A 72,089-nucleotide genomic window follows, 5' to 3' on the forward strand; every position below is an offset into this window, starting at 1 on the left:
ACTTCCCTTAGACAAAATTCACATTTGGAGAATTTTGCATACAACTTCTCCTTCCGCAACGTCTTCAACACTTCAAGCAAATGGTGCTCATGTTCATTCATACTCTTAGAATAAATAAGTATGTCGTCAATGAACACAATTACCGACTTGTCCAACATAGGTTGGCACACTCGGTTCATAAGATCCATGAATGCCGCCGGTGCATTCGTCAGACCAAAAGGCATAATTACAAACTCAAAATGCCCGTAACGCATTCGGAAAGCCATTTTCTCTATGTCTTCCTCACGGACCCGCACTTGATGATAGCCGGACCGTAGGTCAATCTTAGAAAAATACGTTGCACCTTGGAGTTGGTCAAACAAATCGTCAATCCGAGGCAATGGATAACGATTCTTGATCGTCACTTTGTTTAACTCCCGATAATCTATGCACATCTGCATACTACCGTCTTTCTTCTTCACAAATAAAACCGGAGCACCCCATGGCGAGGAACTCGGTCGAATAAAACCCTTTTCAAGCAACTCTTGGGTTTGATTTAAAAATTCTTGCATTTCCGTCGGTGCTAAACGATAAGGAGTTTTAGCAATGGGGGTAGCCCCCGGAACCAACTCGATGCGAAATTCTTCTTATCTTTCCGCCGGAACACCCGGTAACTCATTCGAAAAAACGTCTTCAAATTTGTTAACCACCAGAATTTCACGAATGGGTGGTGGCTCATCACGAGTATCAACTACATGGGCAAGAAAAGCCATGCCACCACTAACAAGAAATCGACGTGACCGTGCATAAGTGCATATCGGCACAAGTCTTCTTCGCTTATCACCATGAATAATTAACTCTCCCCCACTAGGGGTCTTCACACGAATGAATTTATCATGGCATGCAATATCGGCTCTATAACGGTCGAGCCAGTCCATACCAACAACAATATCGAAATCACCCAAAGTCATCGGAATGAGATCGATCTTAAACGTTTCGGTACCAAACACAACATTGCAATCATTACAAACATCAACCCCTAGCACCGTCTTACCATCCGCTATTTTGACTTCTACCAGATAACTTAACTAAGCTAGCGGTTTATTTAAGTTAGGCACAAATCTTGGAGACACAAACGACAAATTAGCACCACTATCAAAAAGTATCCGTGCTGGATTAGAGTTAACCATGAAAGTACCTGAGACAACTTCATTGGAATGCTTGGCCTCATCATTGGTCATCAAATAATTTCGCCCCTTTGCCGTGCCCGCCGCCTTCTCTAACCTCTTAACATGATCACCCCATAAATCGGGACACTCCGGCTTCTTATGCCCTTCTTTACCGCATTTAAAACAAGTGAGCTTGGTTGTGGATGATGGTTTCGGGCACTCACGAGCCATGTGCCCCCTTTGCCCACAATTGTAGCAAGCATAAGTAAAATCACAGGAAGCACCCTTCCTCACACTACTAACACTCTCGGAGCCTTTCTTGTGCTTCTTGTTAGAAAAGTTCGAATGACTAGTGGCTTCAAACTTCTTTTTGCCTAAGGTAAAGCCACTCTTTCTCAAGATGAGCAACTCGAAACCTTTGGCCATATCAAACAACTCATCAAAACTCTTCACCACGTTCACACTAATCTTTTCTTGATAATTGTCATTCAAGATTCGGTAAAAGTCTTCCTTTAACATTTTATCATTCCCGACATACTCCGGGCAAAATTGGGTTTTTGACAAGTAAACGGATTTAAGAGTGTTCAAATCCATCGACCCTTGCCTCAAGGAACGCAACTCGTCCTTAAGCCTAGTAAGATCGGCCGAAGTTCGGTACTCTTGGAAAAACTCCGTCTTGAACTCGTCCCAAGTAAAATCCATGCATTGTTCTTCACCATAAACTTGGATTTTCGCATCCCACCATAACTTAGCGTCACCTCTTAACATGCTACTACCATACCTCGCCTTTTTATCAAGAGGGCATTCACAAGTTCGAAAAGCCCCCTCCATATCGGAGATCCACCGGGAACTCTTTAACGGGTCTATTTCGCCCTCAAAAGTAGGAGGTTAAGCATCTTTAAAATTCTTATAGAAAAAGTCTCGTCTCCCGACATTGTCCCCTTGAAGGACAACTTTAATTTTCTCCTTTACTACATTGACTAATTGCTCGTCAATCGTATCTAGAAATATTTTCTTAACATCTTCAAGGAAAGACGCATGATGACTTTTCAAAATGGCCTCAACTTTGGCAGTGAATTCGGGGTCCACACTTGTGCCCCCATTATCGGTGTCGTGTCCATTTCTCATCTTCATTCTATAAAATGGAAAAGATTAAACAACGAAACAAAAGACATGACACATATATATACACATATACATCATACCGCCCCATCTTGCTCAACAATCGTCGTACATCGCTCGTTTGACACGATTTGCACCCGTAACAATGGTAGCTAGTCATTGCTACGCGAACACGTCGCATTAACTCGTTAGTACAACGTCTATCTCGCTTGATGATTTCAATTACAACACAATACAATTAGTGCAAGGTTAGATCACATAAACCTAAGCACTATCAATTCCCGATCCGACCCGAAGTCCTACAAGTCCTGCATAAAAGCGCATACACAATAAAGTCTAAGTCTAGGCACCTATCTCAAGTCACCTAAATCCCTTAGACTATGCTCTGATACCACTTGAAACAACCCAACCCGTATTCCATACAATAATTTTTTTTTAAAATAATACACATTTACGTGCCAATTAAATATGTAAACCATTCCACAAGTTCCATTTAAAATGTACAACCATTTAAATGTTTACAAAGGCACGAAGGCCATTAATTAAGTTTAATACAAGTTCGACCCACTACCAATGATAGTTTATAATCCAAACGACACTTCGAGCATGGTTTGGGGCTAAACTACCCAAAACGTTAGGCCAACTCCAAAGCTCCAACAAAACATCATCAAGGGACACCTAATGCCCAACAACCCCTTTTCCTTTATCCGCACCTGCATCTAAAAAGATAAACAATGAGAGGGGTAAGCTAATGCTTAGTGAGTGCAACAATTATACGATTACATATACAACCTACTTACTTGCAATCACTTACGCATTTACCGCATACATGCTAGCAATATAAATAATCATACTATCACAAGTATAATACTAAACCTTCCACCATACGAGCTAGCATAGCAATAGCATATAGTTTAAACAATATAATATGCTACAATCCATACACAACCATGGTTAACCAATCGAACGAGGGAACAGTATTTAAAGGATCGTCGGAGTTCATAACAACCATTAGTGCACTTAACACTTCGTACACTAACCCCACGGGTGGCATCTTAACACATCGATACTTTACCCCGGGTGGTGCCTTAACACTTCGACACTTCACCCCGAGTGGTGTCTTAGCACATCGACACTTCACTCGTTACATATCTTTAAGTGGCATCTTAACACATCGATGCTTCACTCCCGAGTGGTGTCTTAACACATCGACACTTCACTCGCCACGTGAGAAGTGGTGTCTTAACACATCGACACTTCACAACTCATACTACACAAATAAATATATCATATATGCACGCATATAATTATTCCACTCACCTTAACGCCTTTGGTGATCTAGTGAATCAAGCTCGCAACCTTCAATGAAATGCACCTATCACATTATGCATTTAATTAACACACAACCTAGTGGAATCAACAACTATCATTCAATTCTCGAGCATTAAATGACCCACTTTGCATTAAATGGCTCAACTACACCAAAACCGCCCATAAATGGCCAAGACTCAACTTTAATCACTAAAGCTAGTGAATTAAAGTCTACTAACTTTAACTAACACAAACTTGGGGTATTTCATGCCCATTTCACCCAATTAGGTCAACTAGTACTCATTTGACCCACTTTAATACTTAGACTCACAATCAAGTCAAACTTACCCATTAACAATTCTTCCATCAATTTAAAAGTGTATTAGTGACTAACAACACCATTTAACACTTACAACCTCAAATCATAAGACCAAACCCTAGGTTATGGCTATTAGGGTTTACTTTTAACAATCTAACCCAAAACCCACCCATTTAGCCCTCAAATGGGTCATACAAGTTCCAAATGAACAAAACCCTGGCATAAACCAATTAAAACTCAAAACATAGAGTTAGAACTTACCAACACTATCCACTTGTAGCTAAGAACAAGGAGAACAACTTTAATTCTTGCTCCAAGGTTTGATTCACAAATCTCCACTCTCAAATCTCACTTGGAATCAAATGGGTTTTTAAGTTTTGAGAGAAATTAGAGAAAGAAAATGGAAAAGAAATGAGGAAAATGGACAAGTGGTGGAGATTAAATGCTCCCATAAGATCTATACGCCAAATTACCAATTTGCCCCTTAAAATCACTTAAAATGAGCTAAATCCGGAATCAGTCCAGCAGAACTGCCGCGGCGCGGCCCAAATCGTCGTGGCGCGACATACCAAAAAATTTCGATCCAGTTTTATTGGCCTCCTGATTCGGGTTTGCTTGTAGTGCCGCGGCGCGGCAAAGAGCATTGCGGTGCGGCGATTACCGCCACCTGACCACCTCACAATAATTTAAGCCCATTATGATTTTCACGATTTGTACATTCCGTGCTCGCTTCCTATTCACGTTTGGACTTCACCAAATAGTCTCACAAGACTTACTACACTCCTAACCGCGCGTATACTTATACATGCATACATTCTTAAGCATATATATATATATATATATATATATATATATATATATATATATATATATATATATATATATATATATATATATATATATATATATATATATATATATATAAATATAATTACACAACAACTAACATTTATGTTTATTTAATCACGTAAACAAAAAAGTATAAACGTCCTAAAGATTGGATAAGTACCTTAATTCAAGTTCGTGAAAAACGGGATGTTACACCTCATGACCCGAACTTACCCAAAAACACCCAAAATCACCAAATATGGGTTTTGTGTTCATCACTAACCCAAACCCTAACCTTTAAACAAATTAAAATAAGGAAATCAAGATTAGAGCATACCACCACAATCACAATGAAGCTAGTGATTAGATGAACAACTTTAACACACGCGCTTTGGCCCGAAATCAACTTCTTCTTCTTCGATTTGAGCTTTCTCACACAAGAATCACTTTCTCTCTCTAGAATTGAAGTGGAAGGAGGAGGTAGTTGAAAGTGGAGTGAATGAGGCTCCTAGAACTGATCTTGTGGCCTTAGATTCGTCCAAAAAGTGAAAAGACCAAACTACCCCCATTTAATATCTAAAAGAACACAGCTGGCCCGCCAGTTCATCTGTACAGCGTCCAGAATTTTGGACGGCGTCCAGCCCTTTACAATTGGACGGCGTCCCATATTTTTGGACGGCGTCCCAAACACCTGAGAAAATAGGATCTTACAATAGGCATACTAGATCATTCATGTCTCAATTCCTAGGTTCCGTGTCCTAAAAGCGCATTAAATGCCTCTCGGGAACTTCGGCCATACCGAGTTCATAGAATCTTCAGATACAGTATAACCATGGGTCTTAATCCTATGAAGTAGCTAATTTCATATAGGTGGACAAGTCCTGATCACAACCTAAGTTGGTCAATCCTTAAGATGCTAGCATACAAATCTATCAGACTTCCTAGTTCAGTATTATGACAGTAATCGTACTAAATTAATATAATTACGCTAACCCAAATTTCTATCATGGCAACATATAGATTAATTAAGCTATCATGGTAATATCGGAACGCATTATTAAACATAAAAAGTAAGAACACATGTTTAATACAAAAGACAAGCGTTTCGGATAAAAACCTGAAAAGGTTGAAGAAATCTGTCCGAGATCGCAGGGACTCGCCGGGATATCCTCCGAAAAATAAAAGCTAAGCTAACTACTACTAAAAACTAACTAAAAGCTTGAAAATATAAAGTGAATTACAAATTGAGTGTGTGTTGAAATGGATGAAGAGAGCCCTTTAAATAGACTTGAATTTTGCCTGCAAACGGCTGGCAGGCCGTTTGGCAAGCCGTTTGGCAGGCCGTTTGCAGGGGTCGTTTGCCAGATCAAGCCGTTTGCAGGGGCCGTTTATCTTGGGCATATGGCAGGCCGTTTGTGAGCCAGGAAAGTCGTTTGGCAGGCCGTTTGGATGCCTGGTCAGCTTAAATTCATTGGATCGTAACTTGATTTCTTGTCTTTCACCGTTTTCGCTCTAGAATCTTCGTTTTAGCTCCGTTTTACTTGATTCTTTTTGCATCGCCTTCGTAATTACTTAATCTACAAAATCAACCGAAAAAGCGATAATTTTGCCGACAAAGTTTGAATCTTTATTGTTTTAGGGCTTAATATTGGGGGTAAAAATGTGACTTTTTGGCCGATATCAAGTACCAGTTTATCGAGTTTCGGGTTAAGTATTAGATGTTTGGGTGAGAAAAGAAGCATTTTCGTAAGCAGAACCAGAAATAGCACAATGGAGCGCCGCGCGAAAACATGGCGCGCCGCTTCATTCCAAGTGTTTTTTAAGGTCGAGAGTTTATAAAAGCTGGGAGTTGAAAGTGCAGTTCAGTGGAGCGCGGCGCAACAAGACCAAAACAAGTGGAGCGCCACACAACATTTAGCGCGCCACACGAAATTTCGGCTTGATCAGATTTGCATCGTATTTATGCCCAAAATAAACCCTATTTCAACACAACTTCACTTTGGGCGATTTTGGGCAGTTCGTTTTGGGGAGCTCTTGGAGAATTCCATCATCTTCCTAACAACCTAATCATTCCGGAATCAACCTTCGATCCATTCATCATTCAAGATTGTTTATTTATCTAGGTTGATTTCTTTGACAATACAATGAACTCTTTCCTTTATTATTTATTGATTTTGTTTCCAACCATGATTGTTGACTAAGAACTTTAATGCTTGTGTAGATTGTATGCCTTAAGTGTTTATGATTACTTTTATGTTTTATTAATTTATGCATGATAATTGTAAGTTTGGATTAAAGAACCATTCTTGTGAAAGTAGATTAATGTTATCAGAATGATTACTGTATTTGTTTGAACAAAGGGAATTATGTTTCAATTTAGTGCATTAGTTTTCAATTGCTTTGTCTTAATCAGTTTGGTACTTACTGGACCAAGGGGTAAAGTAGGTAACATTGATTGAAAAAAAAACATGGGTGAATTGTGTGGAACGAACACGTAACCAATTGAATCTAAATCTTTCAATTAGTTAATTACTTAGTCATAAGCGAAAGAGGTCTTGATTAGACATTCGGTTAATGCACTGTGGAGAATCTTGATTAGACATTCGGTTTGCTGAGTTTTTTCATTTTTTAAGAAAGGTTCCTCATAAAACACGGTCATACGCAACTCGCAAGAGCGACTCGTGTTGTCTTGGTCATCATTCTAAGTATAAATTCGCGACTTGAATTTTTTCGGCCATCGCCGAAAAAATAACGAGTCGCAGGGTCGCACGGTAACCTTGCGACTTGAGAGGGCATTTTGACAATGATTTTTCTTAGGGCGAATCGTGCTAGTTTGTTGGTAAAATGAACATTTTGGTCAATAGCCCTTATGAAAAATGTACGAACCATGCCAAAGATTATGAATCAGTAGTACAAACAAAGAATATTGAGTAAGAAATAATTTGGATTGGGTTTAGTTAATTTAAGAAAATTTCTAATGACAACGGTAAGTGTTGCCTTTAAAAAACTAAGACATGCAAAATTTATTTGTAGATAGAGGATAATTTACCAACCCCTTAAAAGTAATTACCACCAACCATGAAATTGTACTACTTTTTTATGAATACATTACCATTTTCAATGAAATTCTTAAGGGTTATTATTAAAATATTTTTTAATTTAATTAAGGATTTTTGTATTTGTAGCTTTAAGAGTGAGTTAATTTATGGTAGTTATTTGTAGAGAATAACTACTTATCATCAAGTTACAAATAATCATTGTTTTTGAGGATAGTCTGAAGGCTATTTTTAGATATTTTCTTTTTTAATCACCTCCATTTGTGAAATTTGTTTTGTTTGGGAGATGGGTAACTGTTTTTGACCATTTTTTTCACTTAAACGAATAAATTATGGTAAGTGTCACAATAAACAGTTAATAACCTTCCCTCCAAGATTATCAACATTACGAAGATCTCTTATTTTTGATAATTATCTGCCCAAAAAAGGAAAGCCCAATTTTCTTTCCATGAATTAACTTTTTAAAGCATGAGGGTAGCTGTTACATTTTAAGTAAAATGGTTCTTCTATATATTTTAATTGACATTATCATTAAATTATGGGAAATGATTAGTAAATCGATAAAAATTATTCATAAAAAATTATTCATTTACCGTAAAATATGTTTTAGATGATTATACAACACACGTCACTAATGCTTGCGGGACTAGTGCAGGTACTTTTGCGACTAAATATCTTGGAATTCCCATTGGGTCGAATATGAATTTTATTTCAAATTGGGAGTCACTTTTAGATAAGTACCGGTCTAAATTATCTTCTTGGAAAGCGTGCCTTATTTCATCCGGCGGACGACTAACGTTGGTTAAATCGGTTATGAGAAGCCTCGGTATATACTTGCTTTCATTATTCAAATGTCCTAAAAAAGTATTAAATTTACTTGAGTCCATTAGAGCTAGATTTTTTTGGGGCGGTAGCGAGTCGGATAAAAAGATGTCGTGGGTGAAATGGGACAAAGTTTTGGCTTCGTTTGATAATGGCGGATTGAATATTGGGAGTTTAAAAGCGTTTAATATTGCACTCGTCCTCAAATGGAAGTGGAGATATCTCACTAAACCCGACGACCTATGGGTGAAAATAATAAAATCTATCCATGGCCATAATTTCGATAAGGTCCAAAATTATTCGGGTGCTTGGTCCAACATTGTATCGTCTAGCATTAAACATACTACCATTGGTAATGTTCCATCTAATCTGTTTAGTTTACAAGTCGGCAGTGGAGCGAATATTAGCTTTTGGCATGATCTCTGGTGCGGGAACGATACCCTAGCTAATCGGTACAATCGACTGTATCACTTGGATGTTAATAAGAACGATTCGATTGCAAACAAATATAGAAATGGCGATTGGAACTGGTCATGGTCCAGGGAGCATCTCGGGTCCAGACAATCACAGCTTCTCGACTCGCTGGTCCAAGATATCAGATTTGTGACTATTTCAGACCGAACCGATTGTTGGTCATGTTCGGTTTCGGCAGACGGCATGTACACCGTTAAAAATGTACGAGATCACATAGACCACAAAATCCTTCCTGTTTCGAATTGTAAGACATGTTGGTATAAGTTTCTTCCTAGAAAAGTCAATGTGTTTCTTTGGAGGTTTAGGCTCGATTCGTTATCAGTTCGTTGGAATCTTTCAGCTAAAGGAATCGATATCAACTCTGTTGTTTGCCCAGTTTGCACTAATGGAGTTGAGACTAGTGATCATCTATTTTTCCGTTGTTCGTTGGCCTCGGATCTTTGGCGTCTTGTACGGGTGTGGTTGAATTGTAATTTGCTCCTTTGTCATCATGGGAAACGTTCATTGTTTGGTTAGAGGGGGTTAATTTATCAAGTGTTCAAAAGAAAAAAGTGATAGCTTCCGTTGTTACTCTTTTATGGGTGTTATGGCGATTTCGAAACGGCGTAGTTTTTAAAGATGCTTTTTGTAATAGAGATAGTCTTTTTCATGTAACTAGATTATTTTCTTTTTGTTGGTTAAATCATAGAGGCAAGTTAGTTTCTAATTGGAACACTTGGCTCTCTATGCCTTTGTAATTTCTCCCTTAGCGCCTTGCTAGGGAGCGTGTTTCTTCTATATATTTTATTCTTTGGCCGTAAAAAAAAGCATATTTAATATTGTGTGAATAATTAAAAAAAAAAATTAATGACAACCCTAAAAACTGTCATTAAGAAGTTAAGACATGCAAGTTGCACTTGTACATTAATAAAAGTCAACCACTCTCTAAGAAATAGTCACCTCATGCAGTGGCGGAACTTGAACCGAGTACAGATGGAGCGACTTTAAAAATTTAATAAATTTTTCATTGTCAGCAGGGGTAAATACTAAAAAACCTTATTTTTTAGTAAAATTTTCAATTTTTAGTGTAAAAATTTTTTCCCGTTAAATCCAGGTGAGGCGGATACCCACTCCGGAGTACAGTATCTTCCGCCAATGACCTCATTTACCATCTTTTTTTTTTGCATTAATTTTATTCTTAATGACATTAGAAAATTTCATAAAAAGAATATTGTGTGAATAATTTTGATACCGTACGAATTATCACTCTTATAAACTTAAACTATACATATAGATTGATATTTTTAATGGTTAAATTTTTTATTTTTATTTTTTTTGGCATAAAAATGGATGTGATAGTATTAAAGAGAGATCTTCATCAAAGCAATGAAGACTATAAAAGGGATACAATGACGGAGGTGAACTCGGTCATGAGAAAGTAATACAAATGAGTCACAATTCTCCTATAAACATAATAAAATTGGGTTATACTCCCATACATAGGGTGTGTTTGGCGCGTAGCTTATTGGAGCTTATGAAAGCTTATGAGAGCTTAAGCTTATGATTTTAATAAGCTCCAAGTCATAAGCTTCGTTTGGCAGACAAAAAAAATAGAGCTTATGAAAATCATAAGCTCTGAAAAAATAAGCTACTTGAAGTAGCTTATGAAAAAAGTAGAGCTTATGAATTGAAAAATAAGCTCCAGCTAGTTTACCAAACATTTATAAAAAATAATAAGCTCCAGCTACCAGCTTCGAAAATAAGCTCCAGCTCCAACTCCTTCTCATAAGCTCCAGCTCCAGCTCCAGCTCCAGCTATAAGCTCCAGCTACTTTCGTCCAAACACACCCATAAAGAATGAATGCCGTGGCAAAAATTGAGGTTTGTGACCCAAAGAAAAACCTTTAGCTTGATGTTACGAACGACAACCGTATGACATGTGAATTTGCCGTTAAATATGCAATCGTTCCTTGCCATCCATACGGCCCAAACAGTAGCGGGTCCAATCAATTTTCAAAACTTTGAAGCTTTAATACCCATTCCGAAATAACAATCAAAAGAGAAATCTTCAATCGAACCCGGAAGAACCTGACGAATGTTCCACCATCTAAATAATTCCGCCCAAATATTATATGACCACTTGCAATGTAATAAAATATGATTGATAGTTTCTACCTCTTCCATACACCATATGCAAAGTGTGGCTATCTATCTAAAAAAAGAAAAAAAATGACCACCAAATCCTCTCAACCTTTCAACCCCACCTTCCCAAACTCCATCCCAATTTATCCTAACCAAAACTACTTTCAATCATCCAACTCTAAATATACCAAGAATCAGTCACGATTCTCACAAAAGTCCACCATTTTTTTTGGGAATCTATCACGTTTTACCAACCCTTCAACTATCCGAAATTTTTTGCAAGAATTTGGCACCGTTTTGAGTCTTTCTTGGAGAAAGGATCGAACTTTTGCCTTTGTGAAACTCCAAAATATTAAGCAGGCTTCCAATGTTATTGAGTCAATTAATGGCAAGATCATCAATGGAATGAGACTTACAGTGGGCTACGCGAAGAAGGATTTGAATACAGTTTCTTCTAACAAACCTTCTCATCCGATTAATAATAAAGCAAACTCATGTGTCCCTGCCATCAACCTGTCAAGCAATCCAGAAGTATGCAAACGATTCCAGCTTACGGCTCTTATTGTTGATAAAAATCCGATCACAGCCATTAAGTTGTTTAAGTGGCTTAAAGGGCGTTTCATCGCGATAGATTCGGTTTCGGCGTGGGGTCTCTTTGGGTACATTGTCCAATGTTCGGATGAAGAGAGTTATAAGAGAATGACGATGGGACCTTCTTTGAATGAAGATGAATTTCTTGAGGTTATTCCGATGAGTAACCGCAAGCTTAAGTTTTCAAGATTTGTTAAAGTAGCGATGTCTGGTATACCATTTGAGTGTGTCTCTCCTAACTGTTCCATTGAAGTCGCCAATAATTTTGGAAGAGTTCTTCATATTAATAGAAATTCTTATAATCTCAAATGTGCCGATGTCGTATTCGCTCTTGTCGAAGTCTTTAATCCAGGACCTATCGATAAGATGGTCACTGCAAATATTGACAATTGTTCATCTTGTAGCTTATGGGTGGAGGAGGTTAACTATAGTGAAGAGATCGAAATTATCCCAGATGAAGCTATTGTAGAATATAATTCTATATTAAAGCTTTCCATTGAAGCTTCAATTGATTTGAAAAATGATGCCCAAGATGAAGCTCCGGTGCCGGAAGTCCTTCAACAGAAAGCAGAAAAAGCACCGGTTGAGCCAAGGGAAGAAGGAGAGATAAAAGAATCCGTTAACAATTTGAATTTTAAAACACCTTCAAAAGTCAACTTTCATGTGGATGTGCATAACTCTATTGAAAAGGTAGCTAAAGCTGTTTTGTCTCAAAAGGATAAGAGGTGTGGGTCTTGTTTTGTGGCAGAAGATATCAAAAGGACGATCTTCAAATCTAGTGATAAGGATGGTATACCTGACACTTTGGCTAACAAAAACAATCATCCATCGTCTGTGGACCCGTGCAATTCTCAAAAAACTCCTTTTACTTTTATACAAAATGACTATCCAGTCCTTGAACAAATCTCTCCAATTTCTCCACATCCTTCCAATATCCAAGACACTTCTGAGCCAAAAATAAAATCCTTTATTGATAATGATATCTCTTTTTCTGCAAAAGTTAGTGAAAAAACTATCACTAATGGGATCTTGAACGATTCGTGCACTGGTAATTCTAGTAAAGTTGGTTGCAGTTCATCTTCAAGAAAGAAAGAAATTCATCTCCAACCTAGGGTTGCAACCAATAACAGAGGTAAGGAGAAAGGTTGCAAATGGATTGACGAAATTGCCAATTTAGCCGACAAGTTTGATACTACAAGTGAAATTAATTACGTTTTCAGTCAGGGTACTTCAAATTTACAACAAGTGAGTGGCGGTTTCGGTAACAAGAAGCTATCCTACACAGAGGAGTTGTACAATTTTGGTATTTTAATGGGAGACATGGCGGAAGATACACCTGAAAAACCATCAAGGCAATGAGGCTCGCCTCATGGAACATCCGCGGCCTAGGCAACAAGTCTAGAGGTCGTTTGGCGGGTGCAATTGTGAATCGTTTTCAATTACATTTCTTTGCAATTCAAGAGACAATGGTGAATGATGTAGGTCTTCCTGTGTTAAATGAAATATGGAAACATTATGCATTTGATACAATCCAAGTTCAAGCAAGTGGTAGATCCGGCGGTCTTTTATCAAGTTGGAGGACGGATGTTTTTTCCTTAGTTATGGCATGGAAAAGAAAAAATTGGATTGCCACCATATTGAGGTATTCTCCTTCCAATAACGTGATACTTATTGTTAATGTTTACGCTCCTCTACAAGAAAGTAAGAAAAAGATCTTGTGGGCTCAACTTTGTTCTATTGCCCGTATATGGCCGGGTCCGTTATGTTTTATGGGTGACTTTAACTCGGTATGTTGCCCGGGAGAACGTTTAAGAGAAAATATTGACCTTGTGAGCATTGCTAACTTTAAGGATTTTATTAATAATGCTTCTTTGTTTGACTTACCGTTGTCAAATGATTAATTCACATGGGAAGGGCCTAGCGGGAAATTTTCTCGAATTGATAGGATGTTGGTTAATCATGCTTGGTTCAATCTTTGGGCTGATGCCATCCTTCAAATTGTCCAAACGGATTCATATGATCACAAACCGATGGTATGGGGTAAAAAATTGTGTTCTTGGGGTTCTAAACCGTTCCGGTTCAACAATTTGTGGTTTGAGAAGAAAGGTTTCTTAGAATTTTGTGAGACCAAATGGGATGGCTTTCATGTTGTCGGGTGGGCTGCTTTCATTATGAATAAAAAAATGCGGTTGCTTAAAAGTGAATTGAAAATTTGGAAGGCATCTCAAAGTGATCAAGATTCTCTAGATCTTAAGCTTTGTGAAGATGAAATTAGATGGCTAAAAAACTGTTTTAAATTGAATGACTTAACTGAGATCGAGGTGGCCTCTTTAGCTTCGTTAAAATTTATTAAAAAGAGGCTGTCTGTTCGGATTGAGTCTAAGCGTAGATTGCAGTCTCGGTTTCTTTGGCTAAAGCTTGGTGACAAAAATTCAAAGTTTTTTCATATCGTTTCGCGTATAAGACAACAATCTTCGTACATTGCGGGTTTGAAAATCAATGATTCTTGGGAAGAGGATCCTTCCATTGTCAAACAATATGCTGTGCAATTTTTTGAATCTCTTTTCACAGCTCCTGATAGGCCTGCTCATGCCATTGATATGAATTGGGCCAATCTGTGTTTGGGCCGTGTTCCAGCAGTCTGTTTGCCAGGCCTTGAAGCCCAGTTTACTCCGGATGAAATTGTGAATGTCATTAAGGGATTTGATGGTAATAAAGCGCCGGGCCCGGATGGTTTTTCTTTGCAATTTTTCAAAAAGTCATGGTTTTTTCTTGAAGAATCTATAATGGATATGTTCGAACAATTCCATTCCAATCCGACTTTTCCAAAAGGTTTTAATTCTTCCTTTATTGTGTTAATTCCAAAAAACAACTCCGCTAAAAGTATTGAGCATTTACGCCCCATAAGTCTCTTAAACGCCCCGTATAAAATCATTGCAAAAACTTTAGCTAATCGATTAAAACGGGTTATTCCTTTTATCATTAGTGAAAATCAAAACGGGTTTGTTCCCTCGAGGTTATTAATGGACGGGGTTATGGTTGTTAGTGAAGTTGTTCATTTGGCGAAAAAAAAGAAAAAACCGATTCTTCTTTTGAAAATAGACTTTTCTAAAGCCTATGATTGTGTGTCACACGAGTTTCTTCTCATGGTTCTTCATCAAATGGGATTCGGGTCCAAATTTATTGCATGGGTTAAGACTTGTATTTCAAATATTAATTTTTCGGTCCTCTTGAATGGTTCTCCCTCCCGTGAAGGCGTTATGAAGCGTGGTTTGCGACAAGGAGATCCACTTTCTCCTTTCTTGTTTATTATTGTTGCGGAAGTTTTAAGTAAATTGCTTTCTCGAGATCTAGCTAACGGAGAACTAGAAGGGGTTCGTGTTGGTTCAAACTTATTAATTAATCACTCTCAATTTGCCGATGATACCATCATCTTTGCTCAACCAAACATGAAAGAGCTTAATCGCATCAAACATATTATGCAAGAGTTTTTTCTTCACTCCGGGTTACAAATTAACGCTTGCAAGACTACCTTATACGGTATTCATGTGTCTAGGGAGGATATGAGAGCCTTTTCGGCTATCTTTGATTGCAAAATTGGTGTCTTTCCTCTAGAATACCTTGGTATTCCTATTGGGTTGAGTAGAGGAAAAATTTCAATGTGGGATCCGATTATTTCTAAGTTCAAACGTAAGTTAGCCGGGTGGAAAGGTCGATGTCTATCTTTCGGGGGGAGACTTGTCATGATAAACGCGGTCATATCCAATCTCCCTCTTCATTTTATGTCCATCTACAAAGCCCCTTTAGCCATTATAAAACAACTTGAAAGATATCGTAGAAATTTTCTTTGGAGTGGTGATTGCCTAAAAAAGAAAACTTGTTTGGTCAAATGGGATGCGGTTTGCTTACCTAAAGAGCTAGGTGGTTTGGGTATAACTCCCCTCCGGGTGAAAAATCTTGCAATGCTTGCAAAGTGGTGGGCTCGGTTAAATTCCAACAAGCAATTTTTATGGAAATCCATTGTGGTTTCCTCGTTTGGTCCTTCGTTTCGAGGTAAAATTAGGAATAACGTTTCTTCTTTACAAAACTCGCAACTATCTCCTATTTGGAGAGATTTGATAAATCTTCAAAAGATCGAAGCCGCACAAGGTATTGTTGGTCCTAATATTTGGAAGTGGAAATTAGGGGACGGGGCTAGTATTTTATTTTGGTATGATGCTTGGGCCGATGGTCGTATTTTAAAAGACGAATTTCCTTCCTTATTTTTCATTTGTCGCCATAAGTTCCAATGTGTTAATAAATTTCGCTTCCCTGTTAGCATTGGTGCACGTCAGTTGGGATGGTATCTTCATTTGGCACTCCCTCTGTCCAACTTTAATTTATGTAAGACGCAAGAACTTAATGTTTTGTTGTCAAAATTTCGCTTGGTGGATTCTGTGGGGGACCATCTTTCATGGGCTGCAAGCCCAATTGACTCTTACTCCGTTGCTGATGCAGTGAAGATTTTGTTGCAATCGTCTAAGATTGAAGCGCCCGTGTGGCCTAAGGTTATTTGGGGTAATATTGTTCCTTCAAAGATTATGGTTTTTCATTGGTTAGCTATTAAAAATAGCATACCCGTTAAAGACGTGTTAGCAAAAAGAAAAATTTTGCCTTCTAACGTGTCTACTTTATGCGTTTGGTGTATGGTAGAAGTTGAGACCATTGAACATTTGTTACTTCATTGCAAATGGTCTTCATGTATTGGGGCGGATTTATTTCGATGGTGGAACATTCGTTGGATCATGCCAAGGTCAATTATCGAGTTTTCATTTGATTGGTATTATGGCATGGGTATTAAGGCCTCGAAGTTTTGGAAAATGATTGGGCCCGCGACTATATGGGCCATTTGGACGGCTAGAAATGACGTTATTTTCAATGGCAAACTTGCTTGTCGGTCTAATGTCGTTCGGAACATCAAGCTTAAGGTTTTCTTATGGGCGTCAAATCTTAAGTTGGTGCACGGGTTGCAAGCGTATGTTTGGGAGCAAAATCCATTTTTGCTTTGTATTTAGCTTTTTTGTTTCTTGATGTATCCTTCTTTTGTATTGTGTTCTTGTACAGGTAACCTTCATTGCTTTGATGAAGTTATCGTGTGTTTTAATAATATTTGCTCTTCTTTGCCAAAAAAAAAAAAAAATGCAAAGTGTAGATTGATTAGAAGGTAAGATACGGCGTTGAGCTAAAACATCTTTAACGAGAATACTATCACGAATTGAAAGCGAATGAAATAGCATATGGTTAAAATTACACATAATATTGAAGACAAGTTGACTTTTTTTTTTTTAATGTGGGGTAGTTGGTCTTGTGATTAATCATCTTTATATATGTACTTAATTTGTCCACATGGTATTCAACTTCAATTCATTTCCCACCATCCTCTAACATCCTCTCAAGTCTCAACCAAACATGAAAACCAATTTGGTTTGTTTTTTCTTACTATTTCTGGGCTTCATGTTATCTGCAACTGCATCAAGTAAGCTATTTTCCCTTTTATTCTTTTATTTTTCATGTATGTATAGATCTGATTACAAGTTACTCGTATTACATAAGCATGACATCAAGCTTTTGAATTAGAATAAGAAACTGAATTAAGTTACTACTATGACTTCACCTTAATCTTTTGTTTGCCTTCCTCCCAAATTGAAATTGTTAATATCTTTTTGTTGGTTTTGGTTTATGAACAGGAAATCTTGAATGGATTAAAAAAGAAGTTGCACTTCAAGAAATACATTTTCAGGTTCTTTTTCTCTCTTAACTACCTGAAGTATATTAAATATTTATAGTTGGAACTTGGAAGTAATTAGTCCCACAAAACAAAGAAAATCTAATAATAATATAAAAGGCTTAATTCATAAATATAAATATAAATATATAAAAATAATAAAAAATATAAATATAAAAGGCTTAATCCATTTGCAGCTAAGTAATGCTCCATAACAATAACAAATGTTTACAAATTTCAAATAGTCAGTTGAATTGTCGATCTTTTTTTAGAAATAATACCAACACGTTGAATTTTAGGAAAAAATTTAGTAGAAGGGTTGTGACTAAACATGATAATCGAGAGGTTGTTATTTGCTAACGAAAATAAACGAGAAGGGGATGCAGTGCAATTTTGCAAATAAGTGAGGTTCGTTTGACGTCATAATTTAATCATCAACAGTACCCGCCAATTCATCTATACTGGCAGTGGCCCTTTAGTGAGAGTAAGGTGTGTAAATGAGTCGAACATCACAAAGTATTCGAGCTTGATTTGTCAAAACCTCGATTTAAGCTGAGCTTAAATGAGTTTGAAGTCAAGCTTGAACATACTATGGAGCTCGGTTAATAAATGAGTCTGAACTCTTTACATTAAGCTTAAAAAGGCTCACTAGCGTAAATGAGTTTTTCATTTATACATATAAATCATCATAAATTACTATTATTATTATTATTATTATTATTATTATTATTATTATATTATTATTATTATTATTATTATTATTATTATTATTATTATTATTATTATAAACTTAAAAGTATTAAAACTTACAAAAAATTAGTGGGAAGCCTAGAGACAATCTGAGCCCCTCACCTCTAGCAATAGCAAAACCTATCCTAGTAAAAATATGAGCAGCAGCACCGGCACCAATATCTTGCGCCATCGAACTCTTCTGAACCCGCTTTAGCAAAGAAACAGCATCCTTTTCTAATTCCCCAAGGGAAGAAAATGAGAAAGGAATGAAACCATAACTAATCGCCTGACAGCTAGATTCGTACTTGACCCGCTTCCGACGAGCCGCATCAACCACAGCACGTCCAGGGACAAAGTCAGAAAGCCCAGACTGTGTCAAAGGAGAAGACCCTGTCAAGTCAACACAAACATCGCGACCACAATCCCAGGAATAAAGTAACACGTCTGCAGGTCTGAGGGCCCTGTCGTTCCCTCCAGACAACCCAATGTCAACCTCCTTTCTCGCTGAAATCCCATATCGATAACAAACATCAACAAGGGAATCCCGAACAACATTATGTCGATGCTTAATACCCACCATACCAGCACAAGACACCGCGTGATCCCCGAAAATATCCCCAGTAAAAACCCTTGAACAGGCAGAGCATGCCGTCGAGATAGAGAACAATGGAACACCCAACCGGTAGCACAACACACATCGGTAAGTCTTTGCGTTCATCGTCTGACCCAACCCCAAAATAGGGACTGCCCTTAGCCAAGCAGAGGTGTGATCACCCTGCTGCGATTTTCATAAGGCCGATTGTCGGGGAGATAATGAAAAAGTGGATTCTGCAGAAGCGGTAACCTTTGTGAAATAAACATCTGCCAATTTCTTCATGAGTATGGGGGCAGCGACCTCACTCTGATTACCTAAAATATCAAACCCAACCGTTTTATTAAACAGACCCAATGCATCTTCAAAAGCACGACCAAGACCAACAATACCCGCATGACGTAGGAGCTTGGTCTGCAACCCAGCAGACTGTAATCGAGAAGCCAGAAAAGCATAATGACGAACATCTCCCGCAGAATAAACACCAAGCCCTCCAAATGCAAATGGCAAGGTGGCAAGCCGCCACTGCCAATCACCAAACCCAGGCCCTGAAGCAGTAACAATACGCTCCAAGGAAGATCGAAGGGCTCCATCGAAAGCGCGTTGAGCCGCGTTGAAATTATTATTATTATCATCATCATCATCATCATCATCATCATCATCATCATCATCATCATCATCATCATCATCATCATCTAAACAATATTATATATAAGCAAGTAGAAGTTGAGGTGAACTCGAGTTTGTATAATTTCAAACGAGCCGGGTATAAGCTTAGTATATTAAGCTCGAAACTAATCGAGCTCGACTCGGCTTATTTACGCCTCTAGTAGGGAGTACGTGGGTATAAGAATGATTTTCATTTCATTATTATGTATTCATTAATAATTAATAATTTATCTATATTATACAGTTTGAATGTAGCGTAACAAAATAAGAGAAGCCCATGAATAGGAAGGTTGTCGGTTCGAGTCTTATACGAGACAATTATATACATCTTTCAGTTTGTATATATATACATTGAAAGTTAGGATAAAAATGATTTACTGCAATGTCAACAGTTGGTAACTTTATGGATATTATATACATATGTAATACGGAGCATGTAATACGTGAAACAAACACGACCTTAATTTCAAACCTACTGATAAGTATTTTCTTACTACATCAATGCACTTTGTACATTTATGTTATTTGAGTCTACATGTGATCTGTTACTTGATGCAAGTCCCTATTAGGATGATGCCTTAATGCCTTATGTTCTTACCATATAATACTTTGTAATATATGTTTAATTTCAAGACTTTTTGGACAATTGTAGGACAAAATACATACGGGCAATTATGAAGAGAGCATGGAGTTCGATGAACCAACGAGAAGATTGGCTTATGAAAACATGGATTATGGAGGGACCGGTGCAAATGATCACCATGATCCCAAGAGCCCCGGAAGACCTTAATTCTATACACCCTAAACTATTGTAAATCATTCAACAAATAAGAGTATGGATTAGTGTGATCTATAGTTGTTATACTTTTGTAGCCGTATATTTGTGAAAAACTGAAACAACGTGTGTGCTTATAGTTTTGACTTATATCTCAAAATTTGATCATAAACTTAAAAACGGAAGGATACAAACTAAGGTAATTTACATACATAAACTATATGGTTTCTGTTTTGGCGCACACACTAAACCGACACAATAAAACTAAGAACACGAGTTTATAATCCAAGAGACTGAAGGGCTACAACCACTTCACCCATAGAAGGTCGTTTCTCTGGCGTAACTGATGTGCATTGTAAAGCAATTTCAAGCATTCTCAAAGCATTTTGTTTGCAAGAACTTGAAATGTTCGGGTCAAGAACTTGAATTGACCCGTTATTAATGTTGACTTTTCTTCTCACCCATTTTACCACATCAACTGTCTCTTCACCTGACTCCATTGGATTAGCTTCCCGACCCGTTATCAGTTCCATCAAGATCACACCAAACCCATAAGTGTCCATTTGTTCTGTAGCCTTTTTGTTATACCCAAATTCTACAGTCAAATAGTTTTGCAAAAAATTAGCATCTAAACTAGGATAACACAAAAACTATCATTATGTATTGGATGTATACCTGGTGCTATGTAACATGAAGATCCGGATTGTGAAGCCAATGACGATTGGAACACATTTTCACCTAAAATACGCTCCAATGCAAAATCGGTAAGCTTAGGCTCAAATTGTGAGTCTAAAAGCACGTTTCTTGATTTAACGTTTCTATGAAGCAAATGTGGAATATAGTCTTTGTGAAGATAAGTCAATCCTTGTGCAACCCCAACAGCAATTTTCAAACGAACAGGCCATGCCAACTTAAAATCACCATTATTGATCAAATCACCAAGACTCCCTTTTTCCATACTTTCATATATCAAAAAGATTGAATCTTTTGAATGGCAAAACCCCAAGATTCTAATAATGTTCTTGTGCCTGATTTTTGCTAATGTTTTCACTTCACTTTTCAAAGTTTTGAAAGATTGGTTTCTGAAAGTTGGCATCTTTTTAACGGCTATGAGCTCATTACTAGGCAACTTCACAATGTGAACTTTACCAAAAGCTCCTGAACTACTTATGGAAGCCTTTTCATCCATGGCCATGATCAAATCTTGCTTGGTAACTCGAATTGGATAAAAGAAAACGGATCTCCATTTACCCGTTTCAGAATTTTGATCAGAAGATCTACGAATAACGAAAAACACAAATGCCACACTAAGAATTCCAACTATCACAGCTAGAGAAATTAATGCACTAGTTACTTTTGATATGCCAATTTTGTGGTTGGAAACATCTTTTGGACACGAACTAGACAATCGAGAAACACATAGTTCAGGGTTTCCTTGTACGTCTAAAGCAGGAAGGCCCGATATTAAAGAAGATGGAACTCGACCGGATAATCTATTGAAAGAAACATTAAAAAGCGCGAGTTTCAAATTTTGCAGCTCAAGTGGGATTTCACCAGTAAGATTGTTGTGAGAAAGATCAAGGTAAGTTAACACAGGCAAATTTCCTAATGATTTTGGAATTTGACCAACCAAATTGTTATCTGATAAAGATAAAGAAACCAACTTTTTACACTGTTTTAGCTCTGGGATTTCACCTGTAAGGTAATTGTGAGAAAAATTGATGATACTCATCACGGGCGAATCACAAAAGTTCGGTGGAAGTTCGCCGTATAAGCCATTAAGAGAAGCTGAAAATCTATACAAGCTTTTAATCAAGCCAAGACCATGAGGGATTTTGCTAATGAAGCTATTGTTATCTATTTTAACTTGTTCTAGTTGAGAAGCTATTGATATAGAATCGGGAATTTCACCAGAAAATCGATTGTTTTCGGCTCTAATAACTTTAATTTTAGGCAATGACCATAACTTATTTGGGAAAACCCCATGAAACCCATTGTTCTGAAGCTCTAAGCTTTCAAGATTCAAGCAACTAGCTAAAGATGAATTTGATAATGTTCCATTGAAAAAGTTTGTATGAAGGCTAAGACTTTTTAGTCCATTGGATTCACAAATCCCATTTGGGAAATATCCAAAAAGATTATTCTGTGAAACATCAAAAGAAACCAACTTTTTTCCCATTCTTGAAGGTAAGACACCTGTAAGATTGTTCTGAGACAGGTCAACAATAGTCAAACCTTCCAAATTAACAATGGAATTTGGTATTTCACCATAAAAACCAGATCTTTGCAACAGAAGTTGTTCAAGCTTCAAAAGCTTTCCAATATCAATAGGAACCTCACTTTCCAGAAAAGGGTTTAGTGACAAATCAAGAATTATCAACTCTGTAAAATTACCAAAAACATTTGGTACACTCCCTGATAACAAATTATTACCAAGATTAATAACTTGAAGATTCACTAATGACCCAACCCCATCTGGGATCTTTCCTTCAACATGGTTTTTGCTCAAATCAAGAAACTTTATTGATTTAAACTGAGAAATCTGATCAGGGATTGTACCCCAGATGAGATTATTACTTAAATTTAAAGTATTCAAAGACTCACATTGAGATAAATGCAAAGGAATAGGTTGGTTAAAGATATTATCAGCTAAATTAAGAGTAACAAGATTAGTGAGTTGACAAATGGATGGTGAGATTTGACCTGAAAGATTAAGATTTTGAAGAACAACAGATGATACAGAGTTGGTTGTTGTGCAAGTGACACCAGTCCAGTTACAATGGTGTGTGGTGGTTGTGTTAGACCATGATGAAAGGTGGTTCATTGGATCATCAATAGTGGACTTAAAGTTTAACAAAATATCAGATTCTGATATTGTTGTTGATGAAGATGTTCTTGCATAAATGGTGAAAATTAGGATGAATGTAAGCTTGAGTTTAAGTGAGAGTGTGCAGTGAGAAGCCATTGGAGAATGAAGACAGGTAGTAAATTTTTTGACTTTATTAAATGTTGGATATGGAATAAAAATGAATCCGTGAAGTGAGAGTGACATTTTACTTGTAATATAGTAAGCTACTGTAGTAATTAAAAATAATTATAGTTTAATTAATAATAATAATAATAATTTGATAAGAAGGACAGTATTTGTCTTTTTGTATGTAGTATGTATGTACCCGTGAAAAGCTATAGAGGGAGAGTATCCTTGTGTCTTTTTATTATTCTCTTGATTTTTTCCATTCTTTATGATTAAAAAAAGATGTTTTTGTTTGTTATATGTAGCTTTTACTCAAAACATTATGGATATTATCAAGCAACGTGCAGTGAACAAAGATTGTAAACACAATGTATAGTCATTGTTAAACACTGTTTTTTTTTGTTTCATTATCAATTATTCAAAGTTATAAATGATATGTCATCCGATTAGCAGTTATAAATGATACGAATACCGGATAATGATGTTAAGGTAATTATATGTCTCCGGATAAGAATATCCTTGACCGGAGGGGCATCGGCAATAGCTCAAGAGGCAATTTGACGTGTTCAATGGTTAGTTGTTTGCAAGTTCAATTTTTTTTTTTTTTAAACAAGAAAACCCTCCTATGAACAAGCATATTGGCTCCCCCATAGAGGGTAAAACCTGAGGTAATCAAATTCCTCGAGCGCGAGACCTAGTACTAGGTGATATGTCATTGATGGCAGTGGTTCAATCATCATTTTGTCCTAAAAGGAAGTACTGATATTATTAAGGATAAAGATTGAGTACAATATTTTCCTATTATATCTATATTTAGTTCCATGTAATTAGGAAAGTTGTTGTATTGTATTCCTATATAATGTATCATTCTATCAATAATACAATTATGATTTAATTTCAAATCTCTACATGGTATCAGGAGGAAATCGGTCCTAAACCCTAAAACAGCCGATTCCTTTGCTTCTCTTCCAATCGGCAACCTATTCTTCATCTTCTCCAACCGGTGTACAACTCTCACCAATGTCTACTCACACAATCCCTAATGATGCGGATCCTAAAACCCCCATCATCATTGTTACCCTCACTAACGTTATCAAACTATCATCCGTTAACTATAACTCGTGGAAGTTTCAAGTCCATACTATCCTAGATGGCTACGAATTATTCAAATACTTGGATGGTTCGTGTCCACAACCTGCTGCTATCATCACAGCCGAAGGTAACTCCGCTCCTAATCTGGCTCATCAGAGTTGGGTTCGACAGGATCGACTCTTATTTGGAGCACTCATCGGCACACTTGAACAACATATAGTTCCACTCGTTGCAACAACCACCACAACCAAAGAGATGTGGGACACTCTTACGAGCACTTTTGCAAGTACCTCACGTGGCCACATCAAACAACTCAAGATGAAACTCAAAAACCTCACCAAAGGTCCGCATCAAAGGACCCGTTCATATACATTATAAACGATTCACAATAGTTGATTTCATTGCGAGGTATTTAACCTCTATATGATACATTTTACAAACATTGCATTCGTTTTTAAAAGACAAACTTTCTTTACGTCGAAAGTTGGCGGCATGCATACCATTTCATAATATATCCAACTATAATTGACTTAATAATAATCTTGATGAACTCAGCGACTCGAATGCAACGTCTTTTGAAATATGTCATGAATGACTCCAAGTAATATCTCTAAAATGAGCAAATGCACAGCGGAAGATTTCTTTCATACCTGAGAATAAACATGCTTAAAAGTGTCAACCAAAAGGTTGGTGAGTTCATTAGTTTATTATCAATAATCAATTCATAATTTTAATAGACCACAAGATTTTCGTTTAAACAATACACATAACCTGTGTATAAAAATTATTCATATGAATTGAACACCTGATAACCCATATTAACAAAATGCATCAAAATATCCTCAAGGATAAACATAACCACTCGTCTGTAGAGACAGAACCACTCGTCTGTAGAGAATAGATCGACAGAACCACTCGTCTGTAGAGAACAGAACCACTCGTCTGTTAGAGAATTTACCTATCTTTAGGATCCGCGTCAATTAGTGGCAATTATAATAATCACTAATTCTTATGTTACCAAGCTAATAGAGGTCATATCCGGTATAATAATCCAACCATAGAATGTACTTTCAAGTACTTGTGTCTATTTTGTAAAACATTTATAAAAGCAGTGCATATATTCTCAGTCCCAAAAAATATATATTGCAAAAGCATTTAAAAAGGGAGCAAATGAAACTCACAATACTGTATTTTATAGTAAAAATACATATGACGACATTGAACAAGTGCAGGGTTGACCTTGGATTCACGAACATATATCAATTGTATATCTATTAAAACATATAATGGAAATCACATAATTTCATTTTTGTAGTTATATAGAATTTATACAAAATTCCATTTAAAAACGTATACTTATACTATATCTTAGATTATATGCTATATATGTTTATTTTATATATATTTTTAAAATGATTTATATCTATACGTTTAATTATATATATATATATATATATATATATATATATATATATATATATATATATATATATATATATATATATATATATATATATATATATATATATATATATATATATATATATATATATATATATATATATATATAATTAATATCAATAGTTCATTATATGTAAGTATTTATATAAATAATGTTAATATGTTTCATATATAGTTTTACGAAATATTAATATAATTATAGTATATGTAATAAGTATATTTTTGTACAAATCTTCATTTGTTATAATATAATAATAATAAAAATGATAATGATAATTTTAATGATAGTAAAATAATAATAATTTTTAATAAAAATGATAATAATGATAATATTTATAATAATGCTTATGTTACTAATAATAATAATTCTAATAAATTATACTAATACTAATAATAATAATATCTACAACAATGATAATAGTGATAATAATAATGATACTAATTATAATAATCATTTTAATAATAATAATGGTAATATAATAATACTTATAATAATAATAATGATAATAATGATACTAACAACTGTAAATATAATGATAATACTAAAATTTAATGATAATAATACTAAATTGTAGTATATTGGTAATAATAATAATTAACTTAACAATAATACTAATAATATTTCAATTTGTAACTATAATCATAATCATAATAATTATGATAATTAATACTTGTATTTGTAACAATGATAACAATATTAATAATTATAATACTGATAATAATAACACCATTACTAATAATCAGAATAATAATAATAATTAATATTAACAACAAATAATAATAGTAATAATAATTAGAAGAAAAAAAATAGAAATGTATACCCCTTAAAAAGTCGTTCTAAAAAGAATTGCCCAGACCGGACTCGAACCCGCGACCTATCATTCACCCGTCACATAAGCTAACCATTCTGCCAAACCCGTTTTTCTGATTTATAACCAATTCCAGTTTTATTTAAACTATCTAACTGTTCTCTCTTCTGCTTCATGAAAACATAATCGGCCACGGATCAACCCAGTTAACCTAACGAATTGTTTTAAAATTTTGTGACAAAACATAAACGCGTATACTTGTTATTTCAAATTATCAATCACTAGGAAAAAAAAATATAATTAACAAGCCTCAAGAACAGCTGCTGCTGTCGTGGCTTCCTTTAAAAAAAATCTTGATTTTGTAATTGAGAACGTTTTAGCTCTAGATTCCTACACGAAATATGTTTTAAAACTTTCCTATAATCTTTCTCAATCCTCAATTTCACTTAATTCGTAACACGAAATTCGAATTTAAATGAAGAACATTGTTCGACTTTTTAAAATTACAACTTTGACTCTAAAATTTGGATTCAATATAAGGAATTGGAGGTTCAAACTTTGTAGAAAGTTTATATATATGACTCCTAACAAAACTACATTTTTAGATTTTGAAAAACGATTCGACATCGAGCTTTTGATAAAAGAAGATGCGTACAGGGAAAAAAACCAGTTGTTTCTTCATTTTCTGATAATTCACACAATAAAAATAATTATAGTTGATAATTGATAATGAGGATGGAAGAATCGAATGATTTAACATGGGATGATTGGTCTGGTTGTTGTAGAATTTCTGGTTCGATAAAGAGTCACAGATAAACAGAAAGACAGAAGAAAAAATGAAATAGCAGATAGTGATATCAATAACGCGTATATATCTATTTATATATCTTATATTTATTATTCTTAATTAATAAATAAATATTAATAATAATAATGTTAATTTTAATAATAATAATAATAATAATAATAATAATAATAATAATAATAATAATAATAATAATAATAATAATAATAATAATAATATTGATAAGATACTAAAAATAATAATCTAAAAAAAATAATAATGATAAAACTAATAACATGATGATATTAATAATAACAATAATGATAATTTTAATAAGTCTAATAATAATAACTAATAATATTTGAATTACAATTAAATTATAATTTTTATCATTCTTATAATAATATTTATATTTAAAATCTTCGTTTTAATAATCATAACTTTAAAATTACAATTGTAACCGTAATAATAATAATAATATCAATATTACTAATATTGATATTAATACAAATAATAATAATGAAAGAAATGAAAATTTTACTATAACAACTATACTCTTATCTTGTAATTATATTTAATATTAATATTACCGTTTATTAATTATGTAATATTTAATAATTACATCATTCACTTTATGATAGCATTCATTGAATATTTGATACTTATACATTTATATATATTACAATATAACAATATTTATTTACAAACAATTGTTCGTGAATCGTCGGGTAAGGTCCAATGGATAGTTAAGTGCAGTAAATTATATAAAACGTCGATTTACTTAACTTGTCGATATTCATCTTCTAAGTTTTCTACATTTCATAATTTCACCTTTACATTAAATAATATGAAAGTTAAATAGTTACCTTTTTAAAAGTCACGAGTTAAGTATTGTAAAGCATGTATTGAAAATCAAACAGGAATCTCCACTAACTTTTGTTTAACTCTCGTTGATTGACACTTTGTTCTCACAAGAAGATCACTTTACCATTTCTTCCGAATATTGTTAAAAGGGAAAAATTTCTCAAATCAACGTGGTCCTCACAATCGAGACTTATACTATTATATTCGTTAATTAAATTGTTTGATATTACCTTTTAATTCTGTCGATAAATATATTAAACATATATTGAATCATATACATTCATGTAAAGTATTATACATCAAATACTTTGTTAACGTTTTTAATTAATATAGCTATATATTATATATACATATCTATATATACATAAATGTTCGTGAATCATTGTGAATAGTAGAAGGGTTAATTGAACACATAACATAGTTCAAAAATTTTGAGACTCAACATAACAGACTTTGCTTATCGTATCGAAGTCATATAAAGATTAAGTTTAAATTTGGTCGGAAATTTCCGGGTCGTCACAGTACCTACCCGTTAAAGAAATTTCGTCCCGAAATTTGATCGAGGTCGTCATGGCTAACAATAAAAATATTTTCATGACGATTATGAGTTGATAACTAGAGTTTTATTACCATAGAGTAATAAGAATAAAATAATTCGAGTATACGAAGAGTACGAATGAAACTATCACAAAAGAGTGAAATGAATAATTGCATGTTCGTCTTAACCGGTGACGTACACGGTTGATTTTCGGAATTCAAGGGATTTAGGGAAAATCTTCAAAATCTAAAAGATTTGATTCTTCGGCGAATAAGGAAATTAAGATTTCTATAATTAAATACGGTGATCTGCTTCGATTACTCTGTCTGATATTTCCATTATAAATTAAACTTTTTCCGTTTCATTATTTTCCACCACTCCCATTTTCTATACTTTAATTCATATTTCCAATTCATCAGTCAATATGCTTCATCCAGTTTTAATTCTGGATATGTTCCTGACTTTCATATCAATCATTCTCCTTTTTCATCTACCACCGGAGAAATCTGTCTACTTCTACTATGCTCTTGGTTTTATAGTGTTTTTAGTTCTCCCGAGTCTTTATATTGCTATACGCATTGATATACACGGTTTGTAATTTCGGTGTTGTTGTTGGGCTTTGTGATGACCCGTCCAAATCCATTTTGACGAATACATCATTCATTGATTTCATAGTGAGGTTTTGACCTCTATATGATACATTTTGTAAACATTGCATTCTTTTGAAAAGGCACACCTTAAATAAATATATAAATCCAAGGTTTTTGACATCTGATGATTTCTACGTATAGACAATCACCGTATATAATAGTTTTTAACAATACATCCGTTGACAATACAGTCAAATAAGATACATGGTGATGATTTTGTGAATGCAAAGTTTTCTCGAATAAAGCATGTATGACTCCATGCACATAGATTGTATAACGTATAAGCAAACAGCGGAAGACTTCTAGGAACCTGAGAATAAACATGCTTAAAAGTGTCAACACAAAGGTTGGTGAGTTCATAGTTTAGTGTTGCGCATAATCTGTATATAAAGGTAGATCACAAGATTTCAGTTGTTTCATCCAGAAACGTTTATCAAAATATTCTACGAAATTGAGCACCCTGGTAACTAAACTTTAACGTTATAATAAGTACCCCTGTTTTAACATACATGCAACCAACATGTACAATACACGCAAACCAACGTGTACTAAACTCAAATAGCATACGTCTGTTTTATAGTTCAGGCTAGGGTTTCTATACCTGGAACAGACGGGGATGTCAAGCCCTATGGATCCATATACTACTACTCGCGCCCACCAGTTCTTATAACCGGCAGTTACTAGTTTCCAAAGCTAAGGGATTTTCGGTCCAAACTCAGTGTAAAATTTAGTATGTACTTGTGTCCATTGCGTTTAAAATAAAGTGCATGTATTCTCAGCCCAAAAATATAGATTGCAAAAGCAATAAATAAGGGAGCAAATGAAACTCACCTTAGCAGCATATAAAGTCATTCATCGAAATGTGACTGAAACTCGGAATGCAAAGTAACCATAGATCTCAACCTAGAGAACATGTGTTGGTCGATAAATGTCTAACAAGCTAGGTCGGGTCATAGTGTATCACAATCCTAATGCTCGAGACCGACATGCAAAAGTTAACAAAAGTCATCTCAAAAGTCAACCTGACCTAATATGATCTTTAAATCTATACATGTTTATTATCATAGTATAAGTCTTGATAATTGAACGAATTTATAGTTTACCAAACTCAAAATATTATTTATTTCAGGAGCTATATTATATTTAAATTATCATGGCAATCGAAAATATTTTATTATTTCACATAGTTTTTCAATACTTGTAGAATCAGATTATAGTGTTTATAAAGATTTAAAACATGATACGACAGTCAACTTTGACAATTGTTCAACAAAACGAGTCGTTCAGTATATAGAAATTCATTTACTCGATTAGTAATATCTAAAAATCCAATTTATCAATCTCATAGACAATTTGTTTAAATATTAATTTACAGTTTTAAACACAATTTCAATTAACGTTAACCATAATTCAGTTGACCATATCTTTTAGTCCGTTCATCGAAATCACACGATTTCTAAATGAAAAGTTAATAATTTTTAGCCAGCTTTCTAAAAACATGCATATCATATACTTTATATCAATAGTATATGTATCAAATTCGTGATTCATCATAAACTATCTAGCGACAAAATTAAAGCATACAAGCATGCATAACCATATATACTCAAGCACTAGACATGGATACACTATTTGTATATAAAAGATAAGATATGAATGCTCACGTATCAGTATTGTGATTCAATATTGTAGGAAAGTACGTAGACGCAACGGAAATGATAAATGCTAGGTTGACCTCACGAGCTATACCCCCGTACCATACCCATAACCTCCATAGCTATAACCCATAATTTCCTTAGCTATATCCCTCTCGAAAAAACCCATTTGAAATAACTCGCTCATGACATCGTCATAGTATTTTATGTATAATAATACTAATAATAATACTAATACTGCGAATAATAATATTAGAATTAATAATGATAATCTTTATTAATAACAATAACAATAATAATAATAATAATATTAATATTAATAATAATAATAAAATAAATCTTACGGAGTGTATAGAGAAGAGAGATTGAAATTGTGAATTATGAGAACAAGAAATCGAGCAATTTAAAGGAGTTGAACTCACCTACCACACCATGCGATCGCATGGGCTGGTGGGCATTTTGCCATGCGATCGCATGGCTATATGTTACAGCTCACATTTACAACTTTTGGACTGTCGACTCATTTGTAATGTATATATATATATATATATATATATATATATATATATATATATATATATATATATATATATATATATATATATATATTATTTAATATATAATATATTTAATCTTTAGAATTAATTAAATATTATATTATATTCTCGTGCATAGTTGATTTGTAATTTTTACACCGATGTTTTATACGTTGACCCTCGACTTAAGTACCGGTTCCGGTTTTTTGAACGCATTTTCATACGCTTAGAAAACTGGTACTTTACGTTTCGTGTAATGTACCTTTACCAATAACAAGACTCAAATCAATGAAAAATTATCACACTCAAAGTGTAACTTATTTATTTGAGTGTTTTGGTCATTTGTTTCTATAAATCGACGTCTCGTTATTTACCAATATATATTATAATAATACTATTTTAAATCCAAAATGTTTTACGACCAAGTTAATATTATATTTTATCACTTTGTAAAATAATGATATTATCATTTAAAAATATGAACTTATATATTTTAGAAATATTTATTTGCTAATATAATATTTAGTTTTTCAAAAACTAATTATATTTCAAAGTATAATATATTTAAAATCGTTTAAAAGTTAGATATTATTATATCACTTTACGTTTTACGCTCTAGTACATAATTTGATATGATTCATTTATGCGCCAACGTTTAATTTAACTTCTCAAACGTTCTAATTAACATATCTATAAATCAATCGAATCAATAAACAAGTGTTACTATCGATTACTTAACTTATCGATATTCATTTTCTAAGTTATCTATATTCGCCAATTTTACTTTACATTAAATAATATGAAAGTTAAATAGTTTATCTTATCAAAAGTCACGAGGCAATTATTGTAAGGCATGTATTGAAAATCAACAGGAATTTCCACCAATCTGTCTAGCTCTCGCTACTTGACACTTTGTCTTTACTAAAAGATCACTTTACCATTTATACCGAATATCGTTAAAAAAAGAAAGGTTTCCTAATTCAAAGTGGACCTCTCAACAGAGACTCGTAATCATATCACAATGTATATGATAATTCAATCATTTGATATTATCTTTTAATTTTGTCGATAAGCATATATGGAAACTAATGCGTTTATGTAAAGTATTATTCATCAAATACTTTGTTAACGTTTTCAAGTTATATAATAATTTCATAACTTATTTTCATATCAACCAAACCGTTAAATGTTTTATTAATATTTCTCAATTTAATAATCACACGTGTATATATTTATACATATCTATTTACATATAATTTTTCATGAATCATCGAGAGCAGTCGAAGGGTAAATGAATACATGAACACAGTTCCAAATTTTTGAGATTTCAACATTACAGACTTTGCTTATCATGTCGGAAACATATAAAGATTAAATTTTAAATTTGATCAAAAATTTCTGGGTTGTCACAGTACCTACCCGTTAAAGAAATTTCGTCCCGAAATTTGATTGGGATGATCATGGCTGACAATAAGTATGTTTTCATGATGCATACAAGCTGAAAATTAGAGTTTTATCATCAACGAGTAATTTGGATAAAAAAATTCATTTATGTGAAGAGTATGAGTGAAGTTATCATAAAAGAGTGAAATGAGAAAATAAAGTTTCGTCATATCTTTTGACGTAGATAAGGTTGATTTCCGGAGTTCAAGGGATTTAGAGAAAATCTTTGTAATAAGATTTGATTTTTCGGTAATTAAGGAAATTAGGATCCGCTTTGGTTAAATGCGATAATATGTTTTGATTACTCTGTCGGATATTTCACTATAAATCCACCCTCTTCATTTCCTTATTTTCCACAGCTCATACTTTCTATTCTTTCTCCCTCAATTCATATTTAAAAGCATTCGTCAATATGCTCCATCCAGTTTTGCTTCTTGATATACTCCTAACTTTCATATCTGTCATTCTTTTTTCATCTCTTGCAGGAAGAATCTATTTACTTCTACTATACTCTTGGTTTTATAGTGTTTTTAGTTCTCCCCTGTCTTTATATTGATATATGCATCAATATATACGGTTTGTAAATTTCTGGGTTGTTGTTGGGTTTTATACATTCCCTTATATTTCGATGTTTTCGATTCTGTCTTTCTATAATCGTTGACATCCACAGTTAATGCTCTCTCCTTTTTGCTGCAATTTATACTCCCATTTCTATTTCGGAGCTTAATGCTTTTGTTTTCTCTTCGCAAGTAATGGTCCAGAATTCGTAGGTATGGAGTTTCGAATGATCATAATATACAAAGCAGAAAGGAAAGGTAATAGCACGATTTGATTTGTCAATTTACCAGAATATCCGGAAAAGACTGAATCATCAAGAAAAATATTTTCTCTTGATAGTTTAGAGGTTAAATAGAATGAAAGAGTTACGTAACATGATTTATGATGAGGGTATGATCTGTGAACCTTTATCACGTTCCATTAGAAACTCAGCATGACTTACTGTAATATAATCACGTTGATCAAATGTCATTATATTATACTAACTCATGCTTCAGTTCCCAGCACTACTTCAAAATATTCATATTTAAATTCGAATTTTTCAGAATTTAGAAACTAAAATAGTTTCCTTTATGATGTAACGCAGATATCGCAAAGAGATAAATGATTTCAGATAAGGATAGTTATAAAAATATCTTCAGAAATATCGAGGATATTTATAATGAAAGATACGATAATATCTTAGAATTTCTAATATCGAAGGATGATGAAGAAGATTTGTCCATAAAGGTTTAGAGTCAGGAGCAAGGTATTCGCTAAAGGCTTCACCAGACACTGAATCATTTGGATTCTTTGAAGGCAGATTTAGTCTTTGTGATTTGTCAATAGTCTCCTTCATAGTTTGCTCAATCCATTTTTCAGTTCCAAATCTGAGCTTTTTCAACACACCACTCTTTATTATCAAACTTTTGGCCATTAAGACCATTTACAGTTTTGCTGCTTCATCAGCATTCAAAGTTATCATAACCGAATCTTCAGTTATCAATTCGAGGTGTTTTCAAGAGTTCCAAGGGTTTGAATGAAGATTTTAATTATCAATATACATATGATGTTTTATAGTCTTGAAAGATACGAATATTTTTCTGGGTTTTATGAATAGAAGTGATGTTCTAGCACAGTTTAGAAGTCAAAATATAGCTTTGAAAGGTGTAGGGATCTGAGAGTGATGATATCGGTTATATTTTGACTTGGATTCTAATATGTTAAAATCAGAATATGTAATTGAATTTGAATGAGTATGGTTGTTTTGATTTCTATGAAAGAATATATCTCGTTGTGAAAGTAGTGAGTATAGTTGATGATTGCTGAATCAGAATCGAAGAATGTAACATATTAATTGTAAATTTATATATCTCTCGGGTATTACGTACCCGTTAAAATATTCTCACCATTAACAGTTTGTACAAAAGGAATTTTAATTACAATCTTTATGAAAATATACCTACATATATATTTTCTTTAGATGTAATCATGGATTTAATGTGTTAACATAATATTAATCTCATTTGGTTTTTTGTTTAGGACTAGGATATAATCTCTAAAACTTTAGATATTACATAATCGCCGTAGAATATTTCTCCAATGAAGTTATGAATCAATACTTCATCGGTTATTATTGTTGGTACTCCTTGATATCTATGGTGCGTATGACGTTGATGTTCGTGGAATATCTTGTGATGTTGAATCATGGGATGTAGATGTTGTTGATGGTGGTAACGGTACTGTTGGTGTTGATGATGGTGGTACTGTTGATGTCGGTGATGCTGCTGGTGCTTGTAATCTTTGCACCATATTCTCCAAAGCCACTACCCGAGCGTGAAACTCGTTGACTTCTTCTACTACATCGGGATGATTGGCGGTTCGCACGAGCGGATGAATAAGATCCAGAATTTGAGATAGTATATAATCATGATGAGATACTCTAGAGATGAGAGAGAAAATGGTATTACGAATAGGTTCGCCGGTAAGTGCTTCAGGTTCTTCGCCAAGAGGGGAATGTGGTGGATGGAAGGGATCACCTTCTTCTTGTCTCCAATGATTAAGTAAGCTACGAACCCAACCCCAATTCATCCAGAATAGATGATGGCTAATTGGTTGATCCATTTCGGTTACGCTGTTTTCGGAGCTCAGGTCGAATTTCATATTGGAATAGCTGTCGGAATCTGAGGAATTTGAACTAGATGCGGGATCCATCTTGTATAATCAGGAAATTGATTTTTGATATATAATAGATTATAAGACTTAGATTGGTATTCTTCAACACATAATTTACATATGTATACAGAGAATTTTTTCAGAAGATGTCAGGAAAAGTTTACAGTAACAGATATGCTAAGATATGAATTTTTTCGATACACTATCTATGCAGTAAATGCAGTAAGACGTGTCTAGACTTAGGAATGATAAGCAGGTAATTTCTGACAAGAAATGATAAGCAAAACTCGGTAAAAACAAATACGGTCATAGTCCAGACTCACTAATGCCTCCTAACAATTATCAATTAAAAACACTAATGCATATTCTGGTTCCCTATGACCTCAATCTCTGATTAAAACTGTGATGACCCGTCTAAATCCATTTGGAAGAATACATCATTCATTGATTTCATAGTGAGGTTTTGACATCTATATGATACATTTTGTAAACATTGCATTCTTTTGAAAAGGCACACCTTAAATGAATATATAAATCCAAGGTTTTTGACATCTGATGATTTCTACATATAGAGAATCACCGTATATAATAGTTTTTAACAATACTTCCGTTGACAATACAGTCAAATAAGATACATGGTGATGATTTTGTGAATGCAAAGTTTTCTCGAATAAAGCATGTATGACTCCATGCACATAGCTTGTATAACGTATAAGCAAACAGCGGAAGACTTCTAGGAACCTGAGAATAAACATTCTTAAAAGTGTCAACACAAAGGTTGGTGAGTTCATAGTTTAGTGTTGCGCATAATCTGCATATAAAGGTAGATCACAAGATTTCAGTTGTTTCATCCAGAAACGTTTATCAAAATATTCTACGAAATTGAGCACCCTGATAACTAAACTTTAACGTTATAATAAGTACCCCTGTTTTAACATACATGCAACCAACATGTACAATATACATAAACCAACGTGTACTAAACTCAAATAGCATACGTCTGTTTATAGTTGTCACGACCCTACTTTTTCCATTATCTTTTATCGTTAATTATTTAACGACCGTTAACTGGTATTCGTGCTATGTCATTTCTATGGCCTATATTATTATATTAATAATAATATATTAATTATTAAGTGTTATGTGAATATTTGTATTCGTATTTTAAATTATACGTTTCTACGTATCGCGGATTTCTGTCCGGCGAATCTTTTCGGTTTTCAAACCGAAGGTCACGTTTTTGGGATATTTAAATCCTAATTATTTTAAATATGATACTTTAAGATCATATTATTATATAGGGTATTTATATTTATTTTTTGTCGTGCGTTTGTTATCTTTCAGGATTTTTAATCGCGTAAGTGCGTTTTCGCGTTTCGGGATTCGTTCGGGCTTTCGGGCCACAAGCAATTACACTTTTAGTAAGATTAGGCCATGGGCCCACCCCATGACCCCCCATTCGGCTGACCATAAGGGGAGGGAGTATACTCCCCATTTTTTTTTATTTTCCATCTCATTTACACATTACACAATTTTAATCTAAACCTAATTACCACTTTTGCTCTCCTTCCTCCCTTCCTTCTCTTTTTGGGTGACGACCAACACCACCAAACATCATCATCTTCATCAATTTTTCAAGCTTGGATCTAGAGATCGTTCATACAATCGGATTCCTCGTTCCGTTCTCTACGCGATTATACTAATTGTTTCTTGATTAGGGTATAAACCCTAACCCTAGAACTTTTAATTTTTATTTATTTTTCTGTATTTTATGTTTATATTATTAGTATGATGATTATTAGTTGTTGTAATGTTGATTGTATGCGTAGAATTGCTCGATTGCATATTTTTCGGTTTGATAAAATTGGGACAGCAGCTTTTTCGTGTGTTTCTGATATTGTAACTGATGTTGATCATAAAATAAAGTATATAAATGAGTTCCTCTCATCAATACATTAATTTTAGACTCCGGATTCATGTCGTTTCGATTTCCGGAGCCCTAGATATGATCAAAGTGGTATTTTGTTAAGATTGATATGTGATTTTGGTATGAACCAGGTTTGGTCCGACTTTGTGACCCTATTTGGTGACTTTAGAGTGTGTTAGTGTGTTAGGACTGATGGTGGGACGAACTTTCAAGTTCGGGTCATCTCAATCCGAGCCACGAATCACCCGTTACGTCTAAAACACGTTTTTGAGTGAATTGAAGTTCCAAGTAGTGTAATGGCTGTAAATCAAGACTTGTGGACTGTTCTTGGGGTGTTCTTGAGTGTACCAAAGTGTCGGGTGGTTTTCTTAGGCGGAGATATATGTAAGGCTCGCCGAAAACCGACACCCGGGGCTCAGGATACGACCCGATGAACTTTTGATTTAAAACTTTTGACTAATTATGAAACTTATGATACAAATAATGGATTTCATTATCATTTAATTACTTATGATAAAAAAGTAATTATTATTATTTACAACTTATGATATATATTTATTATATCATTTGATTAATATGTATGATTTAATTAACATTTTAATTAAACATATGATTAATAATACTTCATTATTAATGGAAAAATACTTATGATAAGTATTAAACTTATATTATGAGATTATTATAATAAGACTTATAATAAGGATTAATTAATTATTTAATTATTATAAGGCTTAGTTATTATTTAATTATAATTTAATTATTAAATACTTATGATTTAATAGTTATAATTAGAAACTTATGATATGATTAATAATTCATTATTAACTAATAATACTTATGATATGATTTAAAATTTATTATTAATTAATAATATTTATATTATGACTAATATTTAATTAATTAATTAATTACTTATGTTATATTAATTATATTATTTAAACGTATATTAACTTTAATAATTCATTTTAATTTAATTAAACTTATGTTATGACATAATTAGACATATTTAACTTTAATAAACGTTATAACTTATATTATTATTATTATAACTTACACTTTTAAAATTTACGTTGACCATGTTTGACCAAGGTTGACTTTTGAGTTGACTTTATGTTGACTTTGACTTTCAGTTGACTTTTGTTGACTTTCTAATTAAGAAAACTTTCCTAACTTATAAACTTTCCTAAAATAGCAACTTTCTAAATTTGGAAACTTTCCAAAAATAGAAACTTTCCAAAAATAGAAACTTTCCAAAAATAGAAACTTTCCAAAAATAGAAACTTTCCAAAAATGGAAACCTGCTAAAAATAGAAACATTCCAAAAATGGAAACCTGCTAAAAATAGAAACTCTCTAAAAATAGAAAGTGTGTGTCCGTAAGCTGTTCCGTTCAAACCAATGCATATTGAGTACTGTTCTATGTCTATTTGCAACATGTACAATAGCTATCATACTAAGACTTGACCTAAGTTAGTTATTTATATCGACCTGCTTTATTTATAGGTCGGCGTTGTGATCATTCCTGATCACTGTACTGCATTTGCTGTTCACTTAATTGTGTTGGTTACTTCATTACTATTAAGGTGAGTTATAGTCCCGTTTTTACATACTTTTCAAAGTATATTTTTGGGATGTGATTACATGCATTTTATTTTACGTTTAGACACAAGTGACAATTAAATTTAAATTATTCATTGTGAGTTGGACAAAAATATTCCCTAGTCTGGTAACTGTAATCATTGGTTTCTACCGGTGAACGCGAATCCTACGGATAGATCTATCGGGTTTGACAACCCCATTTCGAGCTAGTCGCGCTATCAATTTATAATCAAAATGTTTAGTACTTCGTATTTTGTTGTAGATACACTGTCCAGTGTATATTTTTATTGTGTTTGGCAAGGGTAAATAAAGGGTTAAGTGGTTACCAGGTGGCTTATTGATAATGGAATAATGTTTAATGTTTTCTAACATTTTTAAATCTTGTGGCCTAAAGTTTATTCAATTATTTAAACCTATAATTCACTCAACCTTTGTGTTGACAGTTTACTCGCATGTTTTCACAGGTACTTGAGTTTATGTGATGCTTCCGCTGTGTTTAGAAGAGTCTGCATGCATTTGGGCAGATTTTTATGAAACAATTTATGAAACTTTGGCTTGCATTCGGTTTTTGAATAATTAATACTTGTGGGTTGTTGACAATGTTTTGTGTCAACTTTGGATTATTAATATGTTGGGTTACTTTTAACTACATATTTTGGTATGCTTCCCTTTTTGGGAAACTTTTGAAATAAAAGAATGCAATGTCGTTTATTAAATTCATTTAAGTTCGATCAAGCTGTGGGACCAAGTGACAGAGCCGTTCAGTGTTTTGACGGGGCCATCACAGTTGGTATCAGAGCCAGGTTGTAGGAAACTAGGTGGTCTTAATGTGGTCAACCCGTGGTACTTAGGGTGCATTAGAGTCTAGTCTACAGCCCGACCCTTTTGCTATAGCATTATTATGCATTTCATTTCGTATGAGTTATATCATTAGCATTTATATCTTTTGGTATGTGGTTTGCGGTTTTACTGTTTGCAGATGTCGACTTCGAGCGATAACTCCGTTGCTGCTCCTGCTCCTCCGGCTGCTGCCAGACGCCGTGCTGGTCAACCAGAGATCGATGATCCTGTTCACTACTACTTTTCCACCCTTACTCATATGAACAGGGCTTACAATGAAGCGACGCGTATTAATGCTCTTAGTGATTGTATGCGTACTTTGCCACACAACGAGATGATGGACCAGATTCGAGCTAGTATGGATTCGTTTGTTAGCTTCAAGAACAATGTTGGGTTCGAGACTCGTAAACGTAACCGTGAAGTTGACGCTAGGTTCGAGGCTCTAGAGAGCATAGTTCGTGGTTTGAAGGAAGAGTTGAAAGAAGTGAAAGGAAAGTTGCGGAAGTATGAGCCTTCTGCTGAGACTCATGCTGGCCCAACTTATCACACCCGCTCTAAGCAGATGTGATATGATGATTCATGATTGATTACTTATTTCATAAAACTTAATGTCCTTTCATACATACATTTTTGGATTATGTACGGTGTTTTGTCAAGGATTTTATTAAGGTTTTGTTATGGGTTGTTTTTCATTATGTATAGATAGTTATTTTTTATGACATCTATTATCATTATCACATTTTATTTCTGATGTTGTGACTCTTGGCATGTTATATTATGCGTAATGTAGATCATGTATGTTAGGTGCTATGTATGTTGTATGATGTTATCATAAAATATGTATGCATGTGGTGGCTATTTCTATAACAATCATAACTATCATGTTATTACACATAGTGGTTACTGACTATTATTTTAATGGTTAATCTTTTCGTGTTCGATCTATTCCTTTATAACACTGGTATTATTCTTAGTACTAACGGTTGTGTTATTCTGTTTTGAAGATCTTGCCTCCTAGAGAGTCCAGCGAAGCCCGTATCCAACGTCTTGTTACCGAAGGGATAGCTGCTGCTATGGCAGCGAATGCTAATGCAAATGCTAATGCGAACAACAATCAGGTGGGATGCTCCCACAAAACGTTTATGGCAAGTCGCCCACAGGAATTCAGTGGTACAGAAGGACCCATAGGACTTACCCACTGGTTCGAGAAAATCGAGTATATTTTCAGGGTTAGTCGAGTCCGAGACGAAGACAAGGTTAGTTTTGCTAGCTGCACTTTGAAGGATAGTGCATTGACCTGGTGGAACAACTTGGTTAACAGTTTGGGAAATGATGTGGCTTATGGTTTAACTTGGAATAATTTCAAGGAAAGAATGATCACCCGCTACCGTCCTAGGGGTGAGCTTAAGAAGTTAGAGGTTGAACTTAAAAACTTGAAAATGAAGGGCACCGAATTAGATGCCTACGAGCAGAGATTCTTTGAGTTGACTTTATTGTGCCCTAATGTTTATGCCGATGAGAATCTTAAGATCGAAGCTTACATTGATGGGCTATCCGAGAAAATTGAACATGGAGTTGAATCTAGTGAGCCCCAGACTATTGAGGCCGCGATGTCGATGGCTCATAAGTTGAATGATAAGATCTTGAGAAGAAGCAAGACTGCTGTAACCGAACCCAGTGAAGAGACTGTTAAGAAAGCTAATAATGGGAAGAGAAAGTGGGATAATAACCGCAATCAAAACCAGAGTCAGCAGAAAAAGCAGGATACTTCTGGTTCGAATAACCGCAGTCAGCGTATGTGTCCTCGTTGTTACAAGGCTCATGATGGTTTCTGTACCGTGACTTGAAAGAGGTGTTCTATACAGGGACACATTGCTAAGGATTGTACGGTGCTTCTGCCGGGTTCTACTGCTCCTGCTGCAGGTGGTAATAATGGTAATATTGCTGGTAATAGAGGTGGTAATGGTAATGGTAATGGAAAGTCGAATAATGGTGGTAATCCGAGGGTTTGTTACGAGTGTGGGAAGCCGGGGCATTTCCGTGATGCATGTCCCAACAAGAAGACTGCAGAGACTGTGTGTGGTAGAGCATTCAACATTAACGCCATGGATGCTGAGGAAGATCCTAAACTTGTTACTGGTACATTCTCGGTCAATGATTTATCAGTTTATGTACTATTTGATTCAGGGGCTGATTTGAGTTTTGTGTCGAGTAAATTAAGTCAAAAAATCAAAACACCGTTAACTCCTTTAGACAATACTTATGTTGTTGAAATAGCTAATGGTAAAGTACTCACTGCTAAGACCGTGCATCGTAAGTGTAACATTAGTTTAGCTGGTAGGGATTTCGAGATAGATTTGGTACCAATTGAACTTGGTAGTTTTGACATTGTTATTGGGATGGATTGGTTATCTGCGAATCGTGCTGAGATTGTGTGTATGATAAAGCTATTCGTATTACTAATGTGGTTGGAGAGCCGCTGATGGTTTTTGGAGATAAGAGGTGCCGACAGTTAAATCTTATTAGCTGTTTGAAAGTTCTTAAACATCTTCGCAAAGGCTGTCCTGCTATTCTAGCTTATGTTGTTGATTACGAAAAAGAAAAGAAGAGTGTTGGAGATGTTCATGTTGTTAGGGATTTTCCCGAGGTATTTCCCAAAGATTTACCTGGCCTTCCGCCGCAACGCGCGGTAGAATTTCAAATTGATCTTGTTCCCGGTGCTGCTCCCGTAGCACGTGCTCCTTATCGTCTTGCACCTTCTGAACTTCAAGAATTGTCAAGTCAACTCCGTGAGTTGTTAGACAAAGGTTTTATTCGTCCTAGTTCGTCCCCTTGGGGAGCTCCTGTTCTGTTTGTTAAGAAGAAGGATGGTTCTTTTCGTTTGTGCATTGATTATCGTGAGTTGAACAAGCTTACTATTAAAAACCGTTATCCCCTTCCGAGAATTGATGATCTGTTCGATCAGCTTCAGGGTTCATCTGTTTATTCAAAAATCGATCTTCGTTCTGGCTATCATCAGTTGCGTGTTAAAGAATCTGATGTTTCGAAAACTGCTTTTCGCACCCGTTACGGTCACTTTGAGTTTCTTGTTATGCCGTTCGAATTGACGAATGCACCTGCTGTGTTCATGGACCTCATGAACCGTGTGTGTAGATCCTATCTGGACAAGTTCATTATTGTGTTCATCGACGACATCCTTATTTATTCGAAGAGTGATGAAGAGCACGGGGAACATTTGAGGTTAGTGCTTGATCTGTTGAGAAAAGAAGAGTTGTACGCTAAGTTCTCTAAGTGTGCATTCTGGTTACGAGAAGTTCAATTCCTTGGACACATTGTTAGTAAATAAGGGATACAAGTTGATCCTGCTAAGATTGAGGCGATTGAAAGGTGGGAAACTCCCAAAACTCCTACCCAGATTCGTCAGTTCCTAGGATTGGCAGGTTACTATCGAAGGTTCATTCATGATTTCTCTCGTATCGCGAAACCTCTGACTGCTTTAACGCATAAAGGGAAGAAGTACGAGTGGAAGGATGAACAACAGACTGCTTTTCAGATTTTAAAGAAGAAGTTGACTACCGCTCCGATATTGTCACTACCTGAGGGTAATGATGCTTTTGTTGTTTATTGTGATGCTTCGCGTCAAGGCTTTGGTTGTGTTTTGATGCAACGAAAGAAAGTTATTGTGTACGCATCACGTCAGTTGAAGATTCACGAGCAGAACTATACAACTCATGATTTAGAGTTGGGGGCCGTTGTTTTTGCACTTAAGATTTGGAGACATTATTTGTATGGGGTCAAGAGTACTATGTACACAGATCACAAAAGTCTTCAACATATCCTCGAGCAGAAACAGTTGAACATGAGACAACGAAGATGGATTGAGACGTTGAATGATTACGATTGTGAGCTTTTGTATCATCCGGGTAAGGCCAATGTTGTGGCGGATGCGTTGAGTCGTGAAGAAAGGGCTGAACCTCGCAGGTTTAGGGCCTTGAATATGACAATTAGAACAAACCTCACAAGGCAGATTCTTGAGGCACAACAAGAAGCCTTAAAGGAAGAGAATTTTGTGAAAGAGAACGTAAGAGGTATGGCTAAGAAATTTGAGATTCGAGCAGATGGTACTAGGTACTTTGCAGGACGTCTTTGGGTTCCGAAGTTTGGTGAACTGCGACAACTTGTTTTGGATGAGGCTCATAAGTCTAGGTACTCTATTCATCCTGGTTCAGGAAAGATGTATCATGATCTTAAGGAGCTGTATTGGTGGCCAAATTTGAAAGGTGATGTGGCTATGTATGTGGCTAAGTGTTTGACCTGTGCTAAGTTTAAAGCTGAACATCAAAAACTGTCTGGACTGTTGGTGCAACCTGAGATTCCCGAGTAGAAGTGGGAAGGAATTACAATGAATTTTATTACTAAGTTATCGAGAGTTGCGGGTGGCTATGACACTATTTGGGTGATTGTAGATCGACTCACTAAGTCGGCTCACTTTTTGCCGATTAGGGAAACAGATTCAATGGATAAACTTACTCGTTTGTACTTGAAGGAGATTGTTTCTAGGCATGGTGTTCCTGTATCCATTATTTCGGACCGAGACAGTCGATTTGTATCGAGGTTTTGGCGATCTTTGCAGGAAGCCTTGGGAACTAGATTTGATATGAGCACCGCTTATCATCCTCAAATGGATGGTCAGAGTGAAAGGACCATTCAGACGTTGGAGGATATGTTACGAGCGTGTGTTATTAATTTTGGTAATGGGTGGGATAAATATTTGCCGCTAGCTGAAATTTCTTATAACAACAGTTATCAAGCAAGTATTCAAGCCGCACCGTTTGAAGCTCTGTACGGTAGGAAGTGTAGGTCTCCTGTCTGTTGGAATGAGGTTGGGGATGCCCAACTCACAGGTCCAGAAATTATTCATGAGACTACCGAGAAGATTGTACAGATTAAGGACAGGTTGAGAACCGCTAGAAGTCGGTAAAAGAGTTATGCCGATAGGGGAAGGAAAGATGTGGAATTTTAAGTTGGCGATCGTGTTATGTTAAAGATTTCACCTTGGAAGGGTGTGATCCGTTTTGGTAAAAGGGGAAAGCTAAGTCCTCGTTTTGTTGGACCGTTTGAGATTGTTGAGAGAGTTGGACTGGCGGCTTATCGTTTAAAGTTGCCACAAGAACTTAGTGCTGTTCACGATGTTTTTCGTGTATCGAATTTAAAGAAGTGTTTGGCCGAGGCCGATAAGACTATTCCTCTTGAAGAACTTCATGTTGATAAGCAACTACACTTTATTGAGGAACCTATTGAAATTATGGATTGAGAAGTTAAGACTCTTAAGCAGAGCCGAATTCCTATTGTCCGGGTTAGATAGAACGCCAGACGCGGTCCCGAGTTCACTTGGGAGTGTGAAGATCAGATGAAGCAGAAGTACCCGCATTTGTTCCCAGATGCTGAGTCAACCCCTGCACCTGCTTAAATTTCGGGACGAAATTTCCGTAACGGGAAGGTACTGTCACGACCCTACTTTTCCGTTATCTTTTATCGTTAATTATTTAACGACCGTTAACTGGTATTCGTGCTATGTCATTTTTATGGCCTATATTATTATATTAATAATAATATATTAATTATTAAGTGCTATGTGAATATTTGTATTCGTATTTTAAATTATACGTTTCTACGTATCGCGGATTTCTGTCCGGCGAATCTTTTCGGTTTTCAAACCAACGGTCGCGTTTTTGGGATATTTAAATCCTAATTATTTTAAATATGATATTTTAAGATCATATTATTATATAGGGTATTTATATTTATTTTTCGTCGCGCGTTTGTTATGTTTCCGGATTTTTAATCGCGTAAGTGCGTTTTCGCGTTTCGGGATTCGTTCGGGCTTTCGGGCCACAAGCAATTACACTTTTAGTAAGATTGGTCCATGGGGCCCACCCCATGACTGCCCATTCGGCCGACCATAAGGGGAGGGAGTATACACCCCATTTTTTTTATTTTCCATCTCATTTACACATTACACAATTTTAATCTAAACCTAATTACCACTTTTGCTCTCCTTCCTCCCTTCCTTCTCTTTTTGGGCGACGACCAACACCACCAAACATCATCATCTTCATCAATTTTTCAAGCTTGGATCTAGAGATCGTTCATATAATCGGATTCCTCGTTCCGTTCTCTACGCGGTTATACTAATTGTTTCTTGATTAGGGTATAAACCCTAACCCTAGAACTTTTAATTTTTATTTATTTTTCTGTATTTTATGTTTATATTATTAGTATGATGATTATTAGTTGTTGTAATGTTGATTGTATGCGTAGAATTGCTCGATTGCGTATTTTTCGGTTTGATAAAATTGGGACAGCAGCTTTTTCGTGTGTTTCTGATATTGTAACTGATGTTGATCATAAAATAAAGTATATAAATGAGTTCCTCTCATCAAGACATTAATTTTAGACTCCGGATTCATGTCGTTTCGATTTCCGGAGCCCTAGATATGATCAAAGTGGTATTTTGTTAAGATTGAAATGTGATTTTGGTATGAACCAGGTTTGGTCCGACTTTGTGACCATATTTGGTGACTTTAGGGTGTGTTAGTGTGTTAGGACTGATGGTGAGATGAACTTTCATGTTCGGGTCATCTCAATCCGAGCCACGAATCTCCCGTTACGTCTAAAACACGTTTTTGAGTGAATTGAAGTTCCAAGTAGTGTAATGGCTGTACATCACGACTTGTGGACTGTTCTTGGGGTGTTCTTGAGTGTAACAAAGTGTCGGGTGATTTTTTTAGGCGGAAATATATGTAAGGCTCGCCGAAAACCGACACCCGGGGCTCAGGATACGACCCGATGAACTTTTGATTTAAAACTTTTGACTAATTATGAAACTTATGATATAAATAATGGATTTCATTATCATTTAATTACTTATGATAAAAAAGTAATTATTATTATTTACAACTTATGATATATATTTATTATTTATTATATCATTTAATTAATATTTATGATTTAATTAACATTTTAATTAAACATATGATTAATAATACTTCATTATTAATGGAAAAATACTTATGATAAGTATTAAACTTATATTATGAGATTATTATAATAAGACTTATAATAAGGATTAATTAATTATTTAATTATTATAAGGCTTAGTTATTATTTAATTATAATTTAATTATTAAATACTTATGATTTAATAGTTATAATTAGAAACTTATGATATGATTAATAATTCATTATTAATTAATAATACTTATGATATGATTTAAAATTTATTATTAATTAATAATATTTATATTATGACTAATATTTAATTAATTAAGTAAATACTTATGTTATATTAATTATATTATTTAAATGTATATTAACTTTAATAATTCATTTTAATTTAATTAAACTTATGTTATGACATAATTAGATATATTTAACTTTAATAAACGTTATAACTTATATTATTATTATAACTTACACTTTTAAAATTTACGTTGACCGTGTTTGACCAAGGTTGACTTTTGAGTCGACTTTTAGTCGACTTTGACTTTCAGTTGACTTTTGTTGACTTTCTAATTAAGAAAACTTTCCTAACTTATAAACTTTCCTAAAATAGCAACTTTCTAAATTTGGAAACTTTCCAAAAATAGAAACTTTTCAAAAATAGAAACTTTCCAAAAATAGAAACTTTCCAAAAATGGAAACCTGCTAAAAATAGAAACTTTCCAAAAATGGAAACCTGCTAAAAATAGAAACTTTCTAAAAATAGAAAGTGTGTGTCCGTAAGCTGTTCCGATCAAACCAATGCATATTGAGTACCGTTCTATGTCTATTTGCAACATGTAGAATAGCTATCATACTAAGACTTGACCTAAGTTAGTTATTTATATCGACCTGCTTTATTTATAGGTCGGCGTTGTGATCATTCCTGATCACTGTACTGCATTTGCTGTTCGCTTAATTGTGTTGGTTACTTCATTACTATTAAGGTGAGTTATAGTCCCGTTTTTACATACTTTTCAAAGTATATTTTTAGGATGTGATTACATGCATTTTATTTCATGTTTAGACACAAGTGACAATTAAATTTAAATTATTCATTGTGATTTGGACAAAAATATTCCCTAGTCTGGTAACTGTAATCATTGGTTTCTACCGGTGAACGTGAATCCTACGGATAGATCTATCGGGTTTGACAACCCCATTTCGAGCTAGTCGCGCTTGCAATTTATAATCGGAATGTTTAGTACTTCATATTTTGTTGTAGATACACTGTCCAGTGTATATTTTTATTGTGTTTGGCAAGGGTAAATAAAGGGTTAAGTGGTTACCAGGTGGCTCATTGATAATGGAATAATGTTTAATGTTTTCTAACATTTTTAAATCTTGTGGTCTAAAGTTTATTCAATTATTTAAACCTATAATTCACTCAACCTTTGTGTTGACAGTTTACTCGTATGTTTTCACAGGTACTTGAGTTTATGTGATGCTTCCGCTGTGTTTAGAAGAGTCTGCATGCATTTGGGCAGATTTTTATAAAATAATTTATGAAACTTTGGCTTGCATTCGGTTTTTGAATAATTAATACTTGTGGGTTGTTGAAAATGTTTTGTGTCAACTTTGGATTATTAATATGTTGGGTTACTTTTAACTACATATTTTGGTATGCTTCCCTTTTTGGGAAACTTTTGAAATAAAAGAATGCAATGTCGTTTGTTAAATTCATTTAAGTTCAATCAAGCTGTGGGACCAAGTGACGGAGCCGTTCAGTGTTTTGACGGGGCCATCACAATAGTTCAGGCTAGGGTCTCTATACCTGGAACAGACGAGGATGTCAAGCCCTATGGATCCATATACTACTACTCGCGCCCACCAGTTCTTATAACTGGCAGTTACTAGTTACCAAAGCTAAGAGATTTTCTGTTTAAACTCAGTGTAGAATTTAGTATGTACTTGTGTCCATTGCATTTAAAATAAAGTGCATGTATTCTCAGCCCAAAAATATAGATTGCAAAAGCAATTAAAAAGGGAGCAAATGAAACTCACCTTAGCAGCATATAAAGTCATTCATCGAAATGTGACCGAAACTCGGAATACAAAGTAACTATAGATCTCAACCTAGAGAACATATATTGGTCAATAAATGTCTAACAAGCTAGGTCGGGTCATAGTGTATCACAATCCTAATGCTCGAGATCGACATGCAAAAGTTAACAAAAGTCATCTCAAAAGTCAACCTGACCTAATATGATCTTTAAATCTATACATGTTTATTATCATAGTATAAGTCTTGATAATTGAACGAATTTATAGTTTATCAAACTCAAAATATTATTTATTTCAGGAGCTATATTATATTTGAATTATCATGGCAATCGGAAATATTTTATTATTTCACATAGTTTTCTAATACTTGTAGAATCAGATTGTAGTGTTTATAAAGCTTTAAAACATGATACGACAGTCAACTTTGACAATTGTTCAACAAAACGAGCCGTGCCTTATATAGAAATTCATTTACTCGATTAGTAATATCTAAAAATCCAATTTATCAATCTCATAGACAATTTGTTTAAATATTAATTTACAGTTTTAAACACAATTTCAATCAACGTTAACCATAATTCAGTTGACCATATCTTTTAATCCGTTCATCGAAATCACACGATTTCTAAATGAAAAGTTAATAATTTTTCGCCAGCTTTCCAAAAACATGCATATCATAAACTTTATATCAGTAGTATATGTATCAAATTCGTGATTCATCATAAACTATCTAACGACAAAATTAAACCATACAAGCATGCATAACCATATATACTCGAGCACTAGACATGGATACACTATTTGTATATAAAAGATAAGATATGAATGCTCACGTATCAATATTGTGATTCAATATTGTAGGAAAGTACGTAGACACAACGGAAATGATAAATGCTAGGTTGACCTCACGAGCTATACCCCCGTACCATACCCATAACCTCCATAGCTATAACCCATAATTTCCTTAGCTCTATCCCTCTCGAAAAAACCCATTTGAAATAACTCGCTCATGACATCGTCGTAGTATTTTATGTATAATAATACTAATACTACTAATAATAATATTAGAATTAATAATACTAATCTTTATTAATAACAATAATAATAATAATAATAATAATAATAATAATAATAATAATAATAATAATAATAATAATAATAATAATAATAATAATAATAATAATAATAATAAAATAAATCTTACGGAGTGTATAGAGAAGAGAGATTGAAATTGTGAATTATGAGAACAAGAAATCGAGCAAATTAAAGGAGTTGAACCCACCTACCACACCATGCGATCGCATGGGCTGGTGGGCATTTTGCCATGCGATCGCATGTTTATATGTTACAGCTCACATTTACAACTTTTGGACTGCCGACACATTTGTAATGTATATATATATTATTTAATATATAATATATTTAATCTTTAGAATTAATTAAATATTATATTATATTCTCGTGCATAGTTGATTTGTAATTTTTACACCGATGTGTTGTACGTTGACCCTCGACTTAAGTACCGATTCCGGTTTTTCGAACGCATTTTTGTATGCTTAGAAAACTGGTACTTTACGTTTTGTGTAATGTACCTATATCAATAACAAGACTCAAATCAATGAAAAATTATCCCACTCAAAGTGTAACTTATTCATTTGAGTGTTTTGGTCATTTGCTTCTATAAATCGACGTCTCGTTATTTACCAATATATATTATAATAATACTATTTTAAATCCAAAACGTTTTACGACCAAGTTAATATTATATTTTATCACTTTGTAAAATAATGATATTACCATTTAAAAATATAAACATATATATTTTAGAAATATTTATTTACTAATATAATATTTATTTTTCAAAAACTAATTATATTTCAAAGTATAATATATTTAAAACCGTTTAAAAGTTAGATATTATTATATCACTTTACGTTTTACGCTCTAGTACATAATTTGATATGATTCATTTATGCGCCAACATTTAATTTAACTTCTCAAACGTTCTAATTAACATATCTATAAATCAATCGAATCAATAAACAAGTGTTACTATCGATTACTTAACTTATCGATATTCATTTTCTAAGTTATCTATATTCCCCAATTTTACTTTTACATTAAATAATATGAAAGTTAAATAGTTTATCTTATCAAAAGTCACGAGGCAATTATTGTAAGGCATGTATTGGAAATCAACATGAATTTCCACCAATCTGTCTAGCTCTCGCTACTTGACACTTTGTCCTTACTCGAAGATCACTTTACCATTTATTCCGAATATCGTTAAAAAAGAAAGGTTTCGTAATTCAATGTGGATCTCTCAACAGAGACTCGTAATCATATTACAATGTATATGATAATTCAATCATTTGATATTATCTTTTAATTTCGTCGATAAGCATATATGGAAACTAATGCGTTTATGTAAAGTATTATTCATCAAATACTTTGTTAACATTTTCAAGTTATATAATAATTTCATAACTTATTTTCATATCAACCAAACCGTTAAATGTTTTATTAATATTTCTCAATTTAATAATCACACATGTATATATTTATACATATCTATTTACACATAATTGTTCGTGAATCATCGAGAGCAGTCGAAGGGTAAATGAATACATGAACACAGTTCCAAATTTTTGAGATTTCAACATTACAGACTTTGCTTATCGTGTCGGAAACATATAAAGATTAAATTTTAAATTTGATCGGAAATTTCCGGGTTGTCACAGGCTTTATATTTTCTTTTATATTTAAGAGTTCCATGCTTTTGTCTCCTCTTCCCGACTTCGAGTCAAGCGAATAATGGTCCAGAATTCGTAGGTATGAAGCTTCGGATGAACAATACTAATGTTCTAAGAAAGAAATGGTAATAACACGATCTGACTTGTTAAATTACCAGAAAATCTCGAAAAGGACCGAATCATCAAGAAAAATATTTTATTGATAATTTTAGAGATTAAATAGAATGAAAGAGTTATGTAACATGGCACATGATGACCGTATGTCTGTGAATCATCATGTTTCATTAGAAACTCAGCATGACTTATTGTAATATAATCACGTTGATCAAGTGTCATTATATTATACTAACTCATGCTTCAGTTTCCAACACTACTTCAAAAACATTCATAATTTAAACTCGAAAGTTTACAGAATATAGAACTAAACAGTTTCCTTTATGATGTAATACAGATAACGCGAGGAGATAAATGATTTCAGATAAGAATAGTTATGAAAATATCTTCAGAATATCGAGGATATTTATAATAAAAGATACGATGATATTTTAGAATTTCTAATATCGAAGGATGATGAAGAAGATTTGTCCGTAAAGGTTTAGAGTCAGGAGCAAAGTATTCGTTAATGACTTCAGCAGATACTGAATCATTTGGATTCTTTGAAGGAAAGTTTAGTCTTTGTGATTTGTCCATAGCCTTCTTCATAGTTTGCTCAAACCGTTTTTTTCAGTTCCAACATTTTCGAGCTTTGTCAACACACTATTCTTTATCATCAAACTTTTGGCTGTTAAGTTCGTTTACAGTTTTTGCTGCTTCATTAGCACTTTCCAAAAATTCGGAGAACTAATTCGTAGTTTGGGGTGTTTTTCAGAATTTCAGAATGGAACGTCATAATTCTAAGAGATAAATGTTATATGTATTCGTATAACTGTTGATGTAGAAATGTCGCGAGATTCAAAATACTGATTGCTGACTTACAGTAATTGGTATGGAAATTCTTGTTGCAAGATGCGGGTGAGTATATGATAGGGTTTCAATGAATATAATGATTTTTCTAAAAGTCAAAGTTCAATGATGTTGCTGGTAAGTTTACTGCTAATGTGGTGGAATATAAACGATTTTCCGGTAATGATGACGAAAGGCAAACTTATATATATATATATCAAAGTTATAATAAAACTTATTCGAATGAAAGGTCGAAATTGATTTTGCTGGAGGTGTGACAAAATTGGCTAATTTGAAAAAGAATTGCAATGTTATTTTCGGTAATAACAATGCCAAAGGAGCTTGCACAGATACGTGTTAAACGTTTACTCAGGTTCAGAGTATTTTCAGGTGCATAACTATATGCATCAATCTTTTCTTCTGTAGATGAAGTGCGGCTGGTTCATCCTCTTGATTGGGGTGTTTTCAAGAATTATGAAAGGTTTGAACGCAGATTGTAATCGTCAAGATACAAATGAGGTTTAAGATGAAATCAAGTGGCAAACTTGAAGAAATGTTTAGTTTCATATGTTATGATCAATTTTTTATATATTTTAATTGTCCAATGTTAGTAGTCCACCGTTAGTAGTTCAATAATTCATATATAGTTTAATATATTATATTTGAATTAATTAATACGTATCGTGACCCATTGTATACATGTCTCAGACTCGATCAAAACTCAAAGTATATATATTATTGTAGAATCAACCTCGACCCTTTATATGCTAACTCGAGCATTACCGCGATATAGAGTGACTTACTGAAATGTCCCGTTCATATTGATTATAAACGTTCCATATTAATTGATTTCGTTGCGAGGTTTTGACCTCTATATGAGACGTTTTTCAAAGACTGCATTCGTTTTTAAAACAAACCATAACCTTTATTTTATCGACAAGGTTAAAAAGTCACCACCTAGATTATCCAGAAATGATAATCTAAAATATCACACTTACACACTACCAATACATATTGGTTTACAATTTTAATATGTTACAATAAGGTAAATCTCAAATGCTGTTTTAAACAATATTATACAAGCATGCTGACACCACATCTTGTCCATATATTAGCATGCAACAGCGGAAGCTCTTAATAATCACCTGAGAATAAACATGCTTTAAACGTCAACAAAAATGTTGGTGAGTTATAGGTTTAACCTATATATTTATCAAATCGTAATAATGGACCACAAGATTTCAGATTTCAATATACATCCCATACATAGAGATAGAAATCATTCATATGGTGAACACCTGGTAACCGACCTTAACAAGATGCATATAGAATATCCCCTATCATTCCGGGACTCCCTTCGAACATGATGAATTCGAAGTACTAAAGCATCCGGTACTTTAGATGGGGCTCGTTGGGCCCAATAGATCTATCTTTAGGATTCACGTCAATTAGGGTGTCTGTTCCCTAATTCTTAGATTACCAGACTAAAAATGGGCATATTCGGTTTAATAATCCAGCCATAGAATGTAGTTTCATTTACTTGTGTCTATTTTGTAAAACATTTATAAAACTGCATGTATTCTCATCCCAAAACATTAGATTTTAAAAGTGGGACTATAACTCACTTTCGCAGATTTTTACTTCGTCGGAAAGTAAGACTTGGCCACTGGCTGATTCACGAACCTATAACAAATATGTACATATATATCAAAGTATGTTCAAAATATATTTACAATATTTTTAATACGTTTTGCTGTTTTAAGTTTATTAAGTCAGCTGTCCTCGTTAGTAACCTACAACTAGTTGTCCACAGTTAGATGTACAGAAAATAAAGCAATATATATTATCTCGAATCAATCCACGACCTCGTGTATACAAGTCTCAGGCTAGATCACAACTCAAAGTATATATAATATTTTGGAATCAACCTTAACCCTGTATAGCTAACTCCAACATTACTGCATATAGAGTGTCTATGGTTGCTCCGAAATATATATATATATATATATATATATATATATATATATATATATATATATATATATATGGGTCGATATGATATGTCAAAACATTGTATTCGTGTCTATGGTATCCCAAGATTACATAATATATTAGAATACATGTATAATACAATATGAGTTAGCTAGGATATGATTAATATAGATTTGTTACCAATTTTCACGTAGCTACAACAAGCAAAAAATATCCAATCTTGTTTTACCCATAACTTCTTCGTTTTAAATCCGTTTCGAGTGATTCAAGTTGCTATGGTTTCATATTGATCTTAAGCTTATGAATCTAAACATAAAAATATAAGTTTATTGTCGAAAATACAGGTTATAAGTCGTTTTTGTAAAGGTAGTCATTTTAGTCGAAAGAACGACGTCTAGATGACCATTTTAGAAAATATACTTCCACTTTGAGTTTAACCATGATTTTTGGATATAGTTTCATGTTCATAAGAAAAATCATTTTCCCAGAAGAACAACTTTTAAATCAAAGTTTATCATAGTTTTTAATTAACTAACCCAAAATAGCCCGCGGTGTTACTACGACGGCGTATATCCAGTTTTACGGTGTTTTTCGTGTTTTCAGGTTTTAAATCATTAAGTTAGCATATCATATAGATATAGAACATGTGTTTAGTTGATTTTAAAAAGTCAAGTTAGAAGGATTAACTTTTGTTTGCGAACAAGTTTAGAATTAACTATTAAAAGTAAATGTTGTTTTGAAACCTTTAAGTTAACGATCTTGTTAAATGTTGTTAACCCATTATTTATTATATCTAATGAGATGTTAAATTATTACATTATCATGATATTATGATGTATTAATATATCTTAATATGATATATATACATTTAAATGTTGTTACAACGATAATCGTTACATGTATGTCTCGTTTCGAAATCCTTAAGTTAGTAGTCTTGTTTTTACATATGTAGTTCATTGTTAATATAATTAATGAGATACATACTTATCATAATATCATTTTAACTATATATATATACATATATATGTCATCATATAGTTTTTACAATTTTTAACGTTAGTGAATCGCCGGTCAACTTGGGTGGTCAATTGTCTATACGAAACCTATTTCCATTAATCAAGTCTTAACAAGTTTGATTGCTTAACATGTTGGAAACACTTAATCATGTAAATAACAATTTCATTTAATATATATAAACATGGAAAAAAGTTCGGGTCACTACACTTACGGTTATTCCAAATAATATATATAGATGATGTCAATATGATATGTCAAAACATTGTATACGTGTCCCGATATTTAAAATGCGTAAATAATAGTATTTAAATGACGATAAATAAAGTGCGTAAAATAAATAACAGAAATTAAATGACGATAAATAAAATTGCGATAAATAGATTGCGATAATCAAAATGTAATAAGGAATTAACAGTTAGCTAGGAACAGTTAGCTAGGATTTTGTTAGTGTGGATTCTTAACAAAATTTGATGTTATGCGAGGTGTATATAAAATAGCTTAAATTTTACTAGGAAATACTATTAAATACGATACAATTTTATACAAGATATTTATTTATTTATTGAATGGATATACTTAAACCTTGCTACAACACTTATAGGCAGTGTACCTAATCGTACAGTAGTGTAGTTTTTAGTAAGTCCGGTTCGTTCCACAGGGAATCTTTTAATCAAAGCTTAACGCTATATTAGTTTTATTTTATAAAAATACAAATATATATATAAGTAATATTATTATTATAAAGGGGGTTTTTACCGTTTAATGACCGGTTTGTCGATTTTAAAACTTTAAGTCGCAGTTAAAACAAAATGTAAAATATTAAATAAATAAAAGACTTAATTTAAAGCGTAAAGTAAATAACGATAATGAAATTGCGATAAATAAAAGTGCAATAAAATTGCGATAATTAAAAAGTACGATAATTAAAAATGCAATTAAATATAATAACAATAAAAGTGCGATAATTAGAAGTTCAATTAAATATAAAATAAAGGAAATTAAATATGAAATAAAAGAATTATGCTTATTTAAACTTCCGTAATCATGATGTTTGACGTGTTGATTTTAGTTTTATGCCCATGGGTTAATTGTTCTTTGTCCTGGATTATTTAATATGTCCATACGGATTTGTCCATAATAGTCCATCAGTCATAAATATAAAGAGCGAAAGCCTTCGTCAAATTATTCTTATTCCCGAAGTCAAATATTCCAACTAATTGGGGATTCGAATTGTAACAAGGTTTTAATACTTTGTTTAATGAATACACCAGGTTATCGACTGCGTGTAAACCAAGGTTTTACTACTTTGTTAACAATTACACCAATTACCCTTGAATGTAATTCACCCCTGTTTCAACAAGTCTATTAACTATTAATCCAGTTCCGTGTCCGGTAAAATGAATAATTATTGGTATTTATAGATATCCCGCCCACCGTACCCAGTCAAGCGTATGTGGTTATATATAAATACGTCGAATTATAAGTTTGTATATTAAATTAACAAGGTATTGTTTAGTTAATATAAAACCCATTAATAGCCCATAGTCTAATTTCCACAAGTGTCGTTCTTTTATCCAAACCCCAATTATGGTACAAAGCCCAATTACCCAATTTTAGTAATTAGCCCAACATCATGATTACTTCGGTATTAAATAAGCATAATAATAACTTAGCTATGAGACATTAATGAAAATAATATAAACATAACTTACAATGATTAAAATAGCGTAGCGTTACACGGACAGAATTTTGACTTACACCCTTACAACATTCGCTAACATACCCTTATTATTAGGATTTAAAATTAAAATTAAAATTAAAATTAAAATATAAATATTTACGTATACATATATAGAGAGAGATTGATTTTTTTGATATTAAAACTCGTCGAACTGCGTTGGCTTTTATAGGAATTTGGGTCCAGGTGAACTCCGCGAGTCGCGTAATTTTTTGCCTTCAAACTCCGCAACTCGCGGAGTTTGAAATTACAGCTCACCCAGCTTTGGCTCTTTGTTTGCCGACGGATTTTTAATATAAATATAATATATAAATAATTTTAAGAATTATTTAAATATTATATTATATTTATGTGCATAGTTGACTCGTAATTTTTAGTCCGTTGCGTCGAGCGTTGAGAGTTTACTCATGTCCCGGTTTCGGATTTTCGAACGTCCTTGCGTACAATTTAATATCTTGTACTTTGCATTTTGAATCTTGTACTCTTGTAGTTTCGAGACGTTTCTTATCAATAATTGGAACCACTTTGATTGTATTTTGTACTTTTGAGCTTTTTGGACCTTTGCGTCTTCAATTCGTCGAATCTGTCTTTTGTCTTCACCTTTTATTATTTAAACGATTATCACTTTTAAATAGAACAATTGCAACTAAAAGCTTGTCTTTCTTGAGGAATAATGCTATGAAATATATGTTCGTTTTTAGCATTATCAAATATTCCCACACTTGAGCGTTGCTTGTCCTCAAGCAATATAGTCTTGAAATACTAGAATCACTTCTTTATTCTTCACACTTTGTACATCAGTGATTTCTATACGGTGGTATAAACAATGGTAGTAACGATATGGTTTACAGTCCCACATGACTATAAAATTTAGATCCATTAAGGAAATTGGATCTTTATGAAAACATTTGATCTTTTGAAAATTTTAATCTAGCTTTTACCCTAGATAAGTTTTCCGGAATAACCCTTCACCGGTGTTTGCAAAATATTTTTGTGGGTTTGGTGGGTTTCAGATTTGAAAATTTTAGCTCAAAACTTGCGGTTTTGTGTCACCCACTTGCTAACCTTGTATTAGGAAAGCAACACGTCCAGTATACTTGCTCCGTATATTACCTTTCGGTAAACTACCGTCCGGTTGTAAAGGAAAGCGTTGAACAAGCAACTGTTAAGGCAATGTCCCCTGACATGCTTTTAATTATGGTCTATAACGTGTCGGACGCAATTACTATCCTTGGTAGGAGCAATAGTAAAGCTCACCCTTATGATTTTTCGGTCTGGCACAAGGTCCTGTCTTCGACCATGCTATGCAACCACCGTTCTTACGGTTGACACCCGATTTGGTTCAGGTGACCTAATGGATTCCAGGTGAATTCTTAGGATTTTACGTTCAATGGTAATGAACGCATTGAAAATGGGTTTTCAGAAAACAAATCGATTTGTAATTTTGATCAAAATATTTTCTCGTTCAAGCTCGAGTTTAGATATCATTGAATTTCATGAGTTTGAATTCTCAATCTTTAAGGTCAATCTCTAGGATTGAGTAATATCAGGCTTAAAAGCTGATTTTTGATCTTTTAAGGAGATTATCCTTTCTGGGGATCTGATTTATTAGTCTTATCAAACTAATTTGCACGGTGCCCCCATTTTACGAGATAAATCCTTCTCATGGTTAGGATAAATCTGACCACTTGGCGACCCTGTTTTATGCTGAGGTCCGTGGATTTCCTACTGATTTTAGTGATGACTTTTCTAGATTTTTCGTCAACCTACAGCTGGTCTGGACGACAACTTCCTGACCTAAATCAAGAAGCGCGTTTCTTTTTCGGAAGACTTTACTTCCTTTTAATGATGGAATTGATTCATCGTGTAGATCCATCTCTTCTTTTCTTTCATCGGGTAAAGCAGTTTAGTTTAGTCCAAAGCAAAAGTATTTTCAGTTATTTGTTACAGAAATATGTGACATATGTTTAAAATATCTTGGTAAATTTTCTCACACTTGGCTTTTATTTTCCTTTTTATTGTCCTCTATTCCATTTTAAATGAATTTTAACATTTTGGTTTGTTTCTCAATTTATGTCCTTTCCGAGGTAACAATAATTTCGGTGTTAAAATCTAGTTTTATCGTTCATAAATATGTATAAACATGATTTTGAGTTCATTTAATTGAAAATTTTTAAAATTTTTACTAGAATTGGGTAGTCAGTATATATGACTAGGGCTGTTCTTTATTATCAGAGAGCACTAGATTCTAATAAAACTACTACTTTACTAGTATTTCTAATGGTAACCAAGTGTATAAAGTAAAACTTTTAAAATCCGAAAGAATTTAACCCCTTCCCACACTTAAGATCTTGCAATGCCCTCATTTACAAGATATCAGTAACAATTTAAATTATTGAGGGTGATTTGTGTGAAAATGATTAAATTTTACCAAAGTTTCCAAACATATTGGCGTTTATTTGCTGAATGATAAATGGTGCATATCATTTGTTCATTCCGTCTTGTTGTTATATCACATTTATTTTGCATCTTGTCGTCAAAATTAGTTGCTTTTGCTGAACTTAATGCCAGTCTTTGAAAATGCGTTATTTTACCCTGTTGTGTACATAAGATAAACTGCAAACATATATACATATTTTTGAAGTTTGGTATATTACCCCACATTCAAACATTATTAAAATCTAAAAATAAAAATTTGTAAATTATAAAAAACTAATACAATTCCAACATAAGTATTAAATGTATCAACATTACAAATTATAAAATAAATAAAACTAAGTAGACTAGGGATGATACTGATATCAGTAGGGGTTCCATGCATAACCATATGTGTTATAAAATGCTTCGGCTAGGTTATACGTAGGATACGGCGGTTGGATCTCTATAGACCAGGGAGGAAATACGGGCGATGGAGTAGGAATATAGTTTCTACCTACATGTTGGCAATGAGCTATGATTTGGTTTTGATGAACTTGCCAATCTTCAAATGCTCGATGTCTAGCATTTTCATACTCTTGTGAAGCTATAAACCTTTGCATTTCTGTCATTTCATTTCCTCCTCCCACATTACCTGGCTGTTGGTTTCTCTCAACCTGTGGATGTCTACCATGGTATTGTACTGCGGCGTTATTTCGCCTCTTCAAAACCTTCGCCCCATGGTATACATTTAAACCTATTGTATCGCGGGGTTCTGGTTCTTCGACTAATAATCCCCCCCGACTTATATCCACACCGAGATATTCAGCAATCAAAGTAATAAATATACCACCTCCTATTATGCTATGCGGTCTCATCCCCCTAACCATAGCTGATAAATAATAACCCACACAATAAGGTATACTTACAGCGCTTTGTGGGTCTCGAATACACATGTGGTAAAACAAATCCTGTTCATTTACCTTTTCCTTGTTCTTACCTCGTTGTGTAATCGAATTGGCTAAAAACCTATGAATTACTCTTAACACTTCTCTATCTATATCCAAATAAGAGTAATTTCCCCCTTTAAATCGGTGATGGCTAGTCATTTGACTCCATACACCATGCGTATCAAAATTTTCGTCTACCTTTCTACCATTTAGTATCAACCCTCTACAATCGGCATATGCTAACTCCTCAGGCGTATATATACGTAAAGCCTGAGCCATGTCTAGTAAAGACATGTGGCGCATCGAACCTCCTAACAAAAATCTAATAAAAGATCGATCAGTTAAACTAACTACCCGATCATTTATTTCTATACTACACAATAATTCTTCACACCATACTTTATATACAGGTCTACGCATGTTGAATAAACGTACCCAATCGTTAAAAGTAGAATTACCATACCTCTGTGTAAGTAATTCCCTAATTGGCCCGGCTAATTCTACAGCTTCTAACGGTGCCCATTCTATTACTCTAGGTACTTCAACAGCTTTAGAATGAAGAATATGCAAACCCCTTTGGTATTTTGGATAATCTATCCAACGTCTGTCAAATCTCAAGTTCGGGTGCAAATCTTCCAAGTGCATATCTGAAAATGTCATGACTGGATGAGGTATATCTTGTTTATAATAGCTATCAACATCCTGTTGTTCCGCATTCTCAGGAGGAGCATTGCGAGCTTGGGATGAAGATTCATCCCTTTCAGTCTGCAAAACACATCAAACACAATTTTTGTGCATCCAAATATGCATTAGTGTCAGTAAAATCATCAATCAAAATAATTACAATGACATGTCCAATTTATATCAAACTTATGCTCATTTTCATATTTTTATCAAATCTACACTTTTTCAAATAAGCATATACGAAAATGTTCGCCAAGTTCATAAGCATTCAACTCAAATAACATGTCAAAATAATCATTACTAGCAATTAAACAAGTTTCAAATGGCATTATCTCTCAAAAATCAAGTTCATGAATTTTAGACTTGAAAAAGTCCACTTTAATTCTCAAAATCATGTTTAGGTTCAAAGTTTGGATCATTTAACTACCTAAACATGTTACACTACTCAATTTAGCAACAATTCATGACAAAAATCGTCCATAACCTATTTATATCAAAAAGTCCCAAATTGCTCAAGAATCCAAACCCTAGATTACTCAAAATTTGAAGTTTAAAGCTTCTAATCATGTTAAATAGCATCAATCTAGGTTATACAAGCATAATACATAAACAATTTAAGCATAATTACACTAAAAAGCATCAAAATCGAATTGGGTATAAAATTGCTCAAGAACACTAATTTTCGGATTAAATGGTGTTTAGGTGTAGAAATTTACCATTTTTATTGAGTAATTCCTTGATAGCATCCTTCTCAACATGATTTTGTGAAAAATTTGATGAAAAATGGTGAAAATTTGCGAATTTCGTGTGTGTTTTTGGGTGTTTTTTGCAGTATTTTGTGAGTGGTAGTGTGCAACTGATCTGTTTCCAGCGTTTTTATTTTTTTTTTCTGAATTTCGCAAGCTCCGCGAGTCGCGGTGGTTTTTCACTTCAAACTCCGCGAGTCGCGGTGATATTATTTTTTTTTTAAATAAGCCTTAACTTATAAAACAAATATAAAATAAATTTAAAATTTTGTTTTCCTTTGTTTTAGGACGAGGTCGTTTCGGATCGATGTCCTAGTCCGTCCTTCGACAAAATTTTAAAATTTGTCTTTTTGTAGCGATTGTTTTAAAAGCTAAGATTTTTGGGTTTTTTTAATGTTTTTGGCATACTTTAATTCAATAAGATTAAAAATAATGATAATAAAAGTTCTCGTCCCTCCCTCGGGTAAAGCAATTTCGGTTCAACGACCTAGTCTTCAACTTACGACGAATTTTAAAAATCATATTTTTAACTTAGCAAAATAAAGTAAATTTTTGTTTTTAAATTCACTCCAAACTTAAATTTAAAATGCATAAAATTAAAAATTCACACCAAACTTAATTTATATTTTTGTTTTTATACATACAAACCTATATTAAATATTTAAATATTTACAATTTTAAATAAGTTTACAATATTAAATTAATATTTATATATTAATTTTAAAAATATGATAAAAATAAAATTAAAAATCTTTTTGGCTTTTATCCCACTTTAATCAATCAAATATTATCAAAAATATACGCCCCTCTTTTCGGTAAAGTAATTTCGGTTCCATGACCTAATTTAACTCATGACGAATTTTTGAAATATTTTGGGTTGATTGATTAAAGATATTTATACCTTAAGAATAAACGTTAAATTTCGCAGTGATGTAATAAATTTTTTGTATTATATCAATAATTTCGGTCACCAAACCTAATTTTATTCAATACCAATTTAATACTTTATAGCGAATAAATTAGCGTTTATTATCAAAAGGTTAAAAATAAAAATAAAAAATAAAAACTGCACAGACTTACCTGTGAGATAGTATTCTTAGTGATACGATCTATCCCACTCATAAGATAGTCGGTTTAATTGGTTTTCCATAGCTACATAGGCGTAACCTCGAGCATTCAGTGTTTTTTCTTCTAAACATATGAACGGTCCATCTCTGCATAAAGTAACAAATTCGGTGTTTGAATATGTTTGATTATTTGAACATTTACCTCCATGTGACCATTTTCCGCATTTGTGACATTTTTCAAGGTGTCGTACTCTTCTTTTCGCTGCGGATTTTGATTTTCCTTTACCAAATTGTAACTTATTATCTTCGCATCTGGATTCTTTTCTTACTCTGTCCAATCTTTCTCTGATTACTGATACTAGTTCACTCGGAAGTGTGTCATTATTACGTTTAGTGATCAAAGCGTGTAGCATTAGACCATGGTTTAGTTCACAGGAAGTCTTCATTTCGTAAAAACCTAAAAAAATAAAAATTCAGAATGGGGGGAGAAGACTAGATCTTTAGGGTCTGCTAGGGAAAGACCATTCGAGTTCCATTTTCGAGAACTACACGAAAACAGAAAATCTAACTCTAACAGAAATACATAAACCTCCCTATACTTAGTTGAAATTGTGATTAACATTATTTTCAATTGAATCATCAACAACTTGTATATCTTTGACTTTTACTTCAATCCATTTGTTGATTTCCTCCGTAACTTTCACAAATTCAACTAACATCGCCTTTTCTTTTGACGATAAATTGGATATTAATCGGTTATATAACTTAAAGTTTCCTTTAATCTTAGCATCGTGAATCCGTTTATAAAGTTTCTTCGTTGAACTGTTAAAAATGGGTTCATCTAATTTCGTATCATCAACGGCATTCTTTGTGATTGGATCATCATTAAGTGTTTCTTCATCTTCCCCACACTTATGCTTTTTTATTGGTCTAACAGTTTTGATTGGTGAAGATCTAAACTTTCGGTTCACAAAGGTGATCGATGTATCACCATCCCTAAGTGTCATTCTACCTTCTCTTACATCAATGAATGCCTCGGTAGTTGCTAAAAATGGGCGACCTAGAATTAGAGGAATATCAAGGTTTTCCTCCATATTAATCACTATGAAGTTTGCAACAAAGGTCAAACTTCCCACGTTAACAAGTAAATTATTTGCTATTCCAACCGGGTGTTTAATGGTTTGGTCAAATGATTGAACACCTATTTTGGTTGGTTTTAATTTACCCATGCCTAATCTTTTGTATAAGGAAAGAGGCATAATATTTGCACTTGCTCCTAAATCTGCGAGTCCATTATATACAGCACCATCATTAAGCAAGCAAGAAATGATAAATTCACCCGGGTCTCCTACTTTAGTAAGTCGAGTTGGTTTGTAAACCTTTTTCGGGTGTTCTTTCCTTGGTTCTTTCACTTCTATTTGAATTTCTTGTTCACATTTTTCTTCGTTTCTTGGAATGGGAGGTTTGTATAAGAATTCTTCTTCATCACTCAAATTTGAATCCTCCTTATATTCTAATTTTGATTTTTCATATGTTGTTGATAATATATTTATGTTTTCATTTTGAAGGTTTTCTTGGGTGGTGAAATTATGATTAACTTCATTGTCAACTTCCATCGGACCATGTATGTAATGTTTAACTCTGTGACCATTAACTTTAAATTCAATTCCATTTGAATTTATTAATTCTATCGTTCCATATGGGAAAACTCTTTTGACTATGAATGGTCCAGACCATCTTGATTTCAACTTTCCAGGAAATAGCTTGAATCGTGAATTGAAAAGAAGAACTCTGTCTCCTTCTTTAAATTCTTTTGAACTTCTGATTCTTTTATCATGCCATTTCTTCGTTCTTTCTTTATAGATTAACGAATTTTCGTATGCTTCATGTCTTAATTCTTCTAATTCGTTTAGTTGACTTAATCGTAGACGTCCAGCTTCATGTAAATCAAGATTACATGTTTTCAAAGCCCAAAATGCTTTGTGTTCAATTTCTACTGGAAGATGACATGCTTTTCCGTAGACGAGTTTAAAAGGTGTGGTTCCAATTGGAGTTTTGTAGGCTGTTCTAAAAGCCCAGAGTGCATCCTTCAATTTAATGGACCATTCCTTCGGATTTGATCCTACGGTTTTCTCTAGAATACCTTTTAAAGCTTGATTGGTATTTTCAACTTGTCCACTTGTTTGTGGATGATATGCGGTGGAGATTTTATGAGTTACTCCATATCTTTTAAGAACTTTCTCAAGTTGATTATTACAAAAATGAGTTCCCCGATCACTTATTAAAGCTTTCGGTGTTCCAAACCTTGCAAAAAGAAGTTTTAAAATGTTGACTACAACTCGTGCATCGTTAGTTGGGAGAGCTTGTGCTTCCGCCCATTTAGATACATAATCAATGGCTACGAGAATATAGAGATTATTATGAGATTTTGGAAATGGACCCATAAAGTCAATACCCCAAATGTCAAATACTTCGCATACTTGAATGACATTTTGTGGCATTTCATCACGTTGACTTATTTTTCCGGCCCTTTGACAAGCATCACAAGATTTGCAAAGAAGGTGTGCGTCTTTGTAAATTGTAGGCCAATAGAATCCAGCATCGTAAACTTTTCTTGCTGTTAGTTGAGGCCCATAGTGCCCTCCTGTTGGTCCTGTGTGACAATGGTTTAAAATTTTACTAGCTTCATCTCCGAATACACATCGGCGTATTATTCCATCAGGACAGCTTTTAAACAGATGTGGATCTTCCCAAAAATAGTGTTTTATATCACTGAAGAATTTCTTTCGTTTTTGGTACGATAATCCTTTTTCAAGGAATCCACATACTAAGTAGTTTGCATAGTCTGCAAACCATGGAATTTCATTATAATCTATCTTCAATAGATATTCATCAGAAAAGTTGTCTTGTATGACCGATTCATTTAGAACTTCTAATTCGGGATTTTCAAGACGAGAAAGATGATCAGCGGCGAGATTTTCTGCTCCTCTTTTATCTCGGATTTCAATATCGAATTCTTGTAAGAGTAAGATCCAACGGATTAATCTTGGTTTGGCATCTTGTTTCGAAAATAGGTATCTGAGAGCAGAATGGTCGGTATAGACCACCGTTTTTGCTAGAACGAGATATGAACGAAATTTGTCAAAAGCAAAGACAATAGCAAGGAGTTCTTTTTCAGTAGTTGTATAATTTGTTTATGCTCCTTGTAACATCTTACTAGCATAATATATAGGTTGAAATCGTTTTTCAATCCTTTGTCCTAAAACGGCTCCCATTGCAAAATCACTTGCATCGCACATTAGTTCAAACGGTAGATTCCAATTTGGTGTTATCATGATCGGCGCATTAGTGAGTTTCTCTTTAAGAATATTAAAAGATTTGATACATTCATCTGAAAAGATGAATGGAGCATCCTTTTCTAGGAGTTTATTCATAGGAGTGGCAATTTTAGAAAAGTCTTTTATGAAACGTCGGTAAAAATTGGCATGCCCTAGAAAACTCCTAACTCCTCTAATATTGGTGGGATGTGGAAGTTTAGCAATTACATATACTTTAGCTCTATCCACTTCAATTCCTTCTTTTGAAATTTTATGTCCAAGAACGATGCCTTCTTTAACCATGAAATGGCATTTCTCCCAATTAAGTACTAGATTTGATTGTTCGCATCTAATAAGCATTCGTTCCAGATTAACTAGACATGATTCAAATGTATCACCGAAGACTGAAAAGTCATCCATGAAAACTTCCATGCATTCTTCTATCATGTCGTGAAAAATCGCCATCATGCACCTTTGAAAGGTTGCAGGGGCGTTGCAAAGTCCAAATGGCATGCGTTTGTAAGCAAAAGTACCATAAGGGCACGTGAATGTGGTTTTCTCTTGATCTTCGGGTGCTATTGGAATTTCAAAATATCCGAAAAATCCATCAAGAAAACAATAGTAACTATTTCCGGCTAGCCTTTCCAACATTTGATCAATGAAAGGTAAGGGAAAGTGATCTTTTCTGGTGGCGTCATTTAATTTTCTATAATCAATACATACACGCCATCCTGTTACAGTCCTAGTAGGAATAAGCTCATTTTTTCATTTGTAATGACAGTCATGCCACCCTTCTTAGGCACGCATTGAACTGGGCTTACCCATGGACTATCAGAAATTGGATAAATTAAACCTGCATCTAGCAGTTTAATTATTTCTTTTTTAACAACATCTTGCATATTCGGATTTAGTCTTCGTTGGTGTTGCAAATACGTTTTATGACCTTCTTCCATAAGGATTTTATGTGTGCAATACGAAGGACTTATTCCTTTAATATCATGAATCTTCCATGCAATGGCTGGTTTATGAGCTTTCAACACAGAAATGAGTTGAGATTTCTCATTTTTAGTAAGAGAAGACGATATTATTACAGGTAATTCAGATTCACCATGTAAATAAGCGTATTCCAAATGGTTTGGAAGTGGCTTTAACTCTAATGTCGGTGGTTCTTCTATCGATGATTTATATCGATATCTGTCTTCTTCTTTTAGCATTTGAATTTCTTCTGTTGTTGGTTCATATCCATTAGCTATTAGTGTAGCTAACATTTCAGCTTCATCAATTTGTTCAGTTCCTTCTCCTAAAGAACATTCTCCTGTTCCTTGTAATTCTGGAAATTCTTCTAATAATTCTGCATGTGAGTCTATAGTTTGAATATAATAGCATGTATCATCTGAAGATTGCGGTTGTTGCATTGCTTTATCAACTGAAAAGGTAACACTCTCGTCCTCTATACTTAGGGTCAATTTCTTACCAAACACGTCTATCATTGCTTTAACTATATGAGAGGAACTTGAGAATCTTCTTCCATGTCCAGAACAACAAAATCTACTGGAAATACTAAAGTACCAACTTTAACTAGCATGTTCTCCATTATCTCTCTAGGATATTTTATTGATCGATCGGCTAGTTGTATACTTATTCTTGTTGGTTTCAATTCTCCAAGGTCTAGTTTAGTGTATAGTGAAAACGGCATTAAATTTATACTAGCACCTAAGTCTGCCAATGCTTCTATTGAACTAAGACTACCCAGAAAACATGGAATTGTGAAACTTCCTGGATCAGATAGTTTTTCTGGTATATTATTCAACAGCACTGCTGAACAATTAGCATTCATAGTAACAGCCGAGAGTTCTTCCATTTTCTTTCTATTCGAGATTAGATCTTTCAGAAATTTAGCATATCTAGGCATTCCTGAAATCACATCAATGAAAGGAAGATTTACATTTATCTGTTTAAACATATCCAAGAATTTGGATTGCTCGGCTTCAAGTTTCTCTTTTTTCATTTTACTCGGGTAAGGAAGTGGTGGTTGGTATGGTTTAACATAAGGTTTATCCTTAGCTGTGTTATCTTCATTAACCTTTTCAACTACCGGTTCTTTTTCCTTATCTTGTTCAGGTTGTGGTTCTTGTGGAGTAGGAATAGCTTCATCAGAAGTTACAGGTATTTCAGGTGGTTTAAGTGTTGTACCACTTCTTGTGGTAATGGCTTTAGCTGTTTCATTCCGGGGGTTAGCATTTGTATCACTAGGTAAACTTTTCAGTTTTCTTTCACCTATTAACCTTGCTAGGTTACTTACTTCTTGTTCCAAATTTTGAATAGAAGCTTGTTGATTTCTAAATGCTTGAGCATTTTGTTCATTAGTTTGTTTCTGAGATGTGAAAAACTGCATTTGAGTTTCAACTAGCTTCGTCATCATATCTTCTAAATTTGGCTTTTTATCATCGGTTTGTGGTGGTTTGTTTTGAAAATTAGGTCTTTGCTGGTTGTAAGTATTATTGGATACTTGTTGATTGCTATGACCTTGTTGGTTGTTGTATGGAATATTTCGGTTATAATTCTGATTTTGATTGTAAATCGGTCTTGGCGGTTGATAATTATTCTGATAATTATTTCCAGGCCTTTGGTTTATGTATGAAATATTCTCTCTTTGTTCCATTGTTAATTCAATACTGAGACAATCTTTTGTCAAATGTGGCCCTCCACACTGCTCACAACTAATTCGTATTGAGTGGATATCTTTAGTCATCTTTTCCATTCGTCTCTCGACAGCATCTATCTTTGCGGAAATGGAATCTAAGTCATGGCTAGAATCGGCTCTAGCTGCTTTAGATGATCTAACGATATCTTTTTCTTGGTTCCACTCATGTGAGTGGGAAGCAGTGTTATCAATAATTTTGTAAGCATCAGTTTCTGTTTTCTTCATAATGGAACCACCAGCTGCTATATCGATGTCTTTCCTTGTAGTGATGTCGCATCCTTGGTAGAATATTTGTACTATTTGACAAGTGTCTAAACCATGTTGCGGACATCCTCTTAATAACTTTCCAAATCTTGTCCACGCCTCATATAGAGTTTCATTCGGTTTCTGTGTGAACGTAACAATTTCTCCTTGAAGTCTTACGGCTTTAGATGCCGGAAAGAATTGTTTAAGAAATTTTTCAACTAAAACGTCCTATGTATCAATCGCCCCTTCAGGTAACGATTCCAACCAATCTTTGGCTTCTCCCTTTAAAGTCCAGGGAAATAACATGAGATATATCTGTTCATCCTCAACTTCTCTTATTTTAAATAGAGTGCAGATCCTATTAAAGGTACGAAGATGTTCATTTGGATCTTCCTTCAGCGCACCACTAAATTGGCATTAATTAGTCACCATGTGTAGAATTTGTCCTTTGATTTCATAATCTGGCGCTTTAATGTCTGGATGAGTAATTGCGTGACCTTGGCCAGTACGTTTAGCTCTCATTCGGTCTTCCATACTTAAAGGTTCTAGATTCTCCATAATTGAATTTGTTGAATCGGAATCACCAGAGGATTTTGATTTAATGGTTCGTTCCTCAACAATCTCTGTTTGAATGATTGGTGGTTCCGGAGGAAAAATTAATGGTTCAGGATCTATGAATTGTCCCTGAATATTCTCCGGATTCTCAATTGTGAGGTCGGGTTCAAAAAATGGATTATCGGAAATTTGAACTGGAGTACTTGGTTGACTGGATGACGATTCTAAAGAAAAATCATCGGCGGTAATATTTGCTAAATGTCTTGATCTAGTTACAGGTGGTGAACGTACAAAAGGTGGTGAACGTCTTGCTCGGTGCATTCACTGAATATCCTATTAGTTTTTAAAAAGGAAAGAAAAATTATATAAGTTATCCAATTAATAGACTTTTCTGATTTTGCCCACGTTTCGAATAGCCAAAAGATGCAGCAGAGGGGCAGGATTCGTTTGGTCTCAATATAATTGAGGACTGTTTGGCTCCAATAACTCGGTCCACGTACAAATCCAACTATTACTACGAACCAGAAAATTTTGATGTCTATCAATTTAACCACTTAAAATAAATTTTCGTAATTTTAAGAAATTTAGATAAGAAGTAGAATAAAAATCTATGTCCTAAAAACTAGAATAGCGAGAAATAAGAAAGAAAAAGAGTGCGTCGAAAAAGGTCGAAAAAGAAAAAAAATTGAAAAAGGCGTCGAAAAATGAAAGAAACAGAGAATGACTATAAAACTTAAAAACACTCGACTAACCCAACCTTATTACTATCAATAACTTAAAATTATAATCGCAAATTGAGATTACTAATTGGAATGATAATTGATACATAGGTAAAAGGCGTCGAAAAATATTAAAGCTTACAAGTAAAACTATATCCCAAATGACAATATCTTAAAAAGGTATTAAATCTTAAAAAGGCGTCGCAAAATTCTAAAGCACCTAAATCTTAGTCTAAAGAAAAAGCACTTAAGGAATTTTACGGCAAAGCCTAAAAATCTAGAAGTAAAAATAACTATGGCAAAAACTATGTTTAAAACTAAATATGAACGAAAAACACAAATATTACGCTAAAACAATTAAAAAGGGACAAAATATAAAAATATACTAAAAGTTGTAAAAATTACAATTTTTATAAAAATATTATTTTTATATTATTTATTTTATAAAACTATTAATTTTAAATTTTAATTAAACTAATTTAACTAAAAATACAAAATAATAAATAAACTAAACTAAATTAATTAAAATAATTAAACCTAATTAGGGTTAAATTTAAATAATAAAAATAAAAACCCGTAATTAATGCCTGATTAGGGTTCTGTGTACCCGTGTCAGGTTTCCTCCACGAGTCGTGGTTCCACGTGGCAAAAACCTCCGCGAGTCGCGGGGTTCGAAATTCCGGATGACAGGCTGTTTCGGTTGACACGTTTCGACGTAATTAAATTATTATTTTTTTAAATTATATTTTTTGTTTTTAATTTAATTAAAATATTTATATAAATTTAATAAAACTTATATTTTAAAAACTAGAATAGAAATAAAAATATGTTTCAATTTTATAAATAAAAATCTTAAAACTAGATTTATATATAAAAATTTTTTTTGGGTTTTTGATTTTATGTTTTAAATAAAAACAAAATATTTAAATAAAACTTATATTTTTATAAAATAAAAATAAAGAAACTTTATAGAACTTAAATATTTAACAAACT

The 72,089-nt window shown here is 33.7% G+C and overlaps 2 protein-coding genes across 2 annotated transcripts; one reads left to right on the top strand and one right to left on the bottom strand.

Annotated features, from left to right (window-relative positions):
* Window positions 1-13,146: 13,146 nt before the first annotated feature.
* On the top strand, window positions 13,147-13,692 carry LOC139841714 (uncharacterized). The gene has a single exon (XM_071831920.1). The coding sequence runs from the start codon at window positions 13,147-13,149 to the stop codon at window positions 13,690-13,692; it is 546 nt and encodes a 181-aa protein (XP_071688021.1).
* Window positions 13,693-20,473: 6,781 nt separating this feature from the next.
* Window positions 20,474-23,288, bottom strand: LOC139876781 (probably inactive leucine-rich repeat receptor-like protein kinase At5g06940). Its single transcript, XM_071864155.1, has 2 exons — window positions 20,999-23,288; window positions 20,474-20,918 (listed from the first exon to the last, which is right to left on the bottom strand). Exons 1-2 carry the CDS (start codon window positions 23,286-23,288, stop codon window positions 20,602-20,604), a joined length of 2,607 nt encoding a protein of 868 aa, XP_071720256.1. The 3' UTR covers window positions 20,474-20,601.
* Between the last annotated feature and the right edge of the window lie 48,801 nt (window positions 23,289-72,089).

The sequence above is a fragment of the Rutidosis leptorrhynchoides genome, chromosome 1, assembly GCF_046630445.1.
Source record: "Rutidosis leptorrhynchoides isolate AG116_Rl617_1_P2 chromosome 1, CSIRO_AGI_Rlap_v1, whole genome shotgun sequence".
NCBI classification, from domain to species: Eukaryota; Viridiplantae; Streptophyta; class Magnoliopsida; order Asterales; family Asteraceae; genus Rutidosis; species Rutidosis leptorrhynchoides.

What these genes read in the sequence shown, in the direction of transcription:
- LOC139841714 (XM_071831920.1), top strand. Translation starts at nt 13,147, where the DNA reads ATGAGGCTCGCCTCATGGAACATCCGCGGCCTAGGCAACAAGTCTAGA.
- LOC139876781 (XM_071864155.1), bottom strand. Translation starts at nt 23,288, where the DNA reads ATGGCTTCTCACTGCACACTCTCACTTAAACTCAAGCTTACATTCATC. An exon ending in TTCATGTTACATAGCACCAG is followed by an intron (nt 20,919 to 20,998) that starts GTATACATCCAA and finishes ATTTGACTGTAG; the next exon opens with AATTTGGGTATAACAAAAAG.